This window comes from Triticum aestivum, chromosome 4A (genome assembly GCF_018294505.1).
Source record: "Triticum aestivum cultivar Chinese Spring chromosome 4A, IWGSC CS RefSeq v2.1, whole genome shotgun sequence".
NCBI classification, from domain to species: Eukaryota; Viridiplantae; Streptophyta; class Magnoliopsida; order Poales; family Poaceae; genus Triticum; species Triticum aestivum.
The window spans coordinates 566,789,504-566,861,592 of NC_057803.1; positions in this window are offsets into that span (position 1 = coordinate 566,789,504).

A 72,089-nucleotide genomic window follows, 5' to 3' on the forward strand; every position below is an offset into this window, starting at 1 on the left:
TAAAATTAGTCCTAATATGATAGGCATCCAATATGGGTATAATAAAAACTTCCATATAGAGTGCATTGAATACTATGAGAAGTTTGATACTTGATGATTGTTTTGAGATGAAGATGGTGATATTAGAGTCATGCTAGTTAAGTAATTGTGAAATCGAGAAATACTTGTGTTGAGGTTTGCAAGTCCCGTAGCATGCACGTATGGTAACCTTTGTGTGACAAATTTGAAGCATGAGGTGTTCTTTGATTGCCTTCCTTATGAGTGGCGGTCGGGGATGAGCGATGGTCTTTTCCTACCAATCTATCCCCCTAGGAGCATGCACATAGTGCTTGGTTTTGATGACTTGTAGATTTTTGCAATAAGTATGTGAGTTCTTTATGACCAATGTTGAGTCCATGGACTATACGCACTCTCACCCTTCCATCTTTGCTAGCCTCTTCGGTACCACGTATTGCCCTTTCTCACCTCGAGAGTTGGTGCAAACTTCACCGGTGCATCCAAACCCCGTGATATGATACACTCTTTCACACATAAACCTCCTTATATCTTCCTCAAAACAGCCACCATACCTACCTATTATGGCATTTCCATAGCCATTCCGAGATATATTGCCATGCAACTTTCCACCGTTCCGTTTTCTTTTTTATGACACGCTCCATCATTGTCATATTGCCTTGCATGATCATGTAGTTGACATCGTATTTGTGGCAAAGCCACCACTCATAATTTTTCATACATGTCACTCTTGAATCATTGCACATCCCGGTACACCACCGGAGGCATTCATATAGAGTCATATTTTGTTCTAGTATCGAGTTGTAAATAAATCAAAGTGTGATGATCATCATTATTAGAGCATTGTCCCGTGTGAGGAAAAAAAGAGAGAAGGCCCAAAAAAGGAAAAGAAAAAATGAGAGAAAAAGAGAGAATGGGCAATGTTACTATCCTTTTTCCACACTTGTGCTTCAAAGTAGCACCACGATCTTCGTGATAGAGAGTCTCTTTTGTCACTTTCATATACTAGTGGGAATGTTTCATTATAGAACTTGGCTTGTATATTCCAACAATGGGCTTCCTGAAAATGCCCTATGTCTTCATGAGCAAGCAAGTTGGATGCACACCCACTTAGTTTCTTTTGTTGAGCTTTCATACATTTATAGCTCTAGTGCATCCGTTGCATGGCAATCCCTACTCCTCGCATTAACATCAATTGATGGGCATCTCCATATAGCCCATTGATTAGCCGTGTCAGTGTGAGACTTTCTCCTTTTTTGTCTTCTCCACACAACCTTCGTCATCATATTCTATTTCACCCATAGTGCTATGTCCATGGCTCGCGCTCATGTATTGCGTGAAAGTTGAAATTTTTTGAGAATACTAAAGTATGAAACAATTGCTTGGCTTGTCATCGGGGTTTTGCATGATGGGAGAATTTTGTGTGACAAAAATGAAGCATGGCCAAACTATATGATTTTGTAGGGATGAGCTTTCTTTGGCTATGTTATTTTGAGAAGACATAATTGCTTGGTTAGTATGCTTGAAGTATTATTGTTTTTATGTCAATATTAAACTTTTGTCTTGAATCTTTCGGATCTGAATATTCACGCTACAATAAAGAAAATTACATTGAAAATTATGTTAGGTAGCATTCCACATCAAAAATTCTGTTTTTATCATTTAGCTACTCGAGGACGAGCAGGAATTAAGCTTGGGATGCTTGATACATCTCCAACGTATCTATAATTTTTGATTGTTCCATGCTATTATATTATCTGTTTTGGATGTTTAATGGGCTTTAATATGCACTTTTATATTATTTTTGGGACTAACCTATTAACCAAAGGCCCAGTGCAAATTGCTGTTTTTTTTGCTTATTTCAGTGTTTTGCAGAAAAGGAATATCAAACGGAATCCAAACAGAACGAAACCTTCGCGAGGATCTTCCTTGGAACAAACGCAACCCAGGAGACTTGGAGTAAAAGTCTGGAAGTCCGTGAAGCTTCCACGAGGCAGGGCGTGCGCCTAGGGGGATATGCGTGCCCCCACCCTCGTGGGCCCCATGGAGCTCCACCAACCTACTTCCTTCACCTATATATACTCTTATACCTTGAAAACATCCAGGAGAGCCACGAAACCACTTTTCCACCGGCGCAACCTTCTATACTCGTGAGATACCATATGGGACCTTTTCCGGCGATCTGCCAGAGGGGGATTCGATCACGAAGGGCTTCTACATCAACACCATAGCCTCTCCGATGATGTGTGAGTAGTTTACCACAGACCTTTGAGTCCATAGTTATTAGCTGGATGGCTTCTTCTCTCTCTTTGGTTCTCAATACAAAGTTCTCCTCGATGTTCTTGGAGATCTATTCGATGTAATACTCTTTTGCGGTGTGTTTGCCGAGATCCGATGAATTGTGGGTTTATGATTTTGTTTATCTACGAATATTATTTGGTTCTTCTCTGAATTCTTATATGCATGATTTGATATCTTTGCTAGTCTCTTCGAATTATCGGTTTAGTTTGGCCTACTAGATTGATCTTTCTTGCAATGGGAGAAGTGCTTAGCTTTTGGTTCAATCTTGCGGTGTCCTTTCCCAGTGACAGCAGGGGCAGCAAGGCACGTATTGTATTGTTGCCATCGAGGATAAAAAGATGGGGTTTACATCATATTGCTTGAGTTTATCCCTCTACATCATGTCATCTTGCCTAATGCGTCACTCTTTTCTTATGAACTTAATACTCTAGGTGCATGCTGGATAGCGGTCGATGTGTGGAGTAATAGTAGTCCACACAGAATCATTTCGGTCTATTTGACACGGACGTGATGCCTATATTCATGATCATTGCCTTAGATATCATCATAACTTTGCGCTTTTCTATCAATTGCTCGGCAGTAATTTGTTCACCCACCATAATACATGCTATCTTGAGAGAAGCCACTAGTGAGACCTATGGCCCCCGGGTCTACTTTACATCATATAAGTTTCCGATCTATAGTTCTAGTTTACTATTTATTTTGCAATCTTTATTTTCCAATCTATACAACCAAAATACTAAAAATATTTATCTTATTATCTTTATCATATCTCACTTTTGCAAGTGGCCGTGAAGGGATTGACAACCCCTTTATCAAGTTGGTTGCAAGGTTCTTGTTTGTTTGTGCAGGTACTAGCAGACTTGTGTTTAGTCTCCTACTGGATTGATACCTTGGTTCTCAAAAACCGAGGGAAATACTTACGCTACTTTGCTGCATCACCCTTTCCTCTTCAAGGGAAAACCAACGCATGCTCAAGAGGTAGCAGAGGCCCAACACGTTTCTACAAGAATAAAATTGCATAGTAGACATCAAGCTCTTTTTTGGCACCGTTGCCAGGGAGGTGAGTGCTTGAAGGTATATCTTTAGATCTTGCAATCGAATCTTTTAGTTTCTTTTTTATCACTAGTTTGATTTATAAAAGAAGACTACAAAAAATGGAATTGAGATTGCATCATATTATTCATCTTTATAATGTATTTTGTGAAAATGATGGAAAGGAAAATTGTGCTCAATTGATAGAAGAAGAATTCAATAGAATGTTTGGTATAAATGATGAGCATGATTGCAATGTTGTTAGTATGGATTCTTTGAATATCCATGATGCTAATGATATGCAAAGCCATAAGCTTGGGGATGCTATGTTTGATGAAGATGATATGTTTAGTCCCCCAAGATTTGATGTACAAATTTGTTATAATGATTGCATGCCTCCTATTTATGATGATTATAATGATGAAAGTGGATTTGCATAGGTCATGACTTTATTTAGTGATGAATCCACCATTTTGGATGAGGCTTCAATTGACTATGATAACAAAGTTGCTATCTATGATGATTATGGTGATGATATGTATTCTATAAAGAATAATGATAACCATGAAACTTTTCATCATGATTTTAATTTTCACTCTCATGATAGTTATTTTGTTGAGTTTGCTCCCACTACTATTGTTGAGAAGAAATTTGCTTATGTGGAGAGTAATAAGTTTTCTATGCTTTTGTGTCATGAAAAGAATGCTTTGTGTGATGGTTATATTGTTGAATTTCTTCATGATGCTACTAAAAATTATTATGAGGGCGGAACTTATGCTTGTAGGAATTACAATAATATCAAGTTTGCTCTTTATGTGTTGAAAGTTTTGAAGTTATGCTTGTTTTGCCTTCCTATGCTAGTTGATTCTTGTTCCCATAAGTTGTTTTCTCACAAAATACCTATGCATAGGAAGTGGGTTAGACTTAAATGTGCTAGTCATATGCTTCATGATGCTCTCTTTGTGTTTCAATTCTTATCTTTTATGTGAGCATCATTGAAATCATCATACCTAGCTTAAAAGGCACTAAAGAAAGGCGCTTGTTGGGAGACAACCCAATATTTACCCCTACTATTTTTATGTGTTCACATGATTAGGCTACTGTAGTAATCATGTTTTATAGCTTTCGTTTCACTAAAGAGCGAAGTAAGACCTTTGGGATGGTCTTTGGTGATAGTTGATTTGATCTTGCTGAAAAACAGAAACTTTCACGTCAAGAAAAATAATTTTTATTTTTACAGAAGCGTGATAAAATCATGATTCTTTCTGCACAAGATTGATATAAAAATATCCCAGGTTGTCCTAATTTTTCAGAATTTTTGGAGTAGCATAAGTATGGTTGTTGTCCAAAGCATTACAGACTGTACTGTTTCTGACAGATTCTGTTTTTGATGCATAGTTTGCTTGTTTCCTAGTTTCTATGGCTTATATTGCTCAATATAAATTGTTGAAATCATAAAGTACAGTAGGAATTGTGTGAGAACAATTATGAATCTTGTCTTTGACAGTACTGAAGTGAATGATTTGCTTTATCATACTAACCTATCTCACAAAGTTCCGTTAAGTTTTGTGTGATTGAAGTTTTTAAGTTTTGGGTGAGATATCGATATGAGGAGAATAAGGAGTGACAATACCCTAATCTTGGGGATGACCAAGGCACCCCAAGTTAATATACAAGCAAGATCCAAGCAACTAAGCTTGGGGATGCCCCGGAAGGCATCCCCTCTTTCGTCTCCAACATTATCGGCAACCTCACTTGGAGCTATATTTTCATTTGTCACATGCTATAAGTTTTGCTTGGTGCATCATTTTATTTTACTAGGATTTTCTTGATGTTATTTAGAATAATGTTTTGCATCTTTTATTTCAATAGAAGTGACAATGATAGCCTTTACTATGCTTATTTTGCAAGTCTACATATTGCTGTTTGAAAACAGAAAGTTTATCGCTGTTGAAAAAATTCTCTAGAAAAGTCAGAATGTGATAAAATGTTGAAACTTTTTGCAAAATAAGATATGATAAATTTTCTTCAGCGTGGTAAATATTTAGAATTTTTGGAGTTACAGAAGTATGGATACTCTTGCATTCTTTACAGTCTGTGCTGTTTTGGCAGATTGCTGTTATGTTTGCATTGTTTGCATATGTTTTCTTTTTTAATGATTCTATTTGATGATAGGAGTATTAAATATGCATAAGGCATTTAGTATTCAATGTTAAATAATAATTTTAGTTATTTGCTACAGTAGAGAATGATAAGGTTTTGCATGATTTATACTAACTTATCTCATGAGTTCTTGTTGAGTTTTGTGTGGATGACGTTTTTAAGATTTAGGGAAACGGTGATATAAAAGGAATTAAGGAGACACAAAAGATTGAGCTTGGGGATGCCCAAGGCATCCCAAGACAATATTTCAAGAAGTTTCAAGCATCTAAGCTTGGGGATGCCCCGGTAGGCATCCCACCTTTCTTCATCAACGATTATCGGTTAGTATCGATTGATCCAAAGTTTTTGCTTCTTCACATGATGTGTGCTATTGTTGGAATGTCATTTTTTTTTGTTTTAATAAAATACTTAGATCTGAAACTTTTAAATAAGGGAGTCCTCAAATAGCTACCCATTTACATAACTACTCGCTTGATCTTCACTTATATATTTTTTGGAGTAGCTTGCTGATACGTCTCCATCGTATCTACTTTTCCAAACACTTTTGCCCTTGTTTTGGACTCTATCTTGTATGATTTGAATGGAACTAACCTCGACTGACGCTGTTTTCAGCAGAATTACCATGGTGTTGTTTTATGTGCAGAAAACAAATATTCTCGGAATGACCTTAAACTCCACGGGAGGTCTTAGAAAAAATAATAAAAAATCCTCGCCAAATATGAAGACCAGCGGGCCCACACCCTTCTCACGAGGGTGGGGGGCACGCCCCCTACCTCGTGGGCCCCCTGTTGACCCTCCGACGCCAACTCCAACTCTATATATTTGCTTTCGGAGAGAAAAAAACAGAGAGAAGAAATCATCGCGTTTTACGATACGGAGCCGCTGCCAAGCCCTAAAACCTCTCGAGAGGGCTGATCTGGAGTCCGTTCGGGGCTCCGGAGAGGGGGATTCATCGCCGTCATCATCATCAACCATCCTCCATCACCAATTTCATGATGCTCACCGCCGTGCGTGAGTAATTCCATCGTAGGCTTGCTGGACGGTGATGGGTTGGATGAGATTTATCATGTAATCGAGTTAGTTTTGTTAAGGTTTGATCCCTAGTATCCACTATGTTCTGAGATTGATGTTGCTATGACTTTTCTATGCTTAATTCTTGTCACTAGGGCCCGAGTGCCATGATTTCAGATCTGAACCTATTATGTTTTCATGAATATATGTGAGTTCTAGATCCTATCTTGCAAGTCTATAGTCACCTACTATGTGTTATGATCCGGCAACCCCGAAGTGACAATAATCGGGACCACTCCCAGTGATGACCATAGTTTGAGGAGTTCATGTTTTCACTATGTGCTAATGCTTTGTTCCGGTTCTCTATTAAAAGTAGGCCTTAATATCCCTTAGTTTCCAATAGGACTCCGCTGCCACGGGAGGGTAGGACAAAAGATGTCATGCAAGTTCTTTTCCATAAGCACGTATGACTATATACGGAATACATGCCTACATTACATTGATGAATTGGAGCTAGTTCTGTGTCACCCTATGTTATGACTGTTACATGATGAACCGCATCCGACATAATTATCCATCACTGATCCGGTGCCTACGAGTTTTCCATATACTGGTTTACGCTTATTTACTTTCCCACTGCTACTGTTACAATCACTACAAAATACCAAAACCATTACTTTTGCTGTCTTTACTTTTGTTGCTGCTACCACCACTATCGTATTACTTTGCTACTAAACACTTTGCTGCAGATACTAAGTTTCCAGGTGTGGTTGAATTGACAACTCAGCTGCTAATACTTGAGAATATTCTTTGGCTCCCCTTGTGTCGAATCAATAAATTTGGGTTGAATACTCTACCCTCGAAAGCTGTTGCGATCCCCTATACTTGTGGGTTATCAAGAACCTTTTTCAGGCGCCGTCGCCGGGGAGCATAGCTCTATTCTTTGAGTCACCTGGGATTTATATCTGCTGGACACTATGAAGAACTCGAGAGATCCAAAAACCAAGATCTATCCCTCAACTACGAGGGGAGGTAAGGAACTGCCATCTAGCTCTGCACTTCTTCTGTTATGAGTAAGTTTGCGACACCTACACCTGCTTCTGCTATTCGTTCTGATATGTCGCATGTTATTGATGATGCCACTTCTGCTATGCATGATACTTATGATGAAACTGCTTCTATGCCTGATACTACTGTGCCCCTTAGTGAATTTCTTGATGAACAAATTGCTAGGGCTAGAGAAAGAGAAATTATTGAATCTGAATATGATGATGATAGTGATGATGAAAATATGCCTGTTATTCCTCAGGGTTATTTATTTGATCAAGATGCTTCTTTAGCTATTTTAGCTTGCAGAGATAGATATGAGCTTAAGAGGTTATTAATTAAATGGAACAAAGAATCACTTAGAGATAAAATGAAGCCCGACCCTGCTTTTGCTACTTCACCTATATGTGTTCCTGATAAAGATTATGAATTCTCTGTTGATCCTGATATAATTACTTTGGTTGAATCTGATCCGTTTTATGGCTATGAATCTGAAACTGTTGTGGCACATCTTACTAAGTTAAATGATATAGCTGCCCTGTTCACTAATGATGAGAGATCACATTACCTTTATATACTCAAAATATTTCCGTTCTCATTGAAGGGTATGCTAAGATATGGTTTAATTCTCTTGAACCTGGTTGTGTGCGTAGTCCCCAGGATATGATTTATTACTTCTCTGCTAAATATTTCCCTGCTCATAAGAAACAAGCTGCTTTGAGGGAAATATACAACTTTGTGCAAATTAAAGAAGAGAGTCTCCCACAAGCTTGGGGGAGGCTTCTCAAGTTACTTAATGCTTTGCCTGATCATCCTCTTAAGAAACCTGAAATACTTGATATCTTTTATAATGGACTAACCGATGCTTCCAGAGATTACTCGTATAGTTGTGCTGGTTCTCTTTTCAGGGAAAGAACACCGGATGAAGCTGAAATTCTATTGAATAATATGTTGACAAATGAAAGTAATTGGGCACCTCCCGAGCCACCTCCTGAGCCAGCTCCTGCTCCAATTACTAAGCCTATTCCTAAACCAACTCCGAAGAAGAGAGGTATTCTATTTCTCAGTCCCGAAGATATGCAAGAGGCAGAGAAATCTATGAAAGAAAAAGGTATTAAAGCCGAAGATGTTAAGAATTTACCTCCTATTGAAGAAATACATGGTCTTAATATACCGCCTGTTGAAGAAACATATGATCTCAATTCTTTATTACTGAAGAACCTCCTGATCCCGATATCCCGACACAAGTAGTAAAGGTAAATTCTCTCTATAGATATGATAAAGGTGAAGTCCCTCCTACTAAAATTGCTAGTCAGTGCTTGGATGAGTTTGATAACTTTATGTTTAAGCAAGACGACTTCAATGCTTATTTTGGTAGACAATTAAAAGAAAATGCTTATATGGCTGATATTAAAGGTGAACTTAAACTTATTAGCAAACATGCTTCTATGGTTACCACTCAAGTAGAACAAGTGCTTAAGGCTCAAAAAGAAGTGCTTGATGAAATGAATAGTAAGAAAAATGATTATGCTGTTAGAGTGGATACTAGAACTGGTAGAATGACTCAGGAACCTTTGTATCCTAAAGGCCACCCTAAGAGAATCGAGCAAGATTCTCAAAGAAGTAATATTGATGTTCCTAGTTCTTCTAAAAACAAGAAGAAGAAAAATGATAGAACTGTGCAAACTTCTAGTGAACCTACTGCTGAACCACCTGATAATCCAATTGATATTTCTATGTCTGATGCTGAAACACAATCTGGTAATGAACATGAACCTAGTAAAAATATTAATGATGATGTTCATGATGATTCTCAACCTAGTAATGATAATGATGTAGAAATTGAACCTGCTGTTGATCTTGATAACCCACAATCAAAAGAATCAACGTTATGATAAAAGAGACTTTGTTTCTTGGAAACATGGTAAAGAAAGAGAACCTTGGGTTCAGAAACCCATGCCTTTTCCTTCGAAACCATCCAAGAAAAAGGATGATGAGGATTTTGAGCGCTTTGCTGAAATGCTTAGGCCTATCTTTTTGCGTATGAGATTAATAATGTGCTCAAAAAAAATCCTTATGCTAAATATATGAAGGATATCATTACTAATAAAAGAAAGATACCGGAAGCTGAGATTTCCACCATGCTTGCTAATTATACTTTTAAGGGTGGAATACCAAAGAAACTTGGAGACCCCGGAGTATCTACTATACCTTGCTCCATTAAAAGAAATTATATTAAAACTGCTTTATGTGATCTTGGACCTGGTGTTAGTGTTATGCCTCTCTCCTTATATCGTAGACTTGACTTGAATAAGTTGACACCTACTGAAATATCTTTGCAAATGACTGATAAATCAACTGCTATACCCGTCGGTATTTGTGAGGATGTGCCCGTTGTGGTTGCAAACGTTACTATTTTAATGGACTTTATTATTCTTGATATTCCCGAGGATGATAGTATGTCTATTATTCTTGGAAGACCTTTTCTTAATACTGCAGGGGCTGTTATTGATTGCAACAAAGGCAATGACACTTTTCATGTTAATGGCAATGAGCATATGGTACACTTTCCTATTGGGAAAATTCCATCAATTATATTTGGAGGTTTTGAATTTCCTCTTCCTAATGTCAAGAAGAAATATGATATTCTTATTATAGGGGACGTGCATATCCCTGTTGAGGTAACTTAGTGTTATTCAAAATTTCTCCGGTTTCATGATTATCGGAATGAGTTTGTTAACAAGACTTGATCAACCTTGTTAGTGGATTCTTTTTGATGAGCATGAGATGGATGAAACTAGAAGCACAAACTTCTGTTCCCCACTTTTACTTTCTATTATTTATATTAAATAAAGTAAAAATAGTATTTTTCTGTCTGTTTCCTGACTTATCCGTACAATATAAAAATATCCCGAAAATAAAATTCCTCAGAATGCCATGCCAATTTAATATGATTTTTTCGGGAATATTTGAGGATTTACTGTGCAAAAATTACCGCGGGAGGAGCTGCCACCTGGTCACGAGGGTGGTGGGCGTGCCCCCCCCTATAGGGTTCCCCCTGCCTCGTGGGCCCACGGTGGCCCTTCTCCACTTATCCCAGCACCCATCTTCTTCCTCTATCTCACACAAACCCGAAAAACCAACTCAAGCACGAGTTCCAGCCACTTTTGCTGTGATTTTCGATCTCCTTGCTCAAAGCACCTCTCGCAAAACTGCTTGGGGAGATTGTTCCTTGGTATGTGACTCCTCCATTGGTCCAATTAGTTTTTGTTCTAGTGCCTTATTCTTTGCAAATTTGTGTTGCATAGGTGACCATGTTCTTGAGCTTGCATGTCAAATTTTTATGGTTCCAAGTAGTTCTAATGCTTGATATAGGCTCTAGGCACTTGTAGGAGTAGTTGCTATCAATATTATTGAAGTTGGTTTATTTTTGTTTGAAGTTACTAAAAATTTCAAATTGTTTCAGAAAAATGATGAGGAGATTATTGAGGGGCTCATTAAGCCAAAGCTCAAAGGTAAAGGCACCGAAGCCTAAGTATAATTTGCCACGCACCACGGAGATTCGGGCGTGTGAATGGCCTTTTGAAGATTTCTTGAGAGCAGCCGGTATCTATGAAGATTTTCATGAATTGTCACACAATGCAGGCCTCACCGCTTTCCTCCATGACCAATGCGATCAGTATCTCTTACTCACAAATACCTTTCTGCAAAACTTTTATTTTCATCCTAGGAACTCACCTCCTACGGTGGAATTTCATTTATATGATGAGCCTAAGGAGATGTCACTTTATGATTTCTGTCGGATTTGTTTAGTCCCTTTTGAGGGCAAGACAGAAGAACCACATCATGATGATGTGGCTGGGTTTATTGATAATATCACTGTAGGAGAAACCAGGAAGGTTTCCGATGCACGAATCACTAGCATACATTTTCCTGTTTTGCGTTACTTTGCATTATTTGCTAGTCGTTGTTTAATTGGACGTGGAAATTCTGGAAACCTTAGTATCCCTGATTTAATTATTCTGCTTCAAGGTTTATATAGTGATAACACTTTTAGTTTGAGCGGTATTATTGCTAGACGGTTAAATATGAACCGTACTAAGGGCCCCATCTTTGGAGGCATTTATGCCACACGCTTAGCAGCACATTTTAACATACCTATTAGGCATGCTGAGAAGGAAGAAAAAGTGCTACCCCATGTTTATCTAGATCATAAAAGTATGGTGGCACATGATTTTATTGTTAAAAATAGAGCAGGGGAGCTTAGATATCAATTGTTCTTTAATTAACATCATCCTGAGACTATTACCTTGCCTGCTCCTTCTTTGTTTGATTTGACTGTAGGCACGTACCTTGTTCCGTTGACGGCTATTCACGCCTACCGGAACCCTGCACCAGTCGAGGAGACAGAACAGGAACCACAAGATGAGCCTCCGCGGTAATCTGTTTATTCTTGGGATCCAGAGATGACTGTCAGCCAGTGGCAGTCAGAGTCTTCTTCTTCATCATATTACGACCCCAACAACTATTATTATGGATATCCGCCAGGCCAGCCGTGGCCATAGACCAACTTAGGCCAAAAGCCTAAGCTTGGGGGAGTACGTATTTCTGACCGACATTACATTTATGTTCACACACACTCATTGCTAGATGTCGGTGCTCATACTTTTTCATTGTAATATCCATGCTAGTTTATTTTCTTTTTCCTGCTTTCTTCTTGTGTATTTGTTAAACCTTAAGAAAAATCAAAAAAATTAGTAGTTGTTTATTTTTCTGCTGTAGTAGTAATAATTAAAAAGAAAATCCAAAAATATTTCCTGTTCTTCTTTTGCTTGTTGGGAGCTTTCCCGTGTAAATAGTTTTATTTCTTTTCTTTTCTTTTCTTTGGGGGTCAATAGGAGAAGACCATAATTAAATTGTTGAAGTGGCTCTTATATGCATTATTGTTGAATTAACCAAAGAGCCCATATTGCCTTGTCTTCTCCTGTTTCTTGGATGCTCGCAGATTCCAGCTTAGTCCAATGCACGTGCACTCTTATTATTATTCACACCGTTCAGTCATGCAAGTGAAAGGCAATTATGATGATATATGATGGACTGACTGAGAGGAGAAAAGCTGGTATGAACTCGACCTCTTTTGTTTTTGTAAATATGATGAGCCCGTCATTCTTGATTCAGCTTATTATGTATAAACATGTTTGCAATGACAATTAGAGATCATAGTTGCTTGTGCCATGCTTGATTAGCTATGAGTTATAATGATTTACCTTGTGTGCCAACATGTTATTAAGATGGTTATGATGTGGTATGATGGGGTGGTATCCTCTCTTGAATGATTTAAGTGACTTGACTTGGCACATGTTCACGCATGTAGTTGAAACAAAATCAACATAGCCTTCACGATATTTATGTTCATGGTGGATTATATCCTACTCATGCTTGCATCCAATGTTTATTAATTTTAATGCATGTACATGGCTGTTGTCGCTCTCTAGTTGGTCGCTCCCCAGTCTTTTGCTAGCCTTCACATGTACTAAGCGGGAATACTGCTTGTGCATCCAAATCCTTAAACCCCAAAGTTATTCCAGATGAGTCCACTATACCTTCGTATATGCGGTACCTACCTGCCATTCCAAGTAAATTTGTATGTGCCAAACTCTAAACCTTCAAATAAATATTCTGTTTTGTATGCTCGAATAGCTCATGTATCAACAAAGGCTGTCCTTATCTTCCGTGTTAGGCGGGTTATTCTCAAGAGGAGTGGACTCCGCTCCTCACTCACGAGAAAATGGCTGGACAATGGGATGCCCAGTCCCATGCTTTATGCAAACTAAATCAAAATTAATTGCAAAAAAAACTCCCCCTGGGACCTGATGTATGTTGGAGGCACTCGTTGTTTCGAGCAAGCCATGTATTGATGCTTGTTGGTGGAGGGGGAGTATAAACTTACCATTCTGTTTGGGAACCGCCTATAATGTGTTTAGCATGGAAGATATCACCATCTCTTAGTTGGTATGTTGACAATGAAAGTATACCGCTCAAAATACAATTTATCTCTATTTCAAAACCAAGCTCTGGCACCTCTACAAAACCCTGCTTCCCTCTACGAAGGGCATATCCATTTACTTTTATGCTGAGTCATCACCCTCTTATTAAAAAGCACTAGCTGGAGAGCACAACCGTCATTTGCATTCATCACTGTTAATTTATATTGAGTGTGACTATGATTGGATCTCTTTTACCATGAATTACAATGTCTAGTCAGTCCTTGATCCTTAAAGGTGCTCCGCATTTATGTTTTGCAGTCTCAGAAAGGGCTAGTGAGATACCATCTTGTTATATCATATTATGATTGTTTTGAGAAAGTGTTGTCATCTGAGATTTATTATTATGACTTGCTAGTTGATTATGCTATTGACATGAGTAATTGTGAGACCTGAGAATTATTGCAAATGTGGTTAGTTACGATCTATGCTAAAAACTTGAATGCTGGCTTGACATAGTTACAACAACAAGAGCAAACAGAGTTTGCAAAAGTTTTTCTTTCTTTCTTTCAGTTTGTCAACTGAATTGCTTGAGGACAAGCAAGGGTTTAAGCTTGGGGGAGTTGACACGTCTCCGTCGTATCTACTTTTCCAAACACTTTTGCCCTTGTTTTGGACTCTATCTTGTATGATTTGAATGGAACTAACCCGGACTAACGCTGTTTTCAGCAGAATTACCATGGTGTTGTTTTATGTGCCGAAAACAGATATTCTCGGAATGACCTGAAACTCCATGGGAGGTCTTATAAAAAATAATAAAAAAATCCTTGCCAAATATGAAGACTAGGGGGCCCACACCCTTGTCACGAGGGTGGGGGGCGCGCCCCCTACCTCGTGGGCCCCCTGTTGACCCTCCGACGCCAACTCCAACTCTATATATTTGCTTTTGGTGAGAAAAAAATCAGAGAGAAGAAATCATCGCGTTTTACGATACGGAGCCGCCGCCAAGCCCTAAAACCTCTCGGGAGGGCTGATCTGGAGTCCGTTCGGGGCTCCGGAGAGGGGGATTCGTCGCCGTCGTCATCATCAACCATCCTCCATCACCAATTTCATGATGCTCACCGCCATGCGTGAGTAGTTCCATCGTAGGCTTGCTGGACGGTGATGGCTTGGATGAGATTTATCATGTAATCGAGTTAGTTTTGTTAGGGTTTGATCCCTAGTATCCACTATGTTATGAGATTGATGTTGCTATGACTTTGCTATGCTTAATGCTTATCACTAGGGCCCGAGTGCCATGATTTCAGATCTAAACCTATTATGTTTTCATGAATATATGTGAGTTCTAGATCCTATCTTGCAAGTCTATAGTCACCTACTATGTGTTATGATCCGGCAACCCCGAAGTGACAATAATCGGGACCACTCCCGGTGATGACCATAGTTTGAGGAGTTCATGTATTCACTATGTGCTAATGCTTTGTTCCGGTTCTCTATTAAAAGGAGGCCTTAATATCCCTTAGTTTCCAATAGGACCCCGCTGCCACGGGAGGGTAGGACAAAAGATGTCATGCAAGTTCTTTTCCATAAGCACATATGACTATATACGGAATACATGCCTACATTACATTGATGAATTGGAGCTAGTTCTGTGTCACCCTATGTTATGACTGTTACATGATGAACCGCATCCGGCATAATTATCCATCACTGATCCGGTGCCTACGAGTTTTCCATATACTGGTTTACGCTTATTTACTTTCCCGCCGCTATTGTTACAATCACTACAAAATACCAAAAACATTACTTTTGTTGTCTTTACTTTTGTTGCTGCTACCACCACTATCATATTACTTTGCTACTAAACATTTTCTGCAGATACTAAGTTTCCAGGTGTGGTTGAATTGACAACTCAGCTGCTAATACTTGAGAATATTCTTTGGTTCCCCTTGTGTCGAATCAATAAATTTGGGTTGAATACTCTACCCTCGAAAGCTGTTGCGATCCCCTATACTTGTGGGTTATCACTTGCCATTTACTGTTGTGCTTCACTTATAACCTATGAGTAAATTGTTGAATGAATTGAATATCATGAAGTTGAAATTATATGTTCATATCATGCCTAGTAGTATCTTCACATTGGGTTTAAAAAGTGAATTCTTTTGAAGCTTAACAATCACAATATTGGTCATACAAGCAATTGATGAATGATTAGTATAAGGAAGAGAACTTTCACATACAAATATATTATCTTGGACATCTTCTATGATTGTGAATACCCATTAATTATTTTCAAACCTAAGCAAATTAGTTGAAGATTTACAAGGAAGCCAATGTAATGAGATATGTTTGGGTATATTTGCATAGAAGTTATATTGTCATGGATCCTCCAACATGTGGTGTTCGCCTAGGATCTTTTGCTAGCCAAAAATTCATACTAAATAGAGATACTACTTGTGCATCTAAAAAACTCTTAAACCTAGTTTCTTGCCATGAGTGTCCACCATACCTACCTATGAATTGAGTAAGATCCTTCAAGTAAGTTTTCATCGGTGTATAAAGCTATAAAAATTGCTCCTTATGTTTGCTCTTTTATTGTAAGGGAAAATTGAGCGTTGTACGAACTTGTGATGGCAAAGTAATAAAATCAACGGTCTGCATAATAAAGGTTGCTATCATAAGGGGCAATATAACATGACATTCCTTTGCATTAAGAGCCTAGGCATCCAAATAAAAATCGCATGACAACCTCTGCTTCCCTGTGCGAAGGGCCTATATTTTACTTTTTAGTATTTAATTTTATGCAAGAGTCAATAGTATGCATTCCCATTTCAACCTCAATTACTCTCTAGTTGGCAAGCATCATGTGGTGGGGAAAGACCTAGGTACATATGACCAGTCAAATATATTTGATCATGATTTATTATTGTTGACAATTATCTCTATGATAGATGAGTTGGGAGGCAAAATATTAAGCCCCTATCTTTCTGTGTGTTCGATGGATGCCATTTGTTCTAAGAATATGCTTTGAGTAGTAGCAATCATGGAAGACTATATGATGATTGAGTATGTGGAGCTCTTACTTAGACTCTGTTGAATAAGTTGAATTGCAATTGTTTGGTGACTAAGAATATATATGGGTTGTTGAGTTTCAAGAGAATTCACTGTTTGAACCTTAACATGTGAAAAGGTTGCTACTTTAACATGAGTAATTTTATGAGAAAGAATTGTTGTTATGATGCTAGGAAAAGTGATTGAAATTATCATTGATCAAACTTCTACACTTTGCTAGCATTCATACTTCATAAATTATTTCTTTTATCATTTACCTACTCGAGGACGAGTAGGAATTAAGCTTGGGGATGCTGATACGTCTCCAATGTATCTATAATTTATGAAGTATTCATGTTGTTATATTATCATTCTTAGATGTTTTACAATCATTTCATAGCAACTTTATATTATTTTTTGGGACTAACCTATTGACATAGTGCCTAGTGCGAGCTGCTATTTTTTGCTGGTTTTTTACATCACAGAAAATCAACACTGTTGGGGATGTAACTACTGGGTATGAACCGCCCAGGAGGGGCCGGGTCATACCACTGACGACTTATCAATGAAGATGGCGGGTCATGGCAAGCCTATTGACGGCCCAAGACCCAGAGGCGACATGATGCCCAAGAGGCACATGTATAACTTGTTTTGTAAGGCAAGCTCAGTTAGTCACCGAGTCGAACACGTTGTGTATGAGCCGGCCGAGACTCTGTAAGCCGTTGGGCATCAACCTGTGTATATAAAGGGGTGACCTGACAGCGAGTTGAGGAAAAGAAACAAGAGATCGAGAACTAGGTCAAGCGTATTCGCTCCCTGGTAATCGAAACCCAAGCAATACAATCCCAAACTAGAGTAGGCCTTTACCTCCACGCGAGGGGCTGAACCAGTATAAACTCTCTATGTCTTTTGTCCCGATTAACCCCTTTAAGCTAACCTAGTTGAGATGGCTCCATGACTAAGTCCTTTCGCTAGGACATCTGTCGTGTTAAGTCCACGACAGTTGGCGCCCACCGTGGGGCCAGCACATGGTGGTTTCGAGTTCTTGAAGGGCAGCTTCCCAGGGATCAAGGGATACACTATGGGCTGGATGACCAAGAGTCATCGCGGCAAGCTCTACATCGACGACACTGGCTGGGTCCCCGAGGCCGGCTCAATTGAGTACAGGTACTGGGTCCCCTTCAGTGGAATCCACGTCTTCATCGACAAGATCGGCGGATCGGGCCCTGAGCCGGACACCTACACCGACATCATCGAGACAGCTCAGCGTGCACGACCCACCAAGGTTCAAGTTGATGTGAAGCATGCCTTTGTTGGTTTCATCCATGGGGCGGAATTTGAGGAAGGATCTATGTCTGGTGGTGAGACGGTCGTCCACTCGGATGGTGAATCGTCAATCGGTGAGACCAATTAAATGTATCAACTACAGGATGGCCGGCTTGGGGTTATTTCGATGGTGAAAGTATTTCGGACCCCTATGAGCCGTCGAACATGGTTGCGATCTTCATGGCCGGTACACAACCGGCGCTCAGTTCAATGACCGCAACGGCTGTGACCCCCAGCTCAACGGCTACAGCGACGACTGGTGCTAGTGGCTCTGCGCGCCCACCAGCTTAGATTTTGACAGAGTTGTTGGAGGCTTTGGCGACTTTGATGGGGGTAGAGGTGACCCTGGATACTCAAGAACAACATAAGGTGGATGTTGCGAGGTTACGAGATGAGATAGCTCAAGCCAAGGAAGAGCTGGTGGCTGAGAACGCTAGGATGGCCACAGAGTGAGCTGCTCTAGACGCTCAGGCACAACAGATTCAGGCAGACTCTTTCCGGCTCACCTTGGATCAAAATGCTTCAAATGCCATCATGAGAAGGTGCCACCAGAGTCGTTTACCTCTGGTTTACGATGCGAGAAACCTCTTCAACACGCCTGGGGCAGGGACCAGCGACCCTCCTGTGGTGAACTGGGCGGTTGAGGCGCCCGTGATCGGAGCGCCGGTTCAGCCGCGTACTATGGATCCACCTCGTTAGGATATGACACCGCCTCAGCATGTTCTGACACCGCCGGGTCATTATTCTAACCCTTTGGATAACATGATTGCTGCGGCGACACGATTGGCAGCTCTCCCAGTTGAAGGCGTGTCTCCAGCTACAATAGAGACGCAGAGGGCCAGAGAACTTCTTCAGACGGTCGTGGCTCAACAGGCGGCTTATTCATATAGCAGTGAATGGATTCACTCAACCCCTCGACCAAGCTAGATTATAGCAGGCACATTGATTCGCTAGGAGTTTCAAGCAGCGAGCAACACCATAACCAGGCTCATAGGCATGACCCGACGCGCGGTGGTGTCGATGCTCAGACTTTGGTGGATCAGGGCGGGGCACGTCGGGAGGCGGAGCTGGCGGCTCAACAGCAATCTCTGATTTATCCATCAGCATCGGTGGAGGCAGGAGTTACCTCTAGAACCTTGGGTGTGTCATGTTTAGTGCCGGCTCTGCGCAACGAGCGTTTGCCTAAGGATTTCAAGGGTCCTCGTAAGGTGCCTAATTACACAGCGGATCAGCCCCCAAAGGCTTGGATTGAAAGCTATGAGATGGCTATGGAGATGTTGGATGTTAATGATGTTGCATGTGCTAAGTATTTCACCATGATGTTGGATGGGCCGGCTCATACTTGGTTGAAAGGGCTGCCTGCTAACTCCATTAGTCATGGGCAGAGCTGAAAACACGTTTTATCCAGAATTTAAAGACACATGCAAGCAGCCCATGTCAATTCTGGATTTAGACTCTTGTGTCCAAGGTGAGGGCGAGTCGACAACCAATTGGGTGCGCTGGATCTCAGCTGTTATACATTCATCAGACAATATCAATGCCGGTTCAGCTGTCCTGATGTTGGAGAAGAATTGTCATTTCCTCCCCCTTAAGCAGAAACTGGGGCGGCTTAAACACCACTGCAATGACATGTGGGAGCTCATGGAAGCTCTCGTCACATATGTCGACTCTGATAGTACCAAAGACCCTGACTCTGATGAAGAGAAGGCGGGTAAGGGGAACAAGAGCGACAATACGAAGGGGCAGCAACACAATACGGCAGGTCAAAGCTGCAACGGTAAGCGCACAACTGATGGAAATTTAGATTTTGTGGCTAACACCAATACGTAGAATAATAATCAGCGTCGCAAGGGAAAGTCGTCCCGGCTTGGAGGGCCAAAATTTAACATTGATGCGACGATGAATCAACCTTGTCCAAAGCATGGTACACAAGAGAAGCCGGCCAATCATTTGTGGAAGGATTTCTTCATCATGAGGGAGTATAGGAATTCCAATTTTTTCTAGGACAATCATGGCCCAAATGGTGGCTCAGGATCCGGCTCTCACGATCCTGGCTTTGGTGGCGGCGGCTCAAATTTTGGTTTCCAGGCCAAGGCAATCAAGGTGGTTTTAATCAGCAGTCTGGTCAACGGAATCAAGAGCAGCAAATTGGTTATCATAGTAATCCGAAGCAATTGAATAGTGGATAGTATCCTGTATTCACCATGAGTTTGTGTAAACAAGACCAGAAGATTCATAAAAGGACGGTGAACGCAGTTGAGCCGACGATTCCCTGTTACTTGTGATGGTCTGAACATCCTATTCTTTGGAGCCGTGAGGATCACCTGCCCCGGGTTGATAATCTGGGTCACTTGGCTTTAGTAGTTGCGCCTTAGGTTGGAGGTTACAAGTTCACTAAGGTGCTCATGGATGGAGGCAGCAACATCAATATTCTTTACTATGAAACTTTTCATCAGATGGGTTTGACCGATAAGGATCTTAAGCCGTCGAACACTGTTTTTCATGGTGTGGTGCCTGGTAAGTCGGCATATCCAGTGGGCAAGATAGCTTTGGAAGTGGCTTTTGGTGATGATCATGATTCCAGAGTTGAGACGTTGACATTTGAGGTGGTTAAGATTAAGAGCCCTTATCACGCTTTGTTTGGGCGGCCAACTTATGCTAAGTTCATGGCATGACCTTGTTTTGTTGATCTACAACTTAAGATGTCGGGTTATAAGGGTACCATCACAGTGCATGGGAACCGGAAGATAGCCTTGGAATGTGAAGAGGGCGATGGCGGGATGCTGCTTATGCTGAGTCTGTTTGTGCAACAGAAGAGTTGAAATTTTACAAAGATAATGTTGAACCAGCAGATATGACACCTTTGAAGAAGCCAACCACAGAGCATGACCCTCTGTTGAAATTTAAATCAGAAGATGACACTAAGTTGGTTGATTTTGTTCTTGGCGATTCATCCAAGTAGTTCAATATCAGTGCTAATCTGTATCTAAAATAGGAAAGCGCGCGCATCGAGTTCATCTGTGAGAACCGGGACATCTTTGCATGGAAGCCTTCAGACATGCTAGGTGTACCGAGGGAACTCGCTGAGCACACTCTCAATATTGATCCAAAGTTTAAACCGGTCAAGCAATTCCTTCGTTGCTTTAATGAAGAGAGGCGTAAGGCCATTGGTGAAGAAGTGGCCCGGCTCTTGGCAGTTAGGTTCATTCTTGAAGTTTTTCATCCTGAATGGTTGGCTAACCCGGTGCTGGTGCTTAAGAAAAATGGTACTTGGTGCATGTGTGTAGATTACACAGACCCTAATAAAGCTTGCCCGGCCGATCCTTTTTCTCTCCCTCATATTGATTAGATTATTGATGCTACGGCGGGTTGTGAGCATTCATGTTTTTTGGATGCTTATTATGGGTATATCATCAGATCAAGATGACAGTTAAGGACCAGGAGAAGACAACCTTCATCACTCCCTTTGGAGCCTTCTGCTATGTGTCTATGCCTTTTGGGCTCAAGAGTGCCCAGGCGACTTACCAGCAGTGTGTTCAAAATTGCCTTCATGATTAGACTGGGCGCAATGTTCATGCTTATGTGGATGATATCGTTGTGAAATCTAGGAAGAAGGATACCTTGATAGATGATTTGAAAGAGACCTTTGACAATCTCTGGGTCTACAATATGATGCTTAACCCGGCCAAGTGTGTTTCTAGTGTGCCAGCAGGCAAGCTCTTAGGTTTTTTGGTTTCTGAAAGACGCATTGAAGCTAACCCGGAGAAAATCAAGGCTATTACTTTCTTGGCTAAACCGGCATGTATTAATGATGTTTAGCGTCCGGCGGGTCATATTGCAGCCTTAAGCCAGTTGGGAGAAAAAGCTATCCCTCTGTACCAGATGATGAAGAAAACAGATCACTTTGTCTGTATTGATGCTGATGTTTAGGCATTTGAAGCCTTGAAGAAATAGTTAGCTAAACCACCAATCCTTGCTGCTCCTATTGATAAGGATCCCTTGTTGTTGTATGTGGCTGCTAATAGCTGAGCTATCAGCATGGTGGAAAGGAAGGAATTAGGCAAGGAATATCCAGTTCAGCGGCCGGTTTATTATATCAGTGAGGTCCTCATTGAATCCAAGTAGAGGTACCCACATTGGCAGAAACTGGTGTATGGAGTGTTCATGGCTAGTCGTAAGCTGAAGTAGTACTTCTTTGATCTTCTCATCACTGTGTTCAGTTCTGCCCCCTTTGGGGGATATTATTCAAAACAGAGAGGCCATGGGTCAGGTAGCCAAATGGGCCATTGATCTTGGACCCCATGGTTTGAAGTATAATGCCTCGGACAACTATCAAGTCTCAAGCACTTGTGGATTTTATCAATGACTGGACTGAGCTGCAAATGCCTGAGGAGAAGCCGGATAGCACATATTGGACTATTCACTTTGATGGATCCAGGCAGTTGGAAGGCTCGGGGGCTGGAGTTATTTTGACTTCCCCGCGAGGTGATAAATTTTGTTATGTTTTAAGGTTGGTGTTCCCTTGTACTAACAATGCAGCTGAGTATGATGCCATGCTCCATGGTCTTCGAATGGCTAAAGAGATGAATTTAAGCCGGGTGAGGTGTTTTGGTGACTCAGATTTGGTGGCTCACCAAGTTTCAGGCACTTGGGATTCTAAGGACCCATTCATGGCGGCTTACCGCCGCTAGGTTGATGCTATTGCTGGTCATTTCAAAGGTTATCAACTGGAACATGTTGATCGCAGGAAAAATGAGGCGGCTGATGCTTTGAGCCGGTTAGGGTCCCAGCGTAAGCCGGCACCACCTAATGTTTTCCTTGATATTCTGCACAACCCTTCAGTCAAATTACCTACGGAGGAAGATCTTGCTGTTCCTAAACCGGAGGGACAATTGGTGGCGGCTCTTCATGTTATTCCTGATTGGACAGTTCCATATTTGGCTTATATGACCCGGGGTGAGTTACCTGAAGATGAAACTTTGGCCAGGCAGATAACCCGGCGGTCTAAGTCGATGTGTTAATGGAGAGTTGCACCGCTGCAATGTCACATGGGTGTTTCAATGTTGTGTTTCTCCTGAGGAAGGCTGTGAGATTTTACGAGAGATTCATGAAGGAGACTGTGGTCATCATGTCGGCTCTAAGTCTCTCATAGCCGAAGATTTTTGTCATGGATTTTATTGGCTGACGGCTCATGCTGATGCAGAGGATTTGGTCAGTAAATGTGATGGTTGTCAGAAATTCTCAAGATGAGCTCATGTACCGGCTCAAGAACTAAGGATGATTCCAATTACTTGGCCATTTGTAGTCTGGGGGCTGGATATGGTTGGACCTTACAAAAGGTCCAAAGATAAAAAGACACACCTTTTGGTGGCGGTTGACAAATTCACAAAGTGGGTTGAAGCAGAGCCGGTCAGTAAGTGTGACACGGCAACATCAGTTCAATTCATTAAAAAGGTGATTTTCCGGTTTGGTTATCCTCACAACATTATGACTGATAATGGCACTAATCTGTCCAAGCGTGCTATGAAAGAGTTCTATCAACGGGAGCATATTCATCTTGATGTATCATCAGTGGCTCACCCCCAGTCCAATGGCCAAGCTGAAAGTGCCAATAAAGAAATTTTGAGAGGCATCAAGCCCCAACTTATGGTACCTTTGCAGAGGACGCCGGGTTGTTGGGTGGAGGAATTGCCCTGAGTGTTATGGAGTATCAATACTACCCCCAACAGATCTATGGGTTACACACCTTTCTTCATGGTTTACAGAGCAGAGGCGGTTCTCCCTAGTGACATCCGTCACGACTCGCCCCATGTGGCGGCGAATGTTGAAGCTTTTAATGAAAAATCACGTCAGGATGCTCTTGACCTGTTGGATGAGGAGCGTGACCGTACAGTGGCTCATTCGATGATTTACCAGCAAGATTTGCGTTGTTATCGTAGCCGCCGGGTTAAAACCAGGACCTTTCAAGAAGGAGATTTGGTGCTCCGGCTCATCTAGGATCAAACTGACATGTACAAGCTATCCCCGCCTTGGGAAGGGCCTTTTGTGGTCAGCAAAAATTTGAACAACGGGTCATACTACCTTATCGATGTTCGAGACCACAAGGACTCACGCACGTCGGAGGAGGAGACTCGCCGGCCATGGAATATCGCTCATCTTCGGCCTTATTACACCTGAGCCACCGGCTCTTGTGATGTACATACTTTGTCAATGTATATATTATGATGAATATAATAAAGCCGACACCCCTGATAATTCAGGGCCTATGTTGTTTCATTTTTGAGAATATGAGTCTTTAATGTCACTTCATATGATCACTTGGGGGCTTCCTGCTTATTTAGCATAGCTATGACTACCCTCTTGATCCGGCTTGTACGCCATGATTACAAAATACTTGGGGGCTTCTTGCTCATTAAGCATAGTTATGACTACCCTATTAGTACGGCTTATACGACTGGAATAAAATATTACTCGGGGGCTCTTTGTTAATGAACAGAGCTTTGTTTTCCCTTGTAATAGGCTTGGACGCCAGGTTTGCCTGCCACTCTGACCAGGTAATCCTGGAATGACTTGCCGTACTCTTGACAATCAATCTTATAAAGACCCTGAATTTATCAAAGTTAAAACAGTGGTTGGTCATGTGAGGTCCGGATAACGGGTTTGAATTAAGGTTTAACTCATCGGCTGTGCGACCCTTGAATAGCACTTGACATTGAGGCTTGGTAGCCAATGAATGCCTTGATTTTTCTGTTTTATATTTGCTTTGAACATTTTTTGAGATTCATCTTTGCTGCCAAGTTGATCGATGGTGAAAAATTGATTAAGGCCTTGTTGCCTTATGATTCATATGTGAATCTATCCAGAATTTTATTAACCCAGCTTGGCTTTGGACTTTAAGTCGCCAGTGTGTGATGATTATGTGCTTGGAGTTCTGTGCTCTAAGTTTTGGGATGTTACCCTTGCTGCATATGGTGTTGTAAGCCGGCGGTATGAATAAATTGAATAGGGCGTTGTGCTCTAAGATTTTGGGTTGTTACCCTTACTGCACGTCGCATGATAAGCCGGTAGTGTGAACAAGTATCACAGGTAGGATATTTATTTTATTATGATTATATGAGGTTTTTGATAACCCGCTGATAACCCACAAGTATAGGGGATCGCAACAGTTTTCAAGGGTAGAGTATTCAACCCAAATTTATTGATTCAACACAAGGGGAGCCAAAGAATATTCTCAAGTATTAGCAGCTGAGTTTTCAATTCAACCACACCTGGATAACTTAATATCTGCAGCAAAGTATTTAGTAGCAAAGTAATATGATAATAGTGGTAACAATAGCAAAAGTAATGTTTTTGGTATTTTGTAGAGATGATAACAATAGCAACGGAAAAGTAAATAAGCGAAGAACAATATATGGAAAGCTCGTAGGCAATGGATCGGTGATAGAGAATTATGCCGGATGTGGTTCATCATGTAACAGTCATAACCTAGGGTGACACAGAACTAGCTCCAATTCATCAATGTAATGTAGGCATGTATTCCGAATATAGTCATACGTGCTTATGGAAAAGAACTTGCATGACATCTTTTGTCCTACCCTCCCGTGGCAGCGGGGTCCTAGCGGAAACTAAGCGATATTAAGGCCTCCTTTTAATAGAGTACCGGACCAAAGCATTAACACATAGTGAATACATGAACTCCTCAAACTACGGTCATCACCGGAAGTGGTCTCGACTATTGTCACTTTGGAGTTGCCGGATCATAACAGATAGTAGGTGACTATAGACTTGCAAGATAGGATCAAGAACTCACATATATTCATGAAAACATAATAGGTTCAGATCTGAAATCATGGCACTCGGGCCCGAGTGACAAGCATTAAGCATAGCAAAGTCATAGCAACATCAATCTCAGAACATAGTGGATACTAGGGATCAAACCCTAAAAAAACTAAATTGATTACATGATAAATCTCATCCAACCCATCACCGTCCAGCAAGCCTACGATGGAATTACTCACGCACAGTGGTGATCATCATGGAATTGGTGATGGAGGAAGGTTGATGATGACGATGGCGACGGATTCCCCTCTCCGGAGCCCCGAACGGACTCCAGATCAGCCCTCCCGAGAGAGTTTAGGGCTTGGCGGCGGCTCCGTATCGTCAAACATGATGAATCTTTCTCCTTCATTTTTTCTCTCCGAACACGAATATATAGAGTTGGAGTTGAGGTCGGAGGAGCTCCAGGGGGCCCACGAGGTAGGGGGGCGGCGGCCAGGGGGCAGGCACGTCCCCCACCCTCGTGGCTAGGGTGTGGGCCCCCTGGTCTTGATCTTTTTCTAGTATTTTTTTATTATTTCCAAAAGTAATCTCCGTGAAGTTTCAGGTCATTCCGAGAACTTTTGTTTCTGCACATAAACAACACCATGGCAATTCTGCTGAAAACATCATCAGTCCAGGTTAGTTCCATTCAAATCATGCAAGTTAGAGTCCAAAACAAGGGCAAAAGTGTTTGGAAAAGTAGATACTACGGAGACGTATCAACTCCCCCAAGCTTAAACCTTTACTTGTCCTCAAGCAATTCAGTTGACAAACTAAAAGTGATAAAGAAAAACTTTTACAAACTCAGTTTGCTCTTGTTGTTGTAAATATGTAAAGCCAACATTCAAGTTTTCAGCAAAGAATATAAACTAACCATATTCACAATAACTCTTAGGTCTCATGTTTACTCATATCAATGACATAATCAACTAGCGAGCAATAATAATAAATCTCAGATGACAACACTTTCTCAAAACAATCATAATATGATATAACAAGATGGTATCTCGCTAGCCCTTTCTGAGACCGCAAAACATAAATGCAGAGCACCTTTAAAGATCAAGGACTGACTAGACATTGTAATTCATGGTAAAAGAGATCCAGTCAAGACATACTCAATGTAAACAAACAGTAATGAATGCAAATGATAGTGGTGCTCCCAACTGGTGCTTTTTAATAAGGGGATGATGACTCAACATGAAAGTAAATAGATAGGCCCTTCGTAGAGGGAAGCAGGGATTTGTAGAGGTGCTAGAGCTCGGTTTTGAAATAGAGATGAATAATATTTTGATTGGTATACTTTCATTGTCAATAGAACAACCAAGAGATGGCAATATCTTCCATGCTACACACATTATAGGCGGTTCCTAAACAAAATGGTAAATTTTATACCCCCCCTCCACCAACAAGCATCAATCCATGGCTTGCTTGAAACAACGAGTGGCTCCAACTAACAAGAGTCCCAGGGGGAGTTTTGTTTGCAATTATTTTGATTTGATTTGCATAAAGCATGGGACTGGGCATCCCGGTGACCAGCCATTTTCTCGTGAGTGAGGAGCGGAGTCCACTCCTCTTGAGAATAACCCGCCTAACATGGAAGATACGGACAGCCCTAGTTGATACATGAGCTATTCGAGCATACAAAACAGAATGTTTATTTGAAGGTTTAGAGTTTGGCACATACAAATTTACTTGGAACGGCAGGTAGATACCGTATATAGGTAGGTATGGTGGACTCATATGGCATAACTTCGGGGTTTATGGGATTGGATGCACAAGCAGTATTCCCGCTTAGTACAGGTGAAGGCTAGAAAAAGACTGGGAAGCAACTAGCTAGAGAGCGACAGCAGTCATGAACATGCATTAAAATTAATCAACACCGAATGCAAGCATGAGTAGGATATAATGCACCATGAACATAAATATTGTAGAGGCTATGTTGATTTTGTTTCAACTACATGCGTGAACATGTGCCAAGTCAAGCCACTCGAATCGTTCAAAAGAGGATACCACCCTATCATACCACATCACAACCATTTTAATAGCATGTTGGCACGCAAGGTAAACCATTATAAGCTCCTAGCTAATTAAGCATGGCATAAGAAACTATAATCTCTAATTGTCATTGCAAACATGTTTATTCATAATAGGCTGAATCAGGAACGATGAACTAATCATATTTACAAAACAAGAGAGGTCGAGTTCGTACCAGCTTTTCTCATCTCAATAAGTTCATCATATAATCATCATTATTGCCTTTCACTTGCACGACCAAACGATGTGGATAATAATAATAGTGCGTGTGCATTGGACTAAGCTGGAATCTGCAAGCATTCAATAAACAGGAGAAGACAAGGCAATATGGGCTCTTTTGTCAGATCAACAATAATGCATATAATAGCCACTTCAACAATTTAATTATGGTCTTCTCCTATCGACCCCTAGAGAAAAGAAAAGAAATAAAACTATTTACACGGGAAAGCTCCCAACAAGCAAAAGAAGAACAGGAAATCTTTTTGGTTTTATTTTTAATTACTACTACAAGCATGGAAATTAAAACTAGCTAAAAGTTACAACTAATTTTTTTGTTTTTCTTAATGTTTATTGAACACCTAAGAAGAAAGCATAAAAAGAGAAAATAAACTAGCATAGATATCACAATGAAAAAGTTTGAGCACTGACAACTAGCAATGAGTGTGTGAACATAAATGTAATGTCGGTGAGAAATACGTACTCCCCCAAGCTTAGGCTTTTTGCCTAAGTTGGTCTAATGCCACGGATGGCCTGGCGGATATCCAAAGTTGTAGTTGGGGTCGTACTGAGATGCAGCAGTCATTGCATCGTGGGCTGCAGCTTGGAGGCGAGCTATCTCAGCCCTCCTCTTATACTCTTCCGCCTCCTCTCTGGTTATAAAATATCTCCCTTTTGCCTGAAAATCAAAGAAGGTAGAAGCAGGGAGAGCGACATGATAGGTGCCTCGTCTGTCAAAGATTAGTCGGTACTGGAGGAACTGATCGTTCCTCTCAACAAACTGATGACGAACCATAGCCTCATAATCCAAATAAGCAGGAGGCAACTCAATATCATCCTCACGTATGGTTATACCAAGAAAATTAGCTATGCGGGTTGCATAAATTCCACCAAAGAAATCTCCATTAAATCTATTAAGATGCAACCTACGTGCAACAATGGCTCCCAAATTATAAGATTTATCTCCTAACACAGCACTCCTAAGAATACTGAGGTCAGGGACACACATGTGACATGCTTCATATTTACCATTAATGCATCTACCTATGAAGAGAGCAAAATAATGTATAGCAGGAAAGTGAATGCTCCCTATGGTAGCTTGTGCTATATATCTAGATTCCCCCATAGTTATACTAGCAAAAAAATCTCTAAATTCAGATTTGCGAGGTTCACTAGCACTACCCCATTGTGGAAGTTTGCAAGCAATGGTAAAATCCTCTGAGTCCATAGTGTAAGAATTTTCATAAAGATCAAATAGAACAGTTTGAGAATTGCGTGAAGATGAAAATTCAAACCTCCTCACAAAGGAACTAGTGAGATAGTGGTAGTGACGGCACTTTTCTGCCTCGAAGCTAACAAGATCAGCATTACACAAATATGCGTTAAATTCTTCCTTAATTCCTGCTCGATCCCTGAAGTCCTCTGAAGGCCATTCACAAGGCCGCACTAGAGCATCCCTTGGTGGCTCATCATCAGCATCACACATTGCAAGACTGGGTCCTTGTTTCCTTGAAGAACCACCTTGGTACATTTTCCTAAACATATTTCCTCCTCTGAAAAATTTCTGAAATTTTTAGTAACTTCAAAATAAAAGTGAACCAAACTCAACAAAATTGATAGCAACTACTCCTACAAGTGCCTAGAGCCTATATCATGCATCAAAACTACTTGGAACCACATAAATTTGACATGCAAGCTCAAGAACAGGGTCACCTAAGGAGCACAAATATGCAATGAATAAAGCACTAGAACAAAAACTAATTGGACCATTGGAGGAGTCACATACCAAGGAACAATCCCCCAAAGCAGTTTTATGAGAGGTGCTTTGAGCAAGGAGATCGAAAATCATAGCAAAATGAGCTAGAACTCGCGCTTGAGCTGGATAATGGTGTTTGTGGGAGGAAGAAGGAGTGTGTGGGTGCAGGAATAAGTGGAGGAGGGCCACCGTGGGCCCACGAGGCAGGGGGGCGCCCAGGGGGTAGGGCGCGCCCTCCACCCTCGTGGCTAGGTGGATGCCCCCCTGTTGTGTTCTCAGTGCCAAATATTCTCAAATATTCCAGAAAAAAATCATATTTAAATTTCAGGGCATTTGGAGAACTTTTATTTTCGGGGTATTTTTATATTGCACGGATAATCAGAAAACAGACAGAAATTACTATTTTTGCTTTATTTAATATAAATAACAGAAAGTAGAAGGAGGGTACAGAGAGTTGTGTTTTCTAAATTCATCCGTCTCATGATCATCAAAAGGAATCCATTAACAAGGTTGATCAGGTCTTGTTAACAAACTCATTCCGAATAACATGGAACCGGAGAATTTTCGAATAACACTAGGTTACCTCAACGGGGATATGCACATCCCCAACAATAAGAATATCATATTTCTTCTTGACAGTAGGAAGAGGAAATCCAAAACCTCCAAAAATAATCGATGGAATTTTTCCAATAGAATTGATACTGTGGACTTGAGGTTGTTTCCTCGGAAAGTGTACTGTATGCTCATTGCCATTAACATGAAAAGTGACATTGCCTTTGGTGCAATCAATAACAGCCCCTGCAGTATTCAAAAAGGGTCTTCCAAGAATAATAGACATACTATCATCCTCAGGAATATCAAGAATAACAAAGTCCGTTAAAATAGTAACGTTTGCAACCACAACAAGCACATCCTCACAAATACCGACATGTATAGCAGTTGATTTATCAACCATTTGCAAAGATATTTCAGTAGGTGTCAACTTATTCAAATCAAGTCTATGATATAAAGAGAGAGGCATAACACTAACACCGGCTCCAAGATCACATAAAGCAGTTTTAACATAGTTTCTTTTAATGGAGCATGGTATAGTGGGTACTCCTAGATCTCCAAGTTTCTTTGGTATTCCACCCTTAAAAGTATAATTAGCAAGCATGGTGGAAATTTAAGCTTTCGGTATCTTTCTTTTATTAGTGACAATTTCTTTCATATATTTAGCATAAGGATTCATTTTGAGCATATCAGTTAATCGCATACGTAAAAATATAGGTCTAATCATTTCAACGAAGTGCTCAAAATCCTCATCATCCTTTTTCTTGGATGGTTTGGGAGGAAAAGGCATGGGTTTTTGAACCCAAGGCTCTCTTTCTTTACCGTGCTTCCTAGCAACAAAGTCTTTCCTATCATAATGTTGATTCTTTGATTGTGGGTTATCAAGATCAACAACAGGTTCAATTTCTATATCATTATCATTGCTAGGTTGAGCATCAACATGAACATTATCATTTACATTATCACTAGTTTCATGTTCATTACCAGATTGTGTTTCAGCATCAGAAATAGAAATATCATTTGGATTCTCAGGTGTTTCAGCAATAGGTTCACTCCTGCATGCAAAGTCCTATCATTTTTCTTTTTCTTCCTTTTAGAAGGACTAGGTGCATCATATTATTTCTCTGAGAATCTTGCTCAATTCTCTTAGGGTGGCCTTCAGGATACAAAGGTTCCTGAGTCATTTTACCAGTTCTAGTAGCCACTCTAACAACATAGTCCTTATTCTTACTATTCAATTCATCGAGCAAATCATTTTGAGCCTTAAGTACTTGTTCTACTTGAGTGGTAACCATAGAATCATGTTTACTAATAAGTTTAAGTTCACCTTTGACATTAGACATATAATCACCCAAGTGTTCAAGCATATTGTTTTGATGAATACTCGAGCCAGGTCTTCCCAGAAGTATATGCTAGCAGGAGCCAACTGGGTCAACCACGCCCGAGCCGACTGAGGGAGTCCTGGATTAGGGGGTCCTCGGGTATCTGGCCTATTTTATATGGTCCGAATTGATGGGTTGTGAAGACAGATCAGAAGGTAATCCCCCGTGTCCGGGTAGGACTCCTATGTGTGTGGACGACAAGTTTTGGTGTCCGGATGTATTACTCCATTCCTCTGTAAACCGACTTTGTACAATCCTAGGCCCCTTCGGTGTGTATATAAACCGGAGGGTTTAGTCTATAGAGGCTATCAAAATTCTCATATGCTAGACAACTAGGGTTTAGCCATTACGATCTTGAGGTAGATCAACTCTTGTAACCCCTATACTCATTGAATACAATCAAGCAGGACGTAGGGTTTTACCTCCTTTAAGAGGGCCCGAACCTGAGTAAACATCGTGTCCCCATAGTCCCTTGTTACCATTGATCGTCAGAGCACAGTTCGCGACCCCCTACCCGAGATCTGCCGGTTTTGACACCAAAATTGGTGCTTTCATTGAGAGTTCCACTGTGTTGTCGATAGAAGGATCGATGACTCACCTTGTCATCAATGACGATATCACTTCTGGAAGGAGCCTAACTTTGGGGCAGGTCCTCCAGCTTGGTGGTTTCACCGTGGGCACCCACACGGCCATCAAGCCGACTGCGCCCCCCCCCTCGCAATCGCCAAACACCACCTCCGCATCGGTCTCGAACACTGTGAAAATATGGATCCGACAGACATCTCATCCTTGAATGAGCTGCGAGATCGCATCGCCGCCTTGTGGCTTTCAACGGATTATGATCGGATCGGGCTTAAACCTGACCAGAGGGAAATCAATCTCCCGCCGATCATTCACCTGGTGGTGGTCGTCGAGGAACGAGACAAGAACACTTCTTCCCCTAAGTTAAAAACCAGCTATGTTCGGATCTTCGAATCCATTGAACCGGATACTCTTCCTTCGTAAGAGACCCCGCGTCCCCCAAACTCAGGGTCGGACTTAGGGCCCGGGGAGCACTTGGATCTTCCCGGACCCGAACCGGTGACCTCGGTGATTTTACCAGCTCCGAACACAATTTTGGGCAAGGATTTAAGTTTTAGCCCACCTGCCCAACACAATCAATACTCTCCAAGTAATTAAAGCCCCCCAAATATGTACGACCTGATGCATGTACGTCAGCAACCTCAGGAAATGGTCCATCACTTTCGGGCCATGTTTCTACTTGTCAAAAATAAGATTAAAGGTTGATGCGACGATGATGTGGTCTCGGTTTTTTTATCACAATTGCACAGATGAGGGTATTCGAAATGCCCTCGACCGCCGCCACATACAGAGTTTCGCGGAACTATCGCACGTAGTATGAAAATACTGCATAATGGAAAGCACATGGAAGGCCCAAAAATTCCAATTGGAACCTGCTGCCTTTAAGCAGTGTACTGCCCGGGCAAAACGGGTATACCCTTATGAGGCATCCGATCATAAGCCCGTCGGCAAGAAAAACAAACCCTTTACGGGATCCAGATCAGTTCTTGGCGAACTCCTCAACAAACCCTGTCAGATACATGCGACACCGAGCACCGAGCCAACCCGCAGCCTTCGGGCATGTTGGGTATTTCGGCAAGTGGCTAAAAGTGGAGAGGCTATCCTCATCACCGCTACTCAAGAGACACATTCTTCGGAGGATGATGATCTCAATGTCTTCACGGTCTTCAGGCCTTTCTCGTCAAATAATCAGCGCAAAAGGGCACTCCACGACCTTGCCGAAATTAACCAAGTAACCACAATGAGCCCATGGAACAACGCAGCAATAACTTTCACCACGGACGACGAACCAGGGACTCGACCAGTCCGAGCACCCGATGCCTTGGTCTTAAACCCAATTGTGGATGGATTTCGACTCACCAAAGTGCTCATGGATGGCGGCAGTGGACTTAACCTAATCTACGAGGACACGCTCAACAATATGCATATTGACAAAGCACGCATCAAGCAAAGCAGTACCACCTTTCGAGGCATCATCCCCGGTCGAGAAGCACGATGTTCGGGGAAAATCAAACTTGATGTAGTATTCGGCATGCCTGAGAATTACAGGTCCCAAGAGTTGCTCTTCCATGTGGCCCCCTTTAATAGCGGATATCACACCCTTTTGGGGCGGGGCGCCTTCTCATGCTTCCAAGCCATACCCCATTACGGGTACATGAAGCTCAAAATGCAGGGGCCCAATGGAATAATCACAGTTACAAGTGATCCAGATAAAGCACTCTACGCCAAAAATAAAACCGCATCCTTGGCCCTTGAGGCTCTATCCGAAGCCCTTGTGGCTGAAGAACTAACCACCCTGCGATCCACGGTGGACAAGGGATGTGATCCTTGATAAGAGATCCAAGTCCACATCTTTCAAACCAGCAGCTGGAATAGTGATGCCACATGTCAGTTACCGTTGACGAAAGCACTTCCATGACACACCATTTATCATCATGGAAGTGGACAGTTCCATGATGATAATTTGAGTATTGTCATGGACCACTTCTACGACAGCAGATATATGACTATCTTGATTCTGTCATAAAATCGTCACAGATGTACATGCATTACAGAAGACGTGACCTACTATGACAAACACGTATCATCACTATCGTGGAAACGTCATGGCAGATGTCCTAGTGTGAGGACTTAGTCGTGGAGCCATAGTGTTGAGGTTAGCTTAAAGGGGTTAAACATGACAAAGGACATGGGAGTTTATACTAGTTCGGCCCCTTACAATGAAGGTAAAAGCCTAATCGAGTTTGCAATTAGTATTGCTAGGGTTTTGATGACCGGGGAGCGAATATGCTTGACCCGGCTCTCGACCTCTTGTTCTCTGTCCCTAAACCATCGCCGGGTCATCCCTTTATATACACAGGTTGACGCCCGGCGGTTTATAGAGTCCCGGCTGGCTCATAAACGTGTCCGGCTCGGTCTCTACCTTTTCTTATCTTACAACACAAGTTATACACCCTGGCGGTTTACATCTACGGGCCCTAATCCGCCCTTGGTCCTTGGGCCTTCTTGTTAAATATCCAGCACCGTATTCCTTGTCCTCGTGGGCTTCGATAGGAACAACTAACTATGAGTATAATCTGGCCCCTCCTGGGCAGTTTATACTTAATAGTTATATCTCCAGCATTAGGCCCCAGATTGATTTGAACTTGTTCATGTCAATTTTCAGTACTTAGAAAAATTCCTTCTTCAACACTTTCTCGAAAACCTTACAAACCATCGTGACGTCATCTCCAAGACCATGGTAATCCGCCGTGACGTCATCTGCCATTAACTTTTACACTAAACCCAAATCTTTTAATGTATCTCCTTTAATGAACCTCTGAAAATCGAGGCGTTTGTATGTCTATAGATCAATTTTTCGACCTCCTCAATTCCCGCGCCTACCACTTATCCATTGACCTTATAAATAGAGCCAGGGGTCATTTTCACTTTTCCCCTCGTGCCTCTTTGTCTCATCGTCTTCCTCGCATTGCCCCAGCGCTTCGAACTCCGCCGCCGCCGTCGGGCCTCGCCTCTGCTTCGACCTTGGCCGCTGCATCACCCTGAACGCACCAGAGACTCGCGGTGCCTCTCCACTGTTCCCTCAGCACAAGTAAGCCTCCATTTCCTCCATCGTAGATCTATCTTTAGGGTTTGAGCGCTCATCAGTGCTCATCGGTGTTCATCTCTGCGCGGTAGTTCTTTTGATTCAAACCTCAATATTCAACCCGTATAGCGATGGCCATAGTCTTCCTTTTTCATCAGTGCATCTGGTCTAAGCAAAAAACTCCAATCTGAACCTTTATCCACTCCTTCGGTATCCATATTTAGGTCTGAATATACTTTCATTTTCTAGCCCGTGGTAGATCCAAAATTATAATGCCAGCCTGTGAAACATGTTTTCCCATTACTTAGTTATTTCAGATCTGTACCTTCAATATTAATGTAGGCGGTTTAACTTTAGGAAATGATAACCCGCCAGGTACCATTAGTCCCCTCTTAAACCGGCAATCTCTTATCTTTGTACTTTTGACAACACCAATATTCGGTTTAACAATTTTGCATGCTTTAACACTTTCCATCTCTTAACCCGCAATGCTTTATGCTTGTCAACCATGAATCTTAACTGGCACAAACCTTCCTTCAGGTTGTCAAATAAATGGCCAAGTCCTTTTATGCTTGCAACTGGGTTCCGTATCGGATTACAGAAGACGATCTGAACGGGTGTGTTATAACTAGCGCTTTACCCAAACAGAGTGAAATCCATTAGAGAGATCCCGGTCCAGAAAATCCTCCTACACCCAAGGATGGCGAAGTAGTCGTGTTTGTTGATCATCTGAGCCATGGTTTTAAACCTCCCGGATCAAAAAAATTCCGTGATGTGCTTGCTAGCTTCCAACTCCACCCTCAAGACATTGGACCCAACTCTGTGTCCAATATTTGTAATTTTCAAGTGTTTTGTGAGGCCTATCTTCAATAAGAACCGACCGTTGAAATGTTCGGAGATTTCTTCTACTTAAGCCTCCGTAATAAATTTACAGATGGGCCCAATACTGAACTCGGTGGGGTTTCAATTCAGAAAAGGAAAGATGTCAGCTTCCCTCATGCCAAGCATCATAGCCACCCAAAAGACAGGGATCCTACTTGGTTCTATTCCCGAGATACTTCTCCAGATGATGAGAATCCTCTGCCGGGTTATCATGCTCACCGGCTTACCAATACACACCCATTTCCTAAAAGGCTGACTGCGAAAGAACGGGCCAAATACTCACCACAACTTTCAAAGCTCAGTTCCTTTGTTGCCAATGGTTTAACATGCATTGATTTCGTTCGCTGCTAGATATCTTGGGGCATTTTACCTTTAAGCCGTTGCCCCGGTTTAATGTGTGAGTACATAGGGGATTTGATAGACCCTCAACGACACACCAACATTCACCTAACTGATGCTGAAATCATTGAAGCTGTCAAGAAGATACTGGATGAACCGGTGGCTGTCTGCGGTAAAACAGGGCTTAGTCCTTTCTGCATTTCCAATAAACCACCATCAGTTAGAATCACATAACTCTTGTTTTAATCCGTTCCCCCTTTTTTTATTTCCTTATAACTTTTGTCAATCTTTGACAGGGTGATGATCCATTCTGGAAGAAGAAGCCGCATGATAAACTGGCCAAGACACCTTGCCCCAAGATCAAAGTCATCAAAAGGTCTGCCAAGAAGAAAACAACCGAGTCTGCCGAGCTGAACAACGATGACGATCCTGATAACCCGGAATCAGAGGTAGAACTTGATTCTCCTGGTTCCTTTTGCATACACCTCATTGACAATGACCATTATCCGGATGACACTGAGGCTAGCCGGGCTGATGATGTAGAGGTAATTATTCTTTCCTCTGGTTCAGACCCTCTGCCAACACAAAAAACCCGTCAAGCAAACCGGAACGTAAGATTTTCACACCCTCTTGCTTTTCTGGATCCAAGCTTTCTTTTGAAGAAACAACAACACGAAGCTCGCTGCACAACCCGGCATAGTGGCTGATACATCTCCAACGTATCCATAATTTTTGATTGCTCCATGCTATATTATCTACTGTTTTGGACTATATTGGGCTTTATTTTCCACTTTTATATTATTTTTGGGACTAACCTATTAACCGGAGGCCCAGCCCAGAATTGATGTTTTTTGCCTATTTCAGTGTTTCGGATAAACGGAATATCAAACGGAGTCCAAACGGAATAAAATCTTTGGGAACGTGATTTTCTCACCGAACGTGATCCAGGAGACTTGGACCCTGCTCCAAGGAACAGAAGAGGCGGTCACGAGGGTGGGGGACGCCCCCCTAGGGCGCGCCCCCTGCCTCGTGGGCCCCTCGTTGCTCCTCCGGCATACTTCTTCCTCCTATATATACACACACGTACCCCCAAACGATCAGAACAGGAGCCAAAACCCTAATTCCACCGCCGCAACTTTCTGTATCCACGAGATCCCATCTTGGGGCCTGTTCCGGAGCTCCGCCAAAAGAGGGCCGTCATCACGGAGGGCTTCTACATCATCATAGCCTCTCCAATGAAGTATGAGTAGTTTACCTCAGACCTTCGGGTCCATAGTTAGTAGCTAGATGGCTTCTTCTCTCTCTTTGAATCTCAATACAAAGTTCTCCCCCTCTCTTGTGGAGATCTATTCGATGTAATCTTCTTTTTGCGGTGTGTTTGTTGAGACCGATGAATTGTGGGTTTATGATCAAGTCTATCTATGAATAATATTTGAATCTTCTCTGAATTCTTTTATGTATGATTGGTTATCTTTGCAAGTCTCTTCGAATTATCCGTTTGGTTTGGCCAACTAGATTGGTAGTTCTTGCCATGGGAGAAGTGCTTAGCTTTGGGTTCGATCTTGCGGTGTCCTTACCCAATGACAGAAGGGGCAGCAAGGCATGTATTGTATCGTTGCCATCGAGGATAACAAGATGGGGTTTATTTCATATTGCATGAATTTATCTCTCTACATCATGTCATCTTGCTTAAGGCGTTACTCTGTTTTTAACTTAATACTCTAGATGCATGCTGGATAGCGGTCGATGAGTGGAGTAATAGTAGTAGATGCAGAATCGTTTCGATCTACTTGTCACGGACGTGATGCCTATATACATGATCATGCCTAGATATTCTCATAACTATGTTCAATTCTGTCAATTGCTCAACAGTAATTTGTTCACCCACCGTAGAATACTTATGCTCTTGAGAGAAGCCACTAGTGAAACCTATGGCCCCCAGGTATATTCTCATCATATCAATCTCCATTACTTTAATCTTGCTTTGCTTTTACTTTTTTACTTTGCATCTTTATACCAAAAATACCAAAAATATTATATCTATCAGATCTCACTCTCGTAAGCGACCATGAATGGCTTGAGAACCCTTAATCGCGTTGGTTGCGAGTATCTATCGCTTTGTGCAGGTACAAGGGACTTGAGCATGGGCTCCTACTGGATTGATACCTTGATTCTCAAAAACTGAGGGAAATACTTACGCTACTCTGCTGCATCATCCCTTCCTCTTCGGGGAAAACCAACGCAAGCTCAAGACGTAGCAAGAAGGATTTCTGGCGCCGTTGCCGGGAAGTCTACGCAAAAAGTCAAGATACCAAGTACCCATCACAATCCCTATCTCTCGCATTACATTATTTTCCATTTGCCTCTCGTTTTCCTCTCCCCCCAATTCACCCTTGCCGTTTTATTTGCCCTCTCTCTCTATCCTCCCTCTCTTTTTGCCTCTTTTGCCCGTTCGCTCTTGTTTGCTTGTCGTCATGACTAGTCTCATATCTTCTCCCTTGTCTCCCGAGAGTGAAGTTCTAAATTTTAAACAAAGGGAGGGAGAAAATCTAAAAGATGCTTGGTATAGAATTTGCAATGCTCAAAATAGATCTACCAGGAAGCAATCTACCTTAGTTCTTCTCCGCAATTTTTATGTAGGTGTTAATCCTTGGTATAGATATATCCTCGATACCATTACCGGAGGGAATTTCTTGGGTAGCCATACTTTTGATTCTTATAATGCTATGCTAAATTTATTTGGCTCACCACCTCTTTTGATTAATGGAACCACGCTAACTTTGGAGCATGTTATGCAAAGACTTGAAATTATCGAAAATAAAGTTGCTACTGTTGAATCAATTGAAAATCTAGATAAAAAGATCCACAATCAAATCACTCAATATGGATCTAAGGTAGGAATGACTTTGAAAAATATTAAGGAAAAAGAACCCATAGTTAATGAGAGAATGAACTTAGATTCTACGAGAATTGATAAACTTGAGGGTATCATTACAAATTTGGGAACCGCTTTTTCTTCCGTAAAGAATACTCCAAGTACTCCTACTAAAATTTCCAAGCTTATGCATGTTCCTGAAAATAAGGGTGAATCATCTAGTAAGGAAACTGCGGATCTTAAATCTATAAGTATTCATCCCAATCCTTTTGCTATCATTAAGGAACCATTTATTACAAATGATTTTTTCGATATTGTGCCTAAAAGTTTGATAATTAATAAAAATAAAGAAATTCCTAAAGATGGTAGATGTCTAATTGAAGAATTGCCTACCAAAGATGGCAATACCTAGATCTATCCTCGCTTTTATGCCTAGCTAGGGGCGTTAAACGATAGCGCTTGTTGGGAGGCAACCCAATTTTATTTTTATTCCTTGCCTTTTGCTCATGTTTAGTAATAAATAAATTATTTAGCCTATGTTTTGGTTGTGTTTTTGTGTGTTTAATTAGTGTTTGTGCCAAGTAGAACCGTTGGGAAGACTTGGGGAAAGTCTTGTTGAAATTGCTGTAAAAAACAGAAACTTTAGCGCTCACGAGAACTGCTGTCATTTTTATTTTAAGAGTGATATTTAGTTAATTCTTTTTGCAGATGATTAATAGATAAATTCCTCACGTCTAGGAAATTATTTTAGATTTTTTGGGGTTCAAGATCTTGCGCTAGCTACAGATTACTACAGACCGTTCTGTTTTTGACAGATTCTGTTTTTCGTGTGTTGTTTGCTTATTTTGATGAATCTATGGCTAGTAAAATAGTTTATAATCCATAGATAAGTTGGAATATAGTAGGTTTAACACCAATATAAATAAAAAATTAGTTCATTACAGTACCTTGAAGTGGTCTTTTGTTTTCTTTCGCTAACGGAGCTCATGAGTTTTCTATTTTGAGTTTTGTGTTGTGAAGTTTTCAAGTTTTGGGTGAATTCTTTTGATGGACCATGGAACAAGGAGTGGCAAGAGCCTAAGCTTGGGGATGCCCATGGCACCCCCAAGATAATCCAAGGACACCAAGAAGTCAAAGCTTGGGGATGCCCCGGGAGGCATCCCCTCCTTCGCCCACTTCCATCGGTAATTTACTTGGAACTATATTTTTATTCACCAACATGATATGTGTTTTGCTTGGAGCGTCTTGTATTATTTGTGTATTTGTGTCTTAGTATGCCACAATCATCCTTGCTGTACACACCTTTTGAGAGATCCATACATGAATTAAAATTTGATAGAATACTCTATGTGCTTCACTTACATCTTTTGAGCTAAGTAGTTTTGCTCTATGTGCTTCACTTATATCTTTTGAGCTAGTTAGTTTTGCTCTATGTGCTTCACTTATATCTTTTGAGCGTTATAATTTTGCTCTATGTGCTTCACTTAGATCTTTTAGAGCACGATGGTGGATTTGTTTTAAAGAAACTATTGATCTCTCATGCTTCACTTAAATTATTCTGAGAGTCTCTTAATAGCATGGTAATTTGCTTAATGATAATATGCTTGGTATTCAAGATTTGTGAAACTTTCTTTTGAGTGTGTTCAATACTAATAAAAGATTGAAGCATGATAATTGTTTTGAGATATGGAGGTGATAATATTAAAGTCATGCTAGTTGAGTAGTTGTGAATTTAAACAATACTTGTGTTAAGGTTTGTGATTCCCATAGCATGCACGTATGGTGAACCGTTATGTGATGAAGTCGGAGCATGATTTATTTATTTATTGTCTTCCTTATGAGTGGCGGTTAGGGACGAGCGATGGTCTTTTCCTACCAATCTATCCCCCTAGGAGCATGCACGTAATACTTTGCTTTGATAACTTCTAGATTTTTGCAATAAGTATATGAGTTCTTTATGACTAATGTTGAGTCTATGGATTATACGCACTCTCACCCTTCCACCTTTTCTAGCCTCTCTAATACCGCACACCTTTCACCGGTATCATACACCTACCATATACCTTCCTCAAAACAGCCACCATACCTACCTATTATGGCATTTCCATAGCCATTCCGAGATATATTGCCATGCAACTTTCCACCGTTCCGTTCATGACACACTCCATCATTGTCATATTGCATATCCCGGTACACCACCGGATGCATTCACATAGAGTCATATTTTGTTCTAAGTATCAAGTTGTAATTGTTGAGTTATAAGAAAAATAAAAGTGTGATGATCATCATTATTAGAGCATTGTCCCAGTGAGGAAAGAATGATGGAGACTATGATTCCCCCATAAGTCGGGATGAGACCCGGGACGAAAAATAAATAAAAAAGAGGCCAAAGAAGCCCAAATAAAAAGAGGCCATAGAAAAGAGAAAAAGCCCAAATAAAAAGAGGCCATAAAAAAAGAAAAAAAGAGAAAAGGACCAAATAAAAAAATGAGAGAAAAAGAGAGAAGGGACAATGTTACTATCCTTTTACCACACTTGTGCTTCAAAGTAGCACCATGATCTTCATAGTAGAAAGTCTCTCATGTTATCACTTTCATATACTAGCGGGAATTTTTCATTATAGAACTTGGCTTGTATATTCCAATGATGGGCTTCCTGAAAAATTGCCCCAGGTCTTCATGAGCAAGCAAGTTGGATGCACACCCACTTAGTTTCTTTTTGAGCTTTCATATACTTATAACTCTAGTGCATCCGTTGCATGGCAATCCCTACTCACTCACATTGATATCTACTGATTGGCATTTCCATAGCCCGTTGATATGCCTAGTTGATGTGAGACCATCTTCTCCTTTTTGTCTTCTCCACAACCACCATTCTATTCCACCTATAGTGTTATATCCATGGCTCACGCTTATGTATTGCGTGAAGATTGAAAAAGTTTTGAAAAAGTTAGAGTATGAAACAATTGCTTGGCTTGTCATCGGGGTTGTGCATGATTTAAATACTTTGTGTGGTGAAGATGGAGCATAGCCATACTATATGATTTTGTAGGGATAACTTTCTTTGGCCATGTTATTTTGAGAAGACATAATTGCTTTACTAGTATGCTTGAAGTATTATTATTTTTTATGTCAATATAAACTTTTGTCTTGAATCTTTATAATCTGAATATTCATACCACAATGAAGAAGATTTGCATTGAAATTATGCCAAGTAGCACTCCGCATCAAAAGTTCTCTTTTTATCATTTACCTACTCGAGGACGAGCAGGAATTAAGCTTGGGGATGCCTGATACGTCTCCAACGTATCTATAATTTTTGATTGCTCCATGCTATATTATCTACTGTTTTGGACTATATTGGGCTTTATTTTCCACTTTTATATTATTTTTGGGACTAACCTATTAACCGGAGGCCCAGCCCAGAATTGCTGTTTTTTGCCTATTTCAGTGTTTTGGATAAATGGAATATCAAACGAAGTCCAAACGGAATAAAATCTTCGGGAACGTGATTTTCTCTCCAAACGTGATCCAGGAGACTTGGACCCTGCTCCAAGGAACAAAAGAGGTGGTCACGAGGGTGGGGGGCGCACCCCTGCCTCATGGGCCCCTCGTTGCTCCTCCAGCGTACTTCTTCCTCCTATATATACACACATACCCTCAAACGATCAGAACAGGAGCCAAAAACCTAATTCCACTGCCGCAACTTTCTGTATCCACGAGATCCCATCTTGGGGCCTGTTCCAGAGCTCCACCGGAAGAGGGCCATCATCACGGAGGGCTTCTACATCGTCATAGCCTCTCCGATGAAGTGTGAGTAGTTTACCTCAGACCTTCGGGTCCATAGTTAGTAGCTAGACGGCTTCTTCTCTCTCTTTGAATCTCAATACAAAGTTCTCCCCCTCTCTTGTGGAGATCTATTCGATGTAATTTTCTTTTTGCGGTGTGTTTGTTGAGACCGATGAATTGTGGGTTTATGATCAAGTCTATCTATGAATAATATTTGAATCTTCTTTGAATTCTTTTATGTATGATTGGTTATCTTTGCAAGTCTCTTCGAATTATACGTTTGGTTTGGCCAATTAGATTGGTAGTTCTTGCCATGGGAGAAGTGCTTAGCTTTGGGTTCGATCTTGCGGTGTCCTTACCCAGTGATAGAAGGGGCAGCAAGGCACGTATTGTATCGTTTCCATCGAGGATAACAAGATGGGGTTTATTTCATATTGCATGAATTTATCTCTCTACATCATGTCATCTTGCTTAAGGCGTTACTCTGTTTTTAACTTAATACTCTAGATGCATGCTGGATAGCGGTCGATGAGTGGAGTAATAGTAGTAGATGCAGGCAGGAGTCGCTCTACTAATCTTGGACGTGATGCCTATTAACCTGGAAAAGACTCCAGAACCGTCTGAGCCGAATACTGATGCTGTCCTTGACGATCCGCCAGTACAAGATCATGACACCTTTGTTGAGCAAGTGGAAATTGTTCCGACAACTCATGATGATAAAGCGCCGAGCCCAACCAAAGCTGCTGATGATAAAACGGACGATGTTGTCGCTAATGGCGTCAGCTATATGGCCCCAGGCAACCCCACTGCTCTGTCAAAACATAGCGCCAAGGAAGAATTTTCTGCTATAGACAAGGGCAAGTGGAAGGCAGATCTGGAAAGTTATGCCCATCTCAGCGCCCAAGACATCCACTCTGGGTTTTTAAACCGGCTATACACCAGCCGTGATTATGAAGCCGGGTTATTGAACATGATGAAAGAGTGATATGAGGTAACCACTGCTGATTTCTGGATAACTACTCTTCCCTTATAACCAGTTTAGTACCACCAACTCCAGTAGTCCCCAAGGGCCGGTTTATAGTACTAATATGAACCGGGACTTTGTAGAAAATGCTTCAACTTTCCCTATGTAGCCCCTAAGGGCCGGTTTATCTTTCCAAGATGAACCGGGTCTTTTTTTACTATAAGGCTCGACATTCATTTATAAATCTGTGTAAACCGATGAACCACCAAACTCATTGATGGCAGCAAAATCCATAGTCTTTAACTTTGAGCAAATATGCATTAGTCCCCATGTACCAAGTATATGACTTGTCATGTGCTTGGGACTTTGTAATAATTTTGGAGAATAAGCGATAGCCATTAGCCCCCAAGTGCCAAGTGTATGACTTGTCATGTGCTTGGGACTTCAAATGTACGCTACCAACTGACAAATTGCACACCTCTTGCAGGCTGAACTTAGCAAAAAGGAAACCCAAGTCGCCGACCTTCAAGAGAACATCAAAACTCAACAAGCCGAGAATTCCCAGGCCAAAGAAGAGCTGGCCAACATTTTAACAGCTATGGAAAAACTGAAGGAGAACTTTAAGAGTGAGCAGGTAGGCTGGGATACAGAGAAAGCCACTCTGCTGAAAAGAGCCGAGGACACTGAAGTTGCGCTTAATCCGGTCATAGAGGAACTAACTGGCTTAAAGCGGCAGATAAATTCTATGACTACTGCTGTCTTTGGTGAGTAATCGTCTTCACAAACTGTAAACATGTATTATCAAATAAATTGCCGGTTTACCATTTGTGTCAATGCAGGGAGTCGTGTTGCTCATCTGGGCTCCAACATGCGTCAAAGTCTGAAAGCTGCCTATACCTTTATAGAACAGCTATATACCGGTGTTCAACAGGTCATCTGCACAGCTTCTCATAATAAACCGGCCCCAACTTTGATCAAGGATACATTGGTAAGACTAGCTGTAATGCCTGCCTGGATTGAGGAGCCAAATAAATCAGCTGCCAGGGCGGGTGCTCTTACCGCATTGATGCCACCCAAAGCCTGGATCTCTGATCTTGACCCGACCGATCTTGGAAACGACTATCCCAGCATCAAAGAGGACGGGTCAGATTTTGATAATGATGACCTCAGAGCTTTGACAAGGGAGATGCGCCCACGGGCTAGAAATTTGGCTGAAGAAACTGATCTGTCACATTATCAAGCGATTTATGATGCCAGCAACAAGAAGGTTAATCCGCCAACTTGCAACGCTCCGGATCTTATTCTGCCAATCCGTAAGCATACTTATGCTCCTGATGTTGACCCCTCCTCACTTATAAGCGATGAAGCTGTATTCAGATCCTTAACTAGTATCGATTGGTCAACCCATGACTTCCAGCAACTGGGTAGAGAAGAGGAGGGTGAACCGGCGCAAGATGATCCAAAACCTTCAAACTAGCACGATCAAGATTCATAAACCAATAGCCGGTTTAGCTTCTTCCCTCTGCAAAACTTGCTTGAAACAATTGTTCTTATGGGCAATAAACCACCTTGTAATAGGCTAGTTTAAACGCTTGGTCTGCTTTGCCATCGTGCATATTTACTTTGCATGATACTGTTAATCCGCCATGTTAATATATGCTATGTCCACGTATGATACTTTAGCATCAGGGAATCTGCTCCTACAATTAATAAAATAAAAAATGTCCTAGTGGTGTACCGTTGGACGGGTTATCCTGCCCAATAACATAGTTTGTAACCATGGCTAGGCATAAAAATAACCATATATCTATACCTACTAATAAAGCAAAGTTCATTTCTCCAATTTTTTTATCCGTTCACTCCATATTATTTTTTCTGAATTTTTTTACTATCCGAGGTGGTACTAATTTTCCGTCCGTCCGTCGTTGGCCTCACATGTTCTTTTGTCGATTTTAACGCCTCGCCTGTGGCCGGCCCATCTAGGTCGTGTCAGGCAGCCTAATAGCAGTCCGAGATGGGGAGGCAAAAATATTTGCTGGTATAAGGAATTGAACTCACAACCTCCAATAAAGGACCTCCACCAACCGCCAACTGAGCTAGATCGTATTGTGCTGATTTTGAACCGTAAGTTTGTCTATTGAATAGTACCATATCGCCCTTTTACGTCCAACCTCATCAATTTATATATGTCTTCAAGTTATTAGGTAACAATCAACTCAATAAGCTAGACCGGGAATCAAAATACGTATAAGGAGAAAGGAAAGGATTGATAAGAAGGAATAAAACTAGGGAAGGAAAGGAATTTATAGAAAGAATAAAATAAAATTTGATGTGCCCTTAAGAAGGAAAGAAATTAATAGAGAGAATAAAGTTGGCTGTGCGTTGGGAAGGAAAGAAAAGGAATTAATAGAGCGAACAAATTTGGCGGATTAAAAGAAGGAATAGACTCTATATGGCTACCTGCATGGATGAAGGGGCCGGAAAGTGAATAAATTTGGTGGATTAAAAGAAGGAATGAACTCTATATATTGCTGCATGCATGGATGAAGGGGGCAGAGAGTTAATAAATTTGGTGAATTATATAAAAGAAGGAATGCAATCTATGGCTTCCTGCATGGACGAAGAGAGCATTGTGGCTTGTATGCGTATTCTGCTTAGACTTTTTTTGTGGGGTGTTGTTTGGAGTCATATGGGCCGTATTTGCAATACCAAGAAAATAAAGGTACACGAGGTGCAAAATAATACATCACATGTACATTGTTTCAGGTGATTTCGTGTAAGGTGTAACTGATCGACCCTTTCGTGAGGTGACAATGGTAAAAAATAACTATGAGTATCTTGCTGGGAGAGAGAGAGAGGATGAACTATTAATCCAACGCCCATGGAAATCAGTAGTGATACAATACAACCATCAACTATGAGTTTGTTGTAGCCTAAACAACATGGATCCATTTTCTAGGAGACAAATTCACTAATTTCCCTGAAAAATGTCGTTGACATCGGAAAATATATTGTTGTTATAGTTGAAGAGTTGTTATATTTTTGGACCTATTTTCCTTACTCATTAAAAAATTAAGACCGTCCTTCTAGATCTAATATTGATATGACTGCTAAAACATTTCATTTATTTCCCCATAAATCTTAGTGATTCAAAATTTTGCATGAAGTGCAATATGTTTTGCAGTGCTCACTACATGTTTTCTCCCATTGCAACACATGATCTCAGGTAGGTGAGTTTCACCTTCCGTTGGTGGTGTTTCACTAATTATGTCCCGCATCATCTACATCAACATAGTGCGCTCATGGTCGGAGGGGGATGAACAAGGAGAGACATTTGATCGACCAACCAGTGCCCATCACCGACGCACTCCACTATTGGGCATTGCTAGGAAGAAGCTGTCATTGCATGATCCGTTGGCACCCGTCACCAATGCACCACCAATCGAACTCATCACCCGGTGTTTCCGATAAGAAATCCTCACTTTCCCTATAATATTAGCCGAAGGATAAGGATAAGTGTACAATGCTCCTCATCATATCCAACATAACCAACGCTCCATATAATGGTACCTTGACCGTGCCAATGGTGGTTCATAGTAACCAACATTTATTCGTAGCAAAGCACGAGCATTGTCTACAAAATTACAAGTTTGTGCAGGGAGGTCTTATGAAAGTGGCGTGCTAGACTGTGTTTATCAAACTCATCACCTTGGAATTGAGAGCGTGCATTGTTAATTGGTGGATAACAAGACCACCATCTACGATGGTGATGAAGAGGAGAAGTGGCAACACAGATGGATCTCAAGCAATGTGCGAGGATTTTTGTTCTCCCATTGCAACACACGGGCACATTTGCTAGTAATGTAAAATATACCATACCTGTGATATTTTACCACACTGTTGGTTAAGCAAACCGGTATAATAAGGGTGATAACCCATAACTTGAATACTGGTAATCATCATCTGGTTGCCGGTCTATGAACGGGCCCAGGCCGGATCAATAAATACCGGACAGTGGTTTTCTACTTGTTGGTGACTTATAATCAAAGGCCAGGCCAGGTTAATAAGCATAGATAAATTATACTCATAAAGCATTATAAACTGAAAAAATCAAGAAAGATTTTAAATAGTCATAATTGTGGTGTTGCACTGATCAAGAGGGTTTAAGCTATGGTTCGGATACGACCAAAGCCCCCAAATGATTTCCCTGGTGGCCTTATGCCTGTCAAGAGGTGTAGCCATGGTTCGAATACGACCAAGCCCCCAAGTGATTTCCCTGGTGACCTTATGCCTATCAAGAGGTGTAGCTATGGTTTGAATACGACCAAGCCCCCAAGTGATTTCCCTGGTGGCCGTATGCCTATCAAGAGGTGTAGCTATGGTTCGAATACGACCAAGCCCCCAAGTGATTTCCCTGGTGGCCTTACGCCAATCAAGAGGTGTAGCTATGTTTCAAATATGACCAAGCCCCTAAGTGATTTCCCTGGTGGCCTTACGCCAATCAAGAGGTGTAGCTATGGTTCGAATACGACCAAGCCCCCAAGTGATTATGTGGGTTGTGCCCAAGGGGCACCTATGTTTGAGCTATGCTATGCAACAGACTCTCTTTGGTCCCTTTAATCCGGGCATTAAGCCTCCAAGTAGATCAGAGCTATGCTCATATAAAGTTGTAATATTGGCTTGATAGCCGGATTACCAAGGTAATTAGAGTTGTGCTCTTATAACATGGGCTTGATAGCCGGATTACCTTGGTAACCAGAGCTGTGCTCTTATAATATGGGCTTGATAGCCGGATTACCTTGGTAAGCAGAGCTGTGCTCTTATAATATGGGCTTGATAACCGAATTACCAAAGTAACCAGAAACTCATGTAAGAAAACGAGAGAAGCCCCGCTTTAGCAAGGATGCTAATTTATTATATCAATCATAATATATACATTGTATAAATATGTACATAAGGAGAGCCTGTGGCTCAAGTGTAGTATGGCCTAAGCTGAGCAATATTCCAGGGCCGGCGGGTCTCCTCCTCCAACGTGCGTGAGTCCTTTTGGTCTCAAATATCGATAAGTTAATATGACCCGTTGTTTAGATTCTTGCTGACCACAAAGGGTCCTTCCCAAGGTGGGGATAACTTGTGCATATTAGTCTGATCCTGGATGAGCCAGAGCACCAGATCGCCTTCTTGGAAAGTTCTAGTTTTAACCCGGCGGCTGTGGTAAAGGCGCAGATCTTGCTGGTAAATCGCCGAACGAGCTACTGCAATGTGACGCTCTTCATCTAACAAGTCAAGTGCTTCCTGACGTGCTTTTTCATTGTCAGCTTCGACATAAGCCGCCACACGGGGCGAGTCATGACAGATGTCACTAGGGAGAACTGCCTCTGCTCCATAAACCATGAAAAAGGCGTATAACCCGTAGACCTGTTGGGGTGATATTAATGCTCCATAACACGGAAGGTAAATCCTCGACCCAACAACCCGGCGTCCTCTACAAGGGAACCATAAGTTGGGGTTTGATACCTCTCAAAATCTCTTGATTGGCTCTCTCAGCTTGACCATTAGACTGGGGGTGAGCCACCGATGATACATCAAGCCGGATATGCTCACATTGACAAAAAATTTCCATAGCTCCCTTGGAAAGGTTAGTGCCATTGTCAATTATAATGCTATGTGGAAAGCCAAAGCGGAAGATCACCTTCTTCATGAATTGAACCGCCGTTGCTGCATCACACTTGCTCACTGGCTCTGCCTCTACCCATTTAGTAAATTTGTCAACTGCCACCAAGAGGTGGGTCTTCTTATCCTTGGATCTCTTAAAGGGCCCAACCATATCAAGTCCCCAGACTGCAAATGGCCAAGTAATTGGAATCATCCTTAACTCCTGAGCCGGAACATGAGCTCGACGTGCAAACTTCTGACAACCGTCACACCTTTTAACCAAGTCCTCAGCATCAGCATGGCCCATCAGCCAATAAAAACCATGACGAAAAGCTTTGGCAACCAGAGATTTCGAACCGGCATGATGACCACGGTCTCCTTTATGGATCTCACGTAGGATCTCACAACCTTCTTCAGGAGACACACAACGCTGAAACGCCCTGGTGACACTTCAATGATGCAACTCCCCGTTGACAATAGTCATTGACTTAGACCGCCGGATTATCTGCCTGGCCAAAACTTCATCCTCAGGTAACTCGCCCTGGATCATATACGCCAAATAGGGAACTGTTCAATCCGGAATAACATGAAGAGCTGCCACCAACTGAACCTCCGGGTGAGGAATAGCCAAATCCTCCTCTATAGGTAACTTGACCGACAGGTTATGAAGGAGATCAAGAAAAACATTAGGCGGCACTGGTTTACGTTGAGAACCCGACCGGCTTAAAGCGTCTGCCACTTCATTCTTTCTCCGGTCCACATGCTCAACCTGATAACCCTTGAAGTGACCAACAATAATATCCACCTCCCATCGATAAGCCGCCATGAGTGGATCTTTGGAATCCCAAGTACCTAATACTTGTTGAGCTACCTAATCGGAGTCACCAAAGCACCTAACCCGGCTTAAGTTCATCTCCTTAGCCACTCGAAGACCGTGGACCAAGGCCTCATATTCAACTGCATTGTTAGTGCAAGGAAACATTAGACGAAGAACATAACAAAATTTATCACCTCAAGGGGAAGCCAGCACAACTCCAGCCCCGAGCCCTCCAATTGCCTGGACCCGTTAAAGTGAATAGTCCAATATGTGTTATCTGGCTTTTCCTTCGACGTCTGCAACTCTGTCCAGTCATTGATCAAATCTACAAGTGCTTGGGACTTGATTGCTGTACGAGGCATATACTTTAACCCGTGAGGTCCAAGCTCAATGGCCCACTTGGCAACCCGGCCAGTTGCCTCCCTGTTTTGGATTATATCATCCAAAAGAGCAGAACTGACCATAGTGATGGGATGACCCTGAAAATACTGTTTAAGCTTCCGGCTCGGCATGAAAACTCCATACAGCAGCCTCTGCCAATGTGGGTATCTATGCTTGGACTCGATGAGTACCTTGCTGATATAATAAACCGATTGTTGAACTGGATACTCCTTGCCTGCCTCCTTTCGCTCCACCATAATGGCCACACTGACAGCTCGGGCATTGGCAGCCACATATAACAACAATGGCTCTTTATCAATAGGAGCAGCAAGGACAGGTGGCTCGGCTAACTGCTTTTTCAAGTCGTCAAATGCTGCATCAGCAACATCACTCTAGACAAAATTTTTTGTCTTTTTCATCATCTGATATAGAGGAATAGCTTTCTCCCCCAACCGGCTGATAAACCGGATCAATGTTGCAATACGACCCGCCAGACGTTGAACATCATTGATACACACCGGTTTAGCCAGAGAAGTAATTGCCTTGATCTTTTCTGGGTTAGCCTCAATGCCCCTATTAGACACCAAAAAACCCAAGAGCTTGCCTGCCGGTACACCAAAGGCGTAGTTGGCCGGATTAAGCATCATCTTATAACTTCGGATATTATCAAAAGTTTCTTTCAAATCATCTATCAATGTCTCCTCTTTCCTGGGCTTCACAACAATATCATCCACATAAGGATGAACATTGCGCCCAATCTGAGTATGAAGACAGTTCTGCACAGAACGCTGATAAGTCGGCTGGGCACTCTTGAGCCCAAAAGGCATAGACACATAGCAGAAGGCTCCAAAGGGAGTTATGAAAGCTGTCTTCTCCTGGTCCTTAACTGCCATCTTGATCTGATGATAACCAAAATAAGCATCCAGAAAACTCAAACGCTCACAACCCGCCGTAGCGTCAATAATCTGATCAATACGAGGGAGGGCGAGAGGATCAGCCGGGCAAGCCTTGTTTAAATCCGTGTAGTCCACACACATGCGCCAAGTGACATTCTTCTTAAGTACCAGCACCGGGTTAGCCAACCACTCAGGATGAAATACTTCAATGATAAACCTAGTTGCCAGGAGCCGGGCTACTTCCTCGCCAATAGCCTTACGCCTTTCTTCATTGAAGCGGCGGAGAAACTGCTTGACAGGTTTAAACTTAGGATCAATGTTAAGAGTGTGCTCAGCGAGTTCCCTCGGTACACCTAGCATGTCAGAAGGCTTCCATGCAAAGATGTCCCGATTCTCACGGATGAACTCGATGAGCGCGCTTTCCTATTTCGGATCCAGATTAGCACTGATGCTAAACTGCTTGGATGAATCGCCAGGAACAAAATCAACTAACTTGGTCTCCTCAGCCGATTTAAACTTCAAGGCCGGGTCATGCTCCGTAGTTGGCTTTTTCAGAGAAGTCATATCCACCGGATCAACATTGTCCTTATAAAATTTCAACTCCTCTGTTGCACAAACCTATTCAGCATAAGCCGCATCACCTTCCTCATATTCCAAAGCTATCTTTCGACTCCCATGTACCGTGATGGTCCCCTTATGACCTGGCATCTTGAGCTGCAGATAAACATAATAGGGCCTTGCCATGAACTTAGCATATGCTGGCCGGCCAAACAGAGCATGATAAGGGCTCTTGATTTTCACCAACTCAAAGGTCAATGTCTCTGATCTAGAATCATAATCATCTCCAAAAGCAACTTCCAGAGCTATCTTACCAACTGGATATGCCGACTTACCAGGCACCACCCCATGGAAAACAATGTTTGTCGGTTTAAGATTTTTATCCGTCAACCCCATGCGACAGAAGGTTTCATAATAGAGAATATTGATGCTGCTCCCTCCATCCATGAGCACCTTGGTGAACTTGTACCCTCCAACCTGAGGTGCAACTACCAACGCCAGATGACCCAGATTATCAATCCGGGGCGGATGATCCTCTCGACTCCACACAATGGGTGGCTTAGACCAATGCAAGTAACGGGGTACTGCCGGTTCAACGGAGTTTACTGGCCTTTTATGAAGCTTCTGATCCCTCTTACACAAGCTTGTGGTGAAGACGTGATACTGCCCGCTATTTAGCTGTTTCGGGTTACTCTGATATCCAGACTGCTGCTGCTGATTTCCCTGACCAGACTGTTGATGGTAGCAGCCCTGATTGCCTTGACTGCCCTGATGACCTTGATGACCTTGAAATCCAGAGCCTGAACTGCCACCACCGTAACCCGGCCCCTGTGAACCGGATCCTGGACCGCCTCCCGGTCCATGGTTACCTTGAAAAAGATTTGAATTCTTGAACTCCCTCATGATGTAACAATCCTTCCAGAGATGAGTAGACGGTCTCTGACGTGTACCATGCTTCGGGCAGGGCTGATTCAACAGATGTTCAAGATTCATGCCTGATCCTCCGGTTTGCGGGGGAGGTCTACCCTTACGACCCTGACCATCATTCTTTGCATTGGTATTTGCCACAAAGTCCAGGTTGTTATCGGCCTTGCGCTTACCATTACCTCCTTGATTCACCGCCGGGTTATGCTGCTGCCCTTTGGTGTTGCTGCTCTTCTTTCCCTTTCCCGGTTTGTCATCATTAGACTCGGGGTCTTTGGTACTATCAGAGTCAGCGTACTTAACCAGAGCTGCCATAAGTGTCCCCATGTCATTGCAGCGATGTTTGAGCCGCCCTAATTTCTGCTTGAAGGGCATAAAACGACAATTTTTCTCCAACGTCAAAACTGCTGAATCAGCATTAATCCAGTCTAACGAGTGCAGTATCATTGAAACCCGGCGCACCCAATGGGTTGTTGATTCACCTTCTTCATGGACACAGGAGGCCAAATCCACAATGGACATGGGCTGCTTGCACGTGTCCTTGAAATTCTGGATAAACTGGGCTTTTAACTCGGCCCATGACCCAATGGAGTTAGCCGGTAGTCCCTTCAGCCAGGTATGAGCCGTTCCTTCTAACATCATGGTGAAATACTTAGCACATGCAGCCTCGTCAACATCCAACAGTTCCATCGCCATCTCATAACTCTCAATCCATGCTTCCGGAGGTAAATCGGCCGTGTAATTGGGTACCTTACGGGGGCCTTTGAAATCTTTGGGCAACCGTACGTTACGCAAAGCCGGGGCTAAACACGGCACACCCAAAGACCTGAAGGTTACTCCTGTCTCGACCGAAGCCGTCAGATGAACCGGAGAAGGTTGACGGGCCGCGTACTGCGCCGCTAACTCGGCCTCTCGTCGTGCTCTACCTTGGTCCACCACGTTCTAAACATCAGCACCACCGCCTGCCGGGTTATGGCCACGAGGCAGATTATGATTCCACACACTGCTTGACATGGCCGGCTCATCGGTGTGTCTACTGTAATTCCGGCTTGGGCGGGGGGTGGAACGAATCCTGTCACGGCTGTACGAATAAGCCTACTGCTGGGCCAAGGCTGTCTGAAGGAGCTCTCTAGCCCGTCGCATCTCAACTGCTACTGGGGACTCACCTTCAACTGGGAGAGCCGCCAATCGTGAAGCGGCGGCGACCATGTTATCCAAGGGGTTAGAGTAATGACCCGGCGGTGTCGCCACATGATGCGGCATCAGTGCATGCTGCGGCGGGTTATTACCCTGACGAGGCGGATCCATCGTGCGCGGTTGAACCGGCACCCCTGTTCCTGGTGCTTCAATCCGGTTTATCACTGGCTGGTTAGTAGTCCCTGCTCCGGGCGTGTTGAAGAGGTTTCTCGGCTCATAAACAAAAGGTAGGTGGGTCTGATGCCTTCTCCTCATGACATCATTTGATGCGTTCTGATCTAGCATAAGCCGGAAGGATTCCCATTGAACCCGCTGCGCCTGAGCCTCCAACTTGGCCTGCATCGTGGCCATCCTTACATCCTCGGCTGCTAGGTCTTCCTTGGCTTGAGTTATCTGGTCTCTTACCTTGGCAATTTCCGCATTATGTTCATCCCGGTTTGCCGCACTATCCTCGGTCGTTATCAGTGTTGCTAGAGCGTCAAGTAAACCGGACAAGACTTGAGCCGACGGGCACGCAGGGTCTCCTGCCCCGGCCGCCGTTGCCACCGCTGAACTGGAAATTAACGCCGCCGCAGTTGAAGTGTTCTGCCCTGGCTGTGTACCGGCCATGAAAATCGCAACCAGGTTCGGTGGTTCGTGGAGATCCGGAATACTGTCGCCATCGGAATAGCCCCCGAACAGGCCATCTTGCAGCTGGTATAATGACTCGGTTTCTCCAGTAGATGATTCGCCATCGGAATACACGACGGTTTCACCACCAGACACCGATCTATCCTCAGATTCTGCCCCGTGGATGACTCCCACGAAGGCATGCTTCATGGCAGGCTGAACCCGGGCGGGTCTCGTACACTGAGCAGTCTCATGATGTCGGTGCAGATGTCCGGCTCAGGGCCCGCTTCGCCGATCTTGCCGTTGAAGACGTGAATTCCATCGAAGGGGACCCTGTACCCATACTCAATGGAGCCGGCCTTGGGGCCCCAGCCCGCGTCGTCGATGTAGAGCTTGCCGTGGCTTATCTTGGTCATCCGGCCCACGACGTATCCCTTGATCCCTTCAAAGTCACCCTTTAAGAACTCGAAACCATCATGCGATAGCCCCACGGTGGGCGCCAACTGTCGTGGAAATGTCACGGCAGATGTCCTAGTGTGAGGACTTAGTCGTGGAGCCATCGTGTTGAGGTTAGCTTAAAGGGGTTAAACAGGACAAAGGACACGGGAGTTTATACTGGTTCGGCCCCTTACAATGAAGGTAAAAGCCTAATCCAGTTTGTAGTTGGTATTGCTAGGGTTTCGATGACCGGGGAGTGAATATGCTTGACCCGGCTCTCGATCTCTTGTTCTCTGTCCCTAAACCGTCGCTGGGTCATCCCTTTATATACACAGGTTGACGCCCGACGGTTTATAGAGTCCTGGCCGGCTCATAAATGTCCGGCTCGATCTCTACCTTTTCTTATCTTACAACACAAGTTATACACCCTATGGTGGTTTACATCTATGGGACCTAATCCGCCCTTGGGCCTTCTTGTTAAATCTCCTTCATAAAGCACCGTATTCCTTGTCCTCGTGGGTTTCGATAGGAACAACTAACTATGAGTATAATCCGGCCCTCCTAGGCGGTTTATACTTAATAGTTATATCCCCAACAATCACGGAAGTGTTTTTTTGTAGTGTTAGTCCACGACACTCTTGCACTATTATTATTTTTACATTGTTCGGTTGTGCAAGTGAAAGGAAATAATGACGATGATTTGATGAAGTGACTGTGGCAAGGAAAGGCTAGTATGAACTCTTCTTGTTTTTGTTTTTGTAAGTATGTTTAACTCAATATCCTTGATTCCGCATATTATGAGTAAACATGTCTGTGATGACAATTAGAGATTATAGTTGCTCATGCCACACTTAAGTAGCTAGGAGTAGATAATGATTTATCTTGAGCGTCAACATGCATTGAAATGGTTATGATGTAGTATGTTAGGATGGTATCCTCCTCTCAAGAATTCAAGTGGCTTGACTTGGCACATGTTCACACATGTAGTTGACTCCATACCAATGAGCCTTCATGATATTTATATTCAGAGTGTTTATATCCTACTCATGCTCATGGTCAACATTTAATATTCGTAATGCATGATTATGACCATTGTCGCTCTCCAGTTGATCGCTTCTCAATCTATTTGCCATCCTTCACCTGTACTAAGTGGAAATACGAAATACTGCTTGTGCATCCAAAATCCTGAAACCCCAAAGTTTTTAAAAAGAGTCCACTATATCTACCTATATACAGTATTACCCTGCTGTTCCAAGTAAATTTGCATGTGCCACCTCTAATCATTCAAATAAACATATGTTTTGTGTGCCTGTACCACTCATGGAGTGATAGGGTGGTCAATATCTTCCATGCTAAGCGGTTTATTCTCATGATGGGCGTTTATTCACTTGTACTTGCACAAGAGAGGCTGCTAATTGGGATGCCCAGTCCTGTTAAACAAAAACTAAGAAAAATATAATAAAAACAAACTCCCCCTGGAAAGTTGATTGTTTGGAGGGATTCGACTAGCCATTGCTTGTGTTTGTATGGTTGAGGGGAGTAAACCTTTTCATTTCTGCATGGGAACCGCCAATAATGTGTTTAGCATGGAAGATGTTGAAATCCTTTGTCATAACATTCACAGGAAAAGCACACCACTCAAAATTGTATTCATCTCTAATTTAAGCTCTGAGCTCTGGCACCTCTGCAAACCTCTGCTTCCCTCTTCGAAGGGTCATTCTATTTACTTTCATGTTATTTACTTCTATTGTTGAGTCATCACCTTCTCATCGAGCACTAGCATAGAGAGGTCTATTGTCATTCATAGTTAAACATGCATTAGTCTAGTTAATGTTGGATGTGAGCATGACCGGATCTCTTCTACCCTAAATTACAATGTTTAGTCGTTGTTTGAACTTCAAAGGTGCTCTGCATGTTTTCTGGTCTCAAAAAGGGCTAGCGAGATACCATGTTACCATATTATATCATGATTGTTTTGATGATTTGTTGGCATTTGAGATAAGTTATGATTTCTCTCTAGTTGATTATGCCATTGATATGAGTAAATGTGAGTTCTAAGTGTTATCATTCACATGGTTAGTTCATGATCTTTGCTAAAAACTTGGTTACTATTTAAGCTTATATACAGATACAAAAACAAAATTGCTTGTAAAAGTTATTCTTTATCTTTCAGTTTATCAACTGAATTGCTTGAGGACAAGCATTGATTTAAGCTTGGGGGAGTTGATATGTCTCCATCATATCTACTTTTCCAAACACTTTTGCTCTTGTTTTGGACTCTAATTTGCATGATTTGAATGAAACTAACCTGGACTGACGTTGTTTTAGCAGAACTACCATTGTTTTTTTGTTCAAAACTAAAAGTTATCAGAATCGGACGAAACTTTGCGGAGATGTTTTATTGAATAAATAAAAATACTGGAATGAAGATCCACCGGAGGGGGCCACCAGTTGCTAACAAGGCAATAGGGCACGCCCTGATGCCTTGTGGGGCCCATGAGGCTCCGTCTGACCTAATGCCAGGCCTATAAATCCCGTCTTCCTTAGAAAAAAAGAGAAGTTTCATCACGTTTTATGATATGGAGCCACCACCACCTCATGTTCTTCATCGTGAGGGCTGATCTGGAGTCCATTCAAGGCTCCGTAGAGGGGGATACATCGCCGTCATCATCATCAACAATTCCATGATGCTTACCACCGGGAGTGAGTAATTCCTCCATAGGTGTTGGATGAGATTTATCATGTAGTCGAGTCAATTTGTTAGGGCTTAATCCCTAGTATCCACTATGTTTTGCGATTGATATTGCTATGACTTTGCTATGCTTAATGCTTGTCACTAGGGCCCGAGTGTCATGATTTCAGATCTTAAACCACTATGTTTTCACGAATATATTTGAGTTCTTGATCCTATCTACTAGTTGTATGCACTTGTTATTGTTTTGATCCATAGACCCTAAGGTGAAAATAATTGGGATACTCTCCGGGGAAGACTGTAGTTCGAGGAGTTTATGTATTCACCATGTGTTAATGCTTTGTTCTGGTTCTCTATTAGAAGGAGGCCTTAATATCCCTTAGATTTCCTTATGGACCCCGCTGCCATGGGAGGGTAGGACAAAATATGTCATGCAAGTTCTTATTATAAGCACGTATGATTATATATAGAATACATGCCTACAATGAATTGATGGATTGGAGCTATTGTGTATTGCTCTAGGTTGTGATTGTTACATGATGAATGTCATCCACACAAATATCCATCATTGATCCAATGCCTACACTTTGCTCATATTGTTTTTTCTAAGTTACTACTGCTACTGGTGCTGTTACAACTGCTACTAAACTACTACTATTACTATTGCTATTGTTAAAGCTACTATCAAACTATCATACTATTGTGCTACTAAATACTTTGTTGCAGAAATATTATTTTCCAGATGTGGTTGAATTGACAACTCAACTATTAATGCTCATAAATATTCTTTGGCTCCCCTTGTGACGAATCAATAACTTTGGGTGAAATACTACCCTCGAAGACTAGCGTAACCCCCTATACTTGTGGGTTATGAGTGGTGATCAGTAGTACTAGTTGGAATATCTTCTACCCATTTAGTAACATAATAAACATCAACTAAAATATGAGTATACACTACAAAAAAAGACACATCCGTGACATTTTGGGCCGAACGAATTTTTTTTCTGTCATACATATGACACTTCTATGACGATAATTGTGACAAAACCCGGTATCATCATAGATGTGGTGGGCTCCTACTTCTATGACAAAAAATCATGACAGAAAATGGGCTTTTCGTCCTGGCGGGCCGGAGACGCAGCTGCATGACATTCTTTGGGACATCCATGATGGAAAAAACCATGGTAGAAGCGAGGGGGAGGAAAATTTCGGGGAGTTCCCGGTTACGGTGGGAGGTCGGGGGCCGAGCGATGTGTGTTTCTCTCATACACGTACGTGCGTGTGTGCGAGGTGTTGGCTCTAACTGAACCCGAGCGAGGCGTTGGGCTCTAGCTGAACCTGAGCGATTGCACTGCAGGCTACGCGTTACTGAACCCGAGCAATCGATCAATGGCTGTTAACTGAACCCGATTGAGCGATTCCTTCGCTACTGCTACTAACTGAAGCCGATCGATGCTGCCTCTAGGATGAACAGTGAGCGTTGCGGGGGGAGGGGGGGTTGGATGAACAGTGAGCGGCGGCGTTGCCTCTAGATGAACAGGACCCCGTGGTGTGGAGGGCTGGATGAACAGTAGACAGTGGAGGGGTGCCAGAGGGGTGTTTGAACATGACCCCATGGTGTGGAGTGCTGGATGAACAGTAGACGGTGGAGGGGTTCCAGAGGGGTGTTTGAACATGACCCCATGGACATCCAACAGTCAGTGCTTGTGCGTCAACCTTTTTTTAGGAAAGCCTCAAATGTGTGGAAAACAACATACAGCTCATCTGCCATTATTTTCTAATAATCTACAGCCCATTTGCTAATTCTTAAGGTTTTTTTGGAGCCCATATTCTTTTTGCTAGCATTACAGCCCATATTGTGGCCACGGTTAAAAAAGTATACGAAATTTTGCATATTTCGGTGCGGTCCGAACTGTTTTTAATCCCAAAATTTCGACTCACATTCAAACTGATTTTAAAAATAAATGTATATCAATATAAAATCCAACAAATTCTCCACGCATAAAAATTAATGTAATTTAAAATCTTGAAATGAAAAAAATATATTTGAAACTAATTGCCGATTTTATGTGTTTTGAAAATGTACAACCCATTTCTCATTACCGATGGGCCATTTTCTCGGCCAGCCGAATGAAAGCTCTCCTCGTCTTGAAAGATTTGCAGCCCAACAGGCCTGACAAAGTGACTTACTTGGCAAATCACAAAAAAACTAGGCTATGGCCGTGGACCCAGCTGTCAGCCTCTCCATGTACAGTACTCTTCTGATGGAAGTCGTTCCTTGACCATGTTGACCACGCCGCGCGGAGAGCACCACGGTGGTGGACGACGGTGAGGCCTAGGAAGGGGACGACGCAGAGCCGGGGAAGACGTGGAAGTGGAAGCCCGTGCGGAGAGGAGTACGAGGGTTCATTGGTTCGGCTGCGGTGTGAGGCTGCCGTCGCCGTAGGGCCTGGCCAGCGGTGGGAATAGTAGGGGGCGGTGAGGCCACGGGAGGCAGGAGCATGCAGCACGACCGACACTGCTTTGGGCGGCTGGAGCAAGAAGACCAGAGGTTGAAGAAGCACTACGGTCATTGGATGGACATCGTACGGTCACTGGAGCTAGAATCGTTCATATTGACTAAGTTGACAAAGCCCTTCATCCCCGTCAACTTAGTAGGCCCACAAGTCAGCCTCCCACCAAGGTGGGTCCCAGCTAGCTGGGGGAGTATTCATTTTTTGTGCGTAATAAGGAGGCACTTCCGATGGGCCCGAGCTGACAGCGGGGGGAATGTTTTTCTCACGAAATATGGTGGCCCGTCCGGTGGGTCCCAACAGTCAGGGGGAAACAATTTTTTCGTAAAATACTGGTGGCCCATTCGGTGGGTCCCCGCTGTCAGATGGAGCAATAATTATTTTCCACGTAATAAGGAGGCACTTCCTTGCGGCTGCTGTGGACCCAGCTGTCATCCTCTCCACGTACAGTACTCTTCCGATGGAAGTCGGTCATTGACCACATTGACCACGCCGCGCCGAGAGCACCACGGCGGTGGACGACAGCAAGGCCTAGGAAGGGGACGGCGCGAAGCCGGGCAAGACGCGGCAGTGGATGCCCACGCGGAGAGGAGTACGAGCATTCACTTGTTTGGCTGCCGTCGTCGCAGAATAACAGGGGGTGTGGGTGAGTGGAGGGATGGCCTGGCCAGCGGTGGGAGTAGTATGGGGGCGGTGAGGCCTCCGTGGCAGCATAGCCAGCCATGGGAGGCAGGAGTAGGCGGCACGAACGGCGCTGCTTTCGGCGGCTGGACCAAGAAGACCAGAGGTTGAAGAAGCACTACGGCTGTTGGATGGACATCGTACGGTCACTCAAGCTAGAATCATTTATATTGACTAAGTTGACAAAGCCCTTAGTACGCTCCAACTTCGTAGGCCCACGTGTCAGCCTCCGAAACGGTGTGCCCCAGATGTCAGGGGGAGGAATCATTTTTTGGGCGGTTGAAGCTAGGAATATCCAAGATTGAAGAAGAAGCACGACATCCGTTTGATAGACATCCAACGGCCACTTCTGCTAGAACCGTGTGTTGACTATAATAAGTTGACAAAGCCTTGCATATGCGTCAACTTATTTTTTTAGGGGATGCGTCACTTAGTAGGCCCACAAGTGTGTGGCAGAGAACTTATAGCCCATTTGCGTTTTGTAAGAATGTACAACCCATTTTTGAATTCTAATGCAATTTACAACAGCCCACTTATAGTTTGTTAAAAGTACAGCCCATTTTCTAGCTAGGACAACGATTAATAATTTCAACCAACCGTTGTAGACAGAATTCAATAAAATTTCCCACATTTTGATGGGATCCGAAATATTTTTATCCTGAAATTTCTATTCAGATTAAATATAAATTTGTATTACGTAAAAATCCAACGAAACATTGCACGCACAACAATGAAAATTTAAGATTTTCAAAATCTATAAATAATATTTTATAAACTAATTTAGTGTTTGGTTCATTTTTTATATCAGTTTTTATAATTACATCTCATTTATTATTTTTAAAGCCCATTTTCCTGTTAAGCCTAATGCATCCCTCCTAGGAAAGATTTGCAGCCCAGCGGGGCGGAGAATAACAAGTTGACCTTGCCTGGGTATTCCTCAAAAAGACGTATAGCTGGGCTAGCCATTTTCATCTTGAAAAAATTAGTATCTGGGCTAGATATCTGGCCTGGCCGAGACGGGCCACAGCCCGCCCAGTTAATACCCTACTCTCCTCTGAACAACAACGAAATCATCGCCAAGAAAAACTCTGCAGTGCTCACGCCTGAAAAACACAAATATTGCTCGAGCTGCTTGGTCCCAGCTGTCGGCCGCACCTTGTGCAATTCTCTCGTTTATATTGACTACATAGGATGATAATGGTGTGGGACCGTGATGTCAGGAAACCAGGAGAAAGCAAAAAAAAGTATAGTTGTACATAATAAGGAGGCACTTGCGTACGTACGGCTATGGCCCTATTGGGTCCCTAGTGTCATCCAGTCAAAATAAAGTCATCTCCTGAATCCTCATGTTCGTTGACGATGTTAACAATGCTCGGCGCCACGGTAAGCGCAACAACTCGAAGGACAACGGAGAGGGCCTTGCGAGCCCTACGGATGGTCTGATACAGCGCCCGCTGCTCATTCAGGAAGCCATGATCATCGAACACCTATGAGCACCTTCGAGAAACCGAGACGGCATGAAACGGTAAGGCTGCGCTTGGGAGCTCTGGTTTATTTCAAACTTGTATTAACATACAAGTGTAATTTACTCGTCATCGGAAACAACGCGTAAAATACAGGCGTAATGAAACCGAGGGCCCGAGGTCTGTAAGTAAAACCGGCGGGTTACGCGTGTAATTTGAGGGACCAGTGTATATTTTACGAGCACTGTTATATGGACGACATTACCAGACGATACATGCACGATGTGCGTATCATGCCATCCATGGGCAAGGCTGAAACAACAGCTAACAGCTGGATTAGCAATCGTCCGAGTGGCGTTCAGCATTTTTATCATGTGTGAAGTACTTACGATATTTTACTAGTCGAAATCGACCAACCAAGCGCCTTCGCCCAAGACCATCTGCTTTAATTTACAAGCGTTAGTTTTACAAGTGGTTTTGGTTGGAAAACGATGATCCAATCACGGCCTAATATCATGAGTTGGTCGGAAGATCATATGGTTTCACGTCTAACCTACCCGACTTGTCGTATAGGCTATGAATGAAACATCAGACGATGAACTTCTTAAGCATGGAAACAACAGAAGAGGATGATCTTCTTAACAAGCAAATCACTGGCATTAGATCGACATGCAAAACAATACGAAGCATTATTCTCAGGAGGCACGGTGAACAGCTCGTGATGCCGCATGCCACAACATTCCAAGCTCAACTTTGCAATCAAACACAAGGCCTGGCATTACATAGACAATATTCAGAACAAACTCCTAATACAGGAATATCTCAGCAGAGTAACTATTTACTTCTACACTGAACACTAGAATAGGAAAAACACTCGACGCTGCTCACAGCAAGGGCGTCCCACTCAAAAATATCAAATGCATGTCTTCTGGCTAACATCAATGAGCAAATTTTGACAAGGTTTTCCAATTCCAATATATTAAACTAACGTCTTCTTGCTAACATCAATGATTAAACTTTGACAAGCTTTTCCCATTCAAAATATGTAATGCCTATCATCGTCCCGTCATAGCTTCTTGTACTTGTTTGGGCACTTTTTGCCCAGGGCACTCCACGTGTTGTTAAATTGCCAATGGTCTCTGCAGACTAGTCATGTCACCAGTGTCTAATAATACTTTGTAAAGCTTCTCGGTCATTCCTTCTGTAATGTAGCACAAACAGTGACTGCTTCTTTCTGCAAAGTGGAACGACCAACTGGACCCAGTAATGCAGCAGTTTGCCTTGGACACATTGGCTCCTTTTGTGCAGTTCAACTAAAATCGAAGTCGGAATAAAACCGAGCTTTAATTTTGATATCCCTGTAAGCAACAATAGGTATAAGGGAAAAAATTACTGAGAAATAACGGTTGATGACTTGTACTCCCAGAAGAAAAGCATCTACTGATCTACTTTATCTTAATGGGAAACAAAGCAGGAGAGTAGCAATTCTCCATCAGTGTGATTCATTCATATTGACTGAGACATTATCTTAACAATGCCTTGTTTCAACATGTATAAAGAACGACAAAGCAGAAAAGTACCATTCCTAAAACAATGCAGCTGATTCATTTTAACAGAGACATTATCTTAACAATACCTTGGTTAAACATGTAGAAAGAACTACAAAGCAGGATAGTACCATTCCTAACAAGTGTTGCAGTTTTGAACTAAGATTCAGTAGTTAATTAATTCTGAGAGTGGCATTGCTTAATTTTACCAGCGGCATTAGATTAACGAAAAGCATAATCAGTTCCAGGGGAGAGTGGGCGCAACAATAGTTTGTGCTTCCATCTACTTATAAAGGGGGTGATGCAGAGTTTGTTGTAACAAAGCAACAAGCATCATGTCTGGGTTGGTCCCTTTTTTGTTCACTACTTAATGGGAAAAGACACCTATACAGTCGCTTCAATTCAACATTTATTAAAAACAGTACCAATACAACTAGCACAACATCTCAAAGCACACTGCACAATCATGTGGATGAAGGCCTGTACCGACCTTTCATGAGACGGACAAGATAAAATACGAATATGCCAACATGAATAGGAAATCCAATCTCATTTTGTGCAGTTGCACTGAAATCAAGCAAAGTGTTTCGCGTAGCGAAGAATCGTCAACAAGGGCATTCTAGTGCATTGTAGATTCTTATCCAAGACTTGTATCATTTGATGATGCCATGTGAATCGCTAGAAACATGTGAAGTGTATGGCTAACCCAATAACGGAAGTTTCGTAAGGGGACTGGAGCAGGCTACCATGAGACAAAAGATCCTCTTTCTAAAGAGATTCGATTCGGAACTATTATATGTCCAAGGTCAATATGGAAATTCTTTCAAAGGTTTTCCCTTACTTTGTCCGTGTCAACAAACAATTCGAAATACCTCGACTTTTTCAGAACAGGTCCGAGTCAAATAGCAATGATTTGAATCACTTCGCAAAATGTCGCAATAGCAACAAGTTGAATCGGTACGAAGACGGGAAACAAATCTCGATCTCCTTTTGTGCAGTTCCACCAAAATTAAGCAAAGTTACCGGTGTGACATTCAAGTTAAACTGCACAAAACACTCTTAAAACATAAGTGTTTCGAGTAGCGAAGCAAAATGTCGCAATAGCAGCAAGTTGAATCGACACCCCTGTTTTAACAGAGGCAAAAAAGGAAACAATTACTTGCCGATAAAGGAGGATGAAACAAACGGTGATAGAAAGAAGCATCTAACTTATCCTGGATGGAAAACAAAGTAGGACAATAGCATTTCTAAAACGGTTGCATTGATTCATATTAACAGAGACATTTTCTTGAAACAACATTCGTTAAAAAACGCAATTTACTTTTAACAGTGGCATTGCTTCAATTTTCCGGCGGCATTCTTAGATTAACAATAGCAAAATAGCTGTATGGGACATGCCAGCACCATGTGCGTCCACACGTATAAAATGGGTGATGCAGAGTATGTAGCCAAGCAGCATATATGCGCTGGTCCCATATTTGTTCTCTTTGAACCTTCTTCCTATGTGAGGGAAGCAAATCTAGTCCTGCACAAACTACCCGACCCCCCAGTTTCTTTCCCTTTTCAACAAAGAGATCGGTTCCTTACAGATGTGTGTACTGGGTTACCCCCTTTTCCCCTTTTCGACCTACAAAGTGGCCGGATAGCCAGTCTATACTACTTTCCGCCCCTCCTTTCCTCATTGAAGCACGTCCTACATTCTTGCTCCAGCCCACTGCACCATTCTTTCCTCTTTGAACCAAGGCCTAGATTCGACTACAGATCGAAAAAGATCCACATGCAGCTAGAGCAACGACGGTTTCAAAGAAACTTATACCTTAGGGTTGTCGGGATGTGGCAAGGCGTGCGGTGGGAGGCCGGATCTGCCCACACTACGTACGGCAGTGAGGAAGGAGGGGGTTGGTGGCCCTCCCGCACAGGCGCTGGGTGAAAGAGAACAGCGCAGCCGGCAGTGGATTGCCTCCCTCGCCGAAGGCGATAGAGTGAACGCTCCACCTCCTCCCCTTCCTGGTGCGACGGGATACGGACGCCTCCTTCATCAGCTGTGAGGGGGGAGGGAGAGAGACAAGAGGCCAACACAGTCTTGTTTAGATCTGGTGAAGAGAGGGTGAGAGACTGTGAATATAGCAAACCCTAGCAAATGAACGCTGAGCCTCCAGTGTGTAACATATATGTAGTGCGGCGAGCGTGTGGAGAGTGCAAACCCTAAGTTGATGTCCACTCTGTTTGTGGTCTATTTTTTCCTAGTTTTTTTGTTTCTTGTTGCTACATTATGTACTTGTGGGAGCTTAGATGTGATATCCTTAAATAACATCTAGATGTGAATTAGACAAACTGATTTTCTAACGTACCAAGAAAGAAAACTCGATAAAAAACACACCCCCGCTTCCAGGTTGTGAGAGTCGTCGCGCACACACACATAGACATAGACATGCATATCCGTGTTTACGTAAAATTCCATTTCTATCTCCATCTCCAATCATATTTGTCCAACTGGCACATTATTTACGTTGTTAATTATATACGCAGCAATATTAACGTACATCATCTCTTGTTTGCGCACGTCCGGACCGCTGCCACGGCCGATCCTGACCAACCCGAACCCTCTTCATCACCCACGCGTGCTTCTCACCCGAAACGGTCAGTGCTGCATTCATACCCGGCCAGAGTGGACGCGACCTCTCACTGGCGCCAGCATTGAAGCGGCGCGCCGACCGAGAGAGCGTCGCCCGCACCGCTTCCGGGTGCACGCGGCTACTCCGCGTTCAAAGGTCGCAATAGCTGGCTACAACATACATGTAAAAAGTTCTCGGGAGTCTGTGCTACAGCTAGCTGTCCTCCCCCAAATCGTCAATCTCTTCCAGTAGTGCTAGTACTCCATGGCATGATCCATCGACAAGCAGGCGGGAAATTTATCGTATACTCGGTTTGCGGTGAGTGGCATGCCGAGCGACCGTGTGGGGTCGAGCCGTGGAGGAGGGTGAGACACGAACACGATAGACGTGATTTACACGTTGGTTTAGCTCGATGGCGCGATCCAACGAAACGAAACGTTGGTTTCTCTCCGTTTCCATTTTTTCTCTGGAAAAACGGAAACTTTCCACTCCATTTTCATTCCTATTCCAAGGTTTCCCTGTTACAAGATTCCATCAAATATAAAGGAAAACTAACACGCATGCTGATGCATCTCAATGATTCACATATCATAGCCAATATTTACTTCACAACTAAATAAAAAAGTTGCGAGAGCGTGTACGAAAGAAAAACTACTGATGGGGTCACTACGACTTAAACCCTAAACCCTAAACATGATTTAATTTCCTGGCCAGGTAGAACCTGTCGAAGGAAAGACGGCTGGCACCCTCGGATCATACAATGCTTTTGTGCAGTTCCACTAAAATTGACCTGAGCATCCCTGATGGCAAAGATATTGAAGAAGTGTGATTAGAATAATAGTACTGACACTAGTTCATGAGATATAAACTCATCACAAGTAGAAGCCGGTAGAAGTAGAGAAAGATCGACATGGAGATGGAGCTACGACAGTGGAGTAGCCGGCTCCAAAAGGAAGATGGACTACCTCGGACGTCGGACTGTAGCTAGAAGAGCGATTGGGACGCGGCATCGGCCCATACCGCGGTGACCCCCGATTGGGACGCACCGACTATGGGTTTTCTCCCTCGCCGATGTCGACCGCGTCTACGCAGAACATTGTTCCCTTCCCCCAGTTGTGGGATCAGGCCCGTCGTTCTATGCTTGTGAAGAGAGCAACCTAAGCAAGCAGGCTTGTAGCTTTGGCTCCTGCTAGTGTATATATAGTGGTTTTCTTTTTCTCTCCATACAACCATTTTATACTGCGCACGTGTCATTCAAGAGTGAAATGATGGTTGCTTCTTCCGACTAACTTACTGTGTGATTTGATTGCTCCTTAGTGGCCCCTACACGTACTCCCCCTACGTGTATGCAACAGTCACACGTACACATGGACGCAAAAATGCGCATGTCCGAGCACACGACAGAACACACACGGTCACGCTCAAGTGCTCAACCTACACGTGCATGCACACACATACTCAGTCAGGGTGAGCTAGTGACCGTATAAACACCAGAAAAAAATATATTGAGCGCAATGAGCGTATTATGAAGTCCACTGACCGTATTTTTACAAATATACAGTGACACATAGTGTATTTATCTCGTTTGGAATTAAGCCATATTAACCGGAGAGGAGGCAGTATGGACTAGCATTACTTTGCTGTGTCCCGTCAACTTGCCGAACAAGGAGAAGGTTGCAGGACGGGAGAAGCTTGCGCGCAGTAGCTCGCAGGACAAGGAGAAACTTTTGACTAATGCAAGCTCTCCCTCGCTCAGGCGGTGGACGTGCAACAGTTAATTCGGTGTCAGATTGCCAGAAGCATACACTATACTACTACTAGTGCTATTATTGTTCGACTTCCCGAATAGGCGAACAGCCAAGTGCAAAGTTTACTAGTACTACTACTATAGTCTATAAAGGTACGTACTATACTAGTACGAACCGGATGGAGGAGTGTCTGCACTCTTATTATCATTTTAAAATGTGATAAAGCAATCTTCAACACATTTGGTTCTCTTCAAGGGTTCTCGCATGTGATAATGGAAGTTGATTGCATGGAACACTCGCCACAATTCTCGCTTAATTCTGGCTCATATCCTGTTACAAATAGTAGCGCTCAATAATATTTCCTCTTTTTTTGTTATTCAACATGTAAACAGGTCAGCAAACCTTGCGGCGCATCTTCGTGCGAACCGTGCTTGCTGCACTTTGAATGTGGCCGAGAGCTGGCTTGATGAAACACCTCGCTTCCTACTTCTTTTTTTGCGGGGTACCTCACTTCCTAGTGACCAGTGTCTTGGCTGATCGTCCTAAGAATGCTTATATATGAATAAAGCTCTCTCATTTACTGCAAAAAATATTAAGCCATATGAGCGCTGCTATGCAGATGAATCATGGTGCATGATTCTTGCACGATCAAGCCGTCCATGCCTATGAGAAAACTACGACATGCCAATGGATTCACCATCATCCATCTTTCGTCCGAACAAGTATCGTCTGCATAGTAGTTTCGAAGCCATATTAACCGGAAAGGACGGAGTATGGACTAGCACTACTTTTTGGTGTGTCCCATCAACTCGCAGAACGAGGAGAAGCTTGCAGGACAAGGTGAAGCTCGCTTATGCCTTTTGACTAATGCAACCTACCCTCGGTGGACATGCATCAGTCCATTCGGTGTCAGATTGTGAAAGGCATACACTGTAGTACCCAACATGCGGAGTACCATCATTGTTCGACTTCACCAAGAGGCGAAGAGCCAACCGCAGTAGTACGAGTAGTACTACTCCTAGAACCGCATGGTGGAGCGTCTGTACTCTTATTTTTTTATCTCTGATAAAGTACACGTTTATTTCGGAGAAGGGCGGAAAACGGCAGCCCAACACGTAATGAATGATATCGATCAACCAACCATGCTCGAATATAACTTGGCCTCCGTGCGAGCCCGTCTGTGTGTTCTCGCTCCTCGGGGTTGTTTGGTTCATGACTAACTTTGCCACAACTAATCTTAGGCAAACTGTGGCTGCCACAAAAAGTGTGGCTAACAAAATGGCCACCACAAGTGTGGCAAGATTTGGCAAAATTTTGAGCCTATGACTTGTGGGCCGTATAACTAGAAAAGTGTGGCAAGCTACAAGTGTGGCAATAAACCAAACATATGCCTAAGGTGTTGTGGCATGACTAAGGTTAGACATGGCAACCTTAGGCTGAGAACCAAACAACCCCTCGTCTCTCTCAAGGAACAACGGGTTGGCTCTTTGCCGTCAATTGAGATCGGTTTGCTCACACTCATGTCCCACATGTCAATGATATGCCAAGAGGACGTGCGTTGACCGACTGGCCATACGCGTACTTGGTTTTGCACCTTCATACTACTCCTTCCTCCGTCACAGTTTACATGGCGCGCTTCATTATGATGCATTTCTCTCAATGCATTTCCACCACCAGAGAGACTTTAGATGTGTTTTGTTTAATGATCAATTAATTAGGGCATGGTAACCGCAATCGAGTCTACAATTTTCTCTCCATGTACTGTACTACTATAGAGTGGAGTAAGTGCATGCATGTGTGTACCCGGGGTGGAAGCTCTGCATGCATGTGTGTACGCATTATTCCCTCTAGTAATAGATGCCGTGCTATAACTACCAATGCTATTTTTCAGGCCGATTGCTAGTCGCCTTGGTCCCACAGATTTTTTTCTTTTTTCTGAAGTGCGCTGTATAAACAGTGACAGATGGAGTAGTATGAGCGGATTCAAAGAAGAGCGTATTGATGGTTGCTTCTTCAGAGCAACTTATAGTGGGAAAGGTGGGGCTTATGATTTGACTGCTCATTACTCACTATTAATGCGGCGCAAAGACCGGGCTGAGTCTCCCATGCGGTTGTGCACTACCCCCTCGGTTCTTAAATATACTCTGGAGTATTTGTCTTTCTAGAGATTTCAACGAGTGACTACTCAAATATTGGTCTTTTTAGAGATTTCAAATGGACTGGCACATACAGATGTATATAGACATATTTTAGAGTGTAGATTCACTCATTTTGCTCCATATGTAGTCACTTGTTGAAATCTCTAGAAAGACGAATAGAATATTTAGGAACGGAGGGAGTACACATACGAAGCAAAATGAGTGAATCTACACTCTAAAATATGCCCGTTTGAAATTTGTAAAAATACAAATATTTAGGAACGAAGGAGTAGAATTTTGTGCATGGCACATGGACCCGGATGATGAAGAGGCTTCTGGCAATGCTATCAAGCTTCCATCATTTGTTTACATAATTGACGTACTATACAAATAATTTTCCAGCGACATGAAATTGTACAATGGTGTGAGCTTTCAGCTTTTGTTTCATGTGTCTTGCCATCGATGCTCTTTCGGAAACAATAAAAAACTAACTTCCTTGCTAATGCATATCAATTATTAGCAGATCAGAGCTAATAATTACATCACAACTAAAGACAGAGTTGTGAGAAGGTGTTAAATTAAAATTGACCCATGCTTTCATTGGCAGCAACGTCCCCCCAGCTCTGTCTAAATCAACAAGGCATGTTGGGAAAAAAGTAGCTGTCTGGAGCATGCAACATTCCGATCATTTTGTGCAATTCCACTAAAATAGAGTTGAGCGTCCCTGTTCCAAAGATATTAAGTGTGATTACGATAATAGAGGACTACTGATGAAACAATAAACACACAAATAGAAGCCGGTCACCTTTGCAGTCTCTCTTAAGACTAACTAGTTGGAGAAGATTAGGCTCGGAGTTGGATGAGGAGGATAGAGCAAAACCAATCTCCCTTTGTGCAGTCGCATTGAAATGTAGAGACGTTGCCTGTGTGACATTTTAGTACAACTGCACAAAACACTCTTAAGAAAAAAGTGATTTGTGCAGTTCACCAAAAGGTTGCAATAGCAATGAG